The sequence below is a fragment of the Lepidochelys olivacea genome (genome assembly GCF_965140295.1).
Source record: "Lepidochelys olivacea isolate rLepOli2 genome assembly, chromosome: 8".
NCBI lineage: Eukaryota > Metazoa > Chordata > Testudines > Cheloniidae > Lepidochelys > Lepidochelys olivacea.
Window position 1 is genome coordinate 48539124 of NC_140418.1, and position 60948 is coordinate 48600071.

At 42.5% G+C, this 60948-nt stretch overlaps 1 protein-coding gene and 1 long non-coding RNA gene across 3 annotated transcripts in view; both read right to left on the reverse strand.

The window, feature by feature from the left end:
• Window positions 1–10885, reverse strand: part of LOC311525620 — a 13090-nt gene extending 2205 nt beyond the window's left edge. Inside the window, exons 1-4 of the long non-coding RNA XR_014712827.1 lie at window positions 10766–10885; window positions 10557–10670; window positions 10365–10469; window positions 6294–6372 (exon numbers count right to left, since the gene is read on the reverse strand). This is a non-coding gene — a long non-coding RNA (uncharacterized lncRNA). The remainder of the gene's footprint in view (window positions 1–6293; window positions 6373–10364; window positions 10470–10556; window positions 10671–10765) is intronic.
• A 16102-nt stretch (window positions 10886–26987) lies between these two features.
• Window positions 26988–58692, reverse strand: NUF2 (NUF2 component of NDC80 kinetochore complex). 2 transcript variants are annotated; one of them, XM_084636423.1, is made up of 15 exons: window positions 58564–58692; window positions 56855–56930; window positions 53453–53584; window positions 52679–52753; window positions 50733–50809; window positions 47189–47250; window positions 45410–45507; window positions 43446–43519; window positions 39370–39466; window positions 37952–38014; window positions 35832–35969; window positions 34243–34383; window positions 32980–33155; window positions 29830–29965; window positions 26988–28450 (listed from the first exon to the last, which is right to left on the reverse strand). In XM_084636423.1, exons 3-15 carry the CDS (start codon window positions 53573–53575, stop codon window positions 28328–28330), a joined length of 1383 nt encoding a protein of 460 aa, XP_084492549.1. In that variant the 5' UTR covers window positions 53576–53584; window positions 56855–56930; window positions 58564–58692; the 3' UTR covers window positions 26988–28327. The 2 variants fall into 2 exon arrangements, with proteins under 2 accessions (XP_084492549.1, XP_084492550.1); XM_084636424.1 differs by lacking the exon at window positions 56855–56930 and having other exon boundaries at window positions 58564–58663.
• Window positions 58693–60948: the final 2256 nt, after the last annotated feature.

Sequence of the window (60948 nt, forward strand, 5' to 3'; positions counted from 1 at the left end):
TGTAATATGAACAAGTTTAGGAGCATTAGCATCCATTTAATTTTCAGCACTTAGACTTCATAATTCTTCTCATTTTGTCACTCTTAATATTTATAAGACATCTGGCGAGTGATTGATTTTCCCTAGGACCCCTTGGTCATTCACATGTGCTTATCTCCAGCATGTAGGGGGCAATCAACGGATTTATAGCAGCCAATAAAAGTTGTTACCAAAAGTACAGTTTCTTTTTTCTGTGCGCTAATTTCTAATAACTCTTATGCATGATAGCAATTACTGACAAAAGTCAGCCTCTGTTAATAGAGTTTATCTCAGTTCATCATATATCCTTTGTCTGTGGAAGCATTTTGACAAGCCTGGGGTTAATTAAAACCAAGAAGACAATAAAATACACCTAATCAAACATTACAGGTACAGAAATCAATTAGCAGATTTATGGCACTTCGGAGCATTCTATAATGTGCAAAATTCAAAGAAACTGTCAGTTCCATCTCCCCAAGACACTGTAATTGAATTTCTAATTGAAACAATTTTTCAATAGGTAACACAATCCAGCAAAGTTTGATTTGCATAAAAGTGGGGTCTGTAGAGGCCAGAAGAGTCTCTAAAAAAAACACACCATGAAGAAATCCCAAGCTGCTTCCCTTGTTATAGTAATTATTATTATTTGCATATTCAAAATGTCCTAAAGTCATTTAGAATCAATAAAATGGCCAGCACTGTGCTGAGATGAAACTGGGATATGGCAGATTCCAGCAGAGAGATTTGAATTAGACCCTTCTAAAATAATTGTGGTTTGCCCCAACAGATTTACAGCAGGTCCCAAGGTAAGCCCTGTCTTGGGGCCCAGAATAGGGTGCCAGAATTCAGGACTGATGGGCGTTGGCACTGCTGTGTAGGGGATTTTTGTCCCATATCTGCTTGGACCATGTCAAGATGCTGGTAAATGCTACTAGCCCCCCAGCTTCATGAGCACAGGAGTAAGTCCATTCAAGCTGGAAGGAGAGGTTAACAGTGTGAAGAATGTGACACACCCACTGTCCAGGACTCAGAGCCTCCATTTGCCTTCTAAAAAAAAATCAAAACCACTTCCTGCACTTTCCTGAGTACCCACAGCCTCGCCTATCCATGTCTCCCACTTCCCCCCAGCATGATCATGACTTCCCAATGCAGAAAATCCACAGCATGCTGAAAACTTGGAGACAGGATACAACAAACAGAATTTGATATCAACAGAAATAACTCAAGCAACAGTCTACCAACCATACTTTATTTTTATATCCATGGACTCTGTAGCAGAATTTCCCATTTGCTGCACCAAAGTGCCTAAGAAATCAAGAGTCTGAGTGTTAGAGCTAAGCAAATATTAAAAAAAATCCAAACTCTTGTTTAAAAAATGGTCTTTATTTAAAAAAAATTAATGACTGACCGTTTGTTCCACAAAATTAAATTTTTTTCTGAAAATTTTCAATAATAGTTTTGATTAAAGTTTTGAATTAAAAATAGGAAAATGTTTTGGAAAAAGGGGTCATTCCAAGCTCAGAAAAAAGGCAACCACTTCAAAATGTTGAAGTTATTCTCCACACAATGGCTCTGACTGCCAGATACTGGGACAGAGGATGGATCACTCAGTAATTGCCCTGTTCTGTTCATTCACCCTGAAGCACCTGGCACTGGCCACTGCCAGAAGACAGGATACTGGGCCAGATGGACCATTGGTCCAAGCCAGTATGGTCAGTCTTAGGTTTCTTTTACGTTAATTTTTTCAAGCAGCGCTACCTGCTGTGGTTCATAGATTTAGATGTTCGCTTTGAACCCCACAGCTAGTATTTTAGGGTTCTGTTCAAGAGTTCTAGGCTTAACTCTCGGTACATAGGATGTTCAATCCTTCTAGCTTTTTGCCCTAAATATGCATAAAAAATTGCAACTTGGAAAACCAGCTTTGTCCCTCAGCCCTCTTCTTGAATAATTGAATGTTAATGATGTCACAACCAAATTGCTCTCAGTTACTTACAAAGGTTCCAGTAATAAGTCAATTCCCCCAAACACACAGAGACCAAGAGAAATCAGGAGAAGGGGAAAGTAAAAAATGGATGCTCCTTTTAGATTCAGTATTGGGTGGTAGATAGCTTCAGACAAGGGTCCTGGATCTTTGCTTTGGGTAGGCAGGATCTGCAGTCAATCTGGGATCCAGCTGGAAAGGCTAGATTGGAGGTGAAGTGCCATTATTGAATGAAGTTCCCCCAAGGGCAGGTTCTGGTGGAGATAATGGTCCCTTCTGGCCTTGGAATCTATTTGTGATCCTCCACTCTGACCTAGCACAGGCCCTAGAACTTCTCCAAAACAATTCCTAGAGCAGATCTTTTAGAAGAAACATCCAATCTGGATTTAAAAATTACCAAGTGATAGAGAATCCACCAAGACCCTTGTTCCAGATACCATCAGATGACCAGCCACACCCAAACCTGGGGCTGACTGGGGTTTCTTGGTAAAATGCAAGCAATTCCATGGCTGTGATTGATAGAAAACTACTAGTCTGGTCAGTTTTCCTGTAGTCTTTTCTCCCAAATGATTTTTACACACACATAATGCATCCCTGGGCAGTCTCAAGATATGTCAACAGGAGCACAGGTCTTGGAACCAAGGTCAAACAAGTTTCCCAGCATGTAGAACTGAGGGAAAAAAAACCTTAAAAAAAGTCATCTAACCAAAAATCCAAAATTCACAGTGCACATTTCAAAGGTCTCCAATCTGTTGCACTCTCTCCTAAAGGCAGATCATGTTGCTTAATCCCATCCAGCCTTGCAAAAATCATACATAAATAACTGTATGGACTATTGCACTATGTAGATATACACAACTATATATATAGTTATCATTTAAGGTTGAATATTGATTATAGATCTATGTTGATTTACACATTTATTCTGTTGCATATAAGGTATCAATAGCTAACCATTATCTCTAATTTACAGGGGGATGAACCAAAATATAAACTAAAAACTCACAAGAAATGGAAATTCAAGAGCAGTGTAAAACTAGATTTTTGTTTGCAAAACCTGATCTGAATAGAAATGTGATCATTGTGTTTTAAAGTGGACTGAAAACAGTTTTTAATTAAACCTTCCTTTGTGGTGCTGGGAACCCAAACCCAACTGCTTTGGGCTACTGCATGAGAAGTAGGAAGTGAAACTGACTAGGAAAGTCAAACAAGCCTAGTTTCCCTTTAGAAATGCAAAAAGGAAATCAATAGTGAAAACAGTGAAAAGTAAAATGGGATTTTGAAAATTCTTCAAATTTTAGGAAGTAACCTATCAATTTTTAAAATCAAAATAAAATTCCAGCTATACTGTGTCGCAAATAGAAACACTCAACCCCTGCAATCTGATCTAATTTTCTACTTGAAAATTATAAGCATGTACATTTTAATTGTATACTTTTTAGAAGTATAAAAATCAAAATTTTAATACATACAGATTTAAACCCTTACAGTTTGCAAGGAGAAAACTCAGGTTGTGTTGGTGGGACAGTTCGATGGAGAGGATGAAAGTTTTAAGAGCTTGTCTACACAGTAAGTTACTGCCCAGCAAGACAGGGTGTGAATTTACTGCACAATACACCAAGCTGCACTCTGGGTCTTTCATTGTGCTATAGCAGTGTCCACAAGAGAGGTTACTATGTGGCAAGCTGGTGCACTGTAGATAAACACCCTGGCTTGCCACACAGTAAGTTGCTATGTAGACAAGCCCTAACTTTTAAATACAGCAGACACTATTACCTCTGACCTGCCCCACCACCCCATTCTGTAGCTAATCACGCTATCCAGCCCTCAGCCCAATACTAGGAAATTCCCACACAAAAAACTTTGTGAAAATTAGTTAAGGTTCTTTAAGTGCATTTCTTCAAAATGAAACACTAATAGCCAAGAAATCAGAAATTAATTTATGCCCAACTCAATGCAAATCTCAGAGCATTAGCCCATTATCACAATATTACCACACTGTCACACTAATACCCCTCTTAACATTTTCAGTTCTACAACACTATCTCCTTTAGTAAAACAACACCCTGCACATATATACATTGTTAACAGCATCACTTCCACCATTATCTCCCTTATTTGCACCCCTTTCTTACCCAGGATTACTCTTGTTGCTTGTTTTATGAATGTCACTGACAGCTCAGCAATACTGGAGGTCTGGAAGGAATGAGTAAACAAAGTGTCCAAAGTATCTATTTCAGCTAGATTGCATGGAGAGAGATTACAGAATGTAGTAAACAAATAGAAACTAGGCAGCTTGACTGCCAGGCAGGCCAGTCAACAAAGGAGAGCCAGATACTTAGGTAACTTCCATTTGTTTTTTCACCACGATCTTCTCCCTAGGGCACATTTCCCATTCCTTAGAGAACCATTTTGTGGGAGATGAGCGTTTATTACCCCAGAACAGGCAACTGTTCATCCAAATACTACCATACTTGAGATGAAATGCTAGTGGAGTCGGGGCACTGTCCACAAGGAGAGGGATTAATTCTGTTAGCGGAGCTGGTGGTCATTCACACTCAGTTATTTCTGTTATCACTGGGGGCATGGCCATGACTCCACAGTTTAGGGTGGAATGGCGTTTTGCATTAGAGGTGAATGCTCTCACACTTTCATGCATACGCTGATGGCCTTGGAAATTGCTGTGCAACATCAGGGCGAGGCCTTAACTCTGCTTCTTGGGAGATCACAGTTCCATACCCCTCCCTTAGCCTCTGTCAGCCAGCAGCAAGTAGCCCTCGGAGCAATGGTGTTGCACGGAGCACAATCCGGGTCCATCGGACTGCATGAGCAGGAGTGCTGGGCACAGGAAATGGCAGGTTTGGTCAGGGAGAGGTAAAGTATTGTTATCTCCATTCTTGCCACCATCCCTGCGGGAGCAAGATTAAAGCTGTGTGGGAAGAGTCACCTTAAATCTGCCTTTCCTGGTTTTCTACTGCTTGCGTTTAAAGTAGGCGTGTGTGGGCAGCAGCACCGTGACTCTGCATTTCCTGGGTTTTGTAAGACTGCAGGTGCTTTTTTCCCCAGTGCTGGTAACATCATTTAAGGGTACACACTTGGTTGCAGGGAGGTGGAACCATAACTCAGCTTCTAACATTTCAGTTTGGGGTTTAAATGATGCTACATTCCAGCAGGGCCCAGGGAAAGTTTTTTGATAAGTGATCTTTCCTGTTCTGTTCCCAAAGTGACTGAGCCTGTGACTGGTTCCCCTGCATGGGGTTGAGATACCAATGCAGCACTGCCATGAAATTTATTAGCCCGGATTACAGGCCTCTCTTTAGAGAAGTGAGGCTCAAACATTTTCATACTGTGAGCCACTTACAACCCCTCTTCTCTCTGCTGTGATCCCACATTTTCTCTGAGCAACTGTAGTGCTTGGTAGGTCATCGTAGGGTTGTAGAAAAGACACAAGAGGAAAGTAAGCTCACTTTGATGTGATGGGTACAGGTGCTTGGTTATGGTCCCTTCCTTCTGCATATTTTGCTGTTTACATCCCTTCCCTGCAATCTGAACTCGCATTGGTGGCTTTGAGGGTATTATCCCACATTTACTATGGTGTGATCCAGGTCAGAATCTGGCCACCTATATGTGGGGGTTAAGTTTCTTAGGACTATGCACCCTTAATTGCCTCCAATCCCCCTCTCCCACCAACCCAATCTCTGTGGTTACTTTGCAGCTTGATTCTGGCTTCTTGTGTTTGCATCCCCTCCAATTTTGAAGTCACGTACACATTTAATCACAATTAAATTCATATCTCCTATATGCAAAAAATAAAAAAAAAAGATATGAAGCAGCTACATAGGGGAAAACAGCTGATTGATTTTAAAAAATTGTTTACCAAAAAGCTCCCCAGAGCCCAAAAGTTCTGAATAGAGCCAGTTGAAAATTCCCCAAAATGTGCCATGCTGACAAAATTTCATTGAAATTTCTAATTTCGAAGGAAAAAAACTAGTCAAAATGGTGGACAGAAATTTGTGAAAATTTCTTTTCTTTTCAAAACCAGCTCTGGCTCTAGACAGGGACTAGCAGGCGATCCCCAGCTTGAAAACTCATCAAGTTCAGCCTTGCAAGGGAAGCAACAGTACAGACTTCTCAGATGTCCTCTGTCCACAAGCCACAGTTTGAGAGACGACACTTTACGGGACACAATTATACAAATCAAATTCTGATCTAAGCTCCGAGATGAACTTTTTGCTTGGATTTTGAACAGAACCGACATCAATGCATTTTGCATGTCTAAAAGTATTTTCTTTACCTTGCTGCTACCTCGTGCCCTGAATGGAATTGCTGGAATCCTGTGATATGGGCTGTTCTGGCTGGGATCCTGACCTATCCTGAAGAAAGAAGTAGAAATCACAGAAAATCTGTGCTGGTAAGTTTGATAGGCCAATTTTTCAACCACAAGAAGGTCAGAAAGTTCAGATAAGCTTAGGGTAAGCACTTGAACCTAGTGTCTGAATCTACCAAGATGCTCCCATTACTAATTACAGATGATCTAATAAGTACATACTTCTCACACTGCCAAGGCCTAGATGTGGGACGTAACAGAGGACAAAGACCTAAAATGAGGGACATGAAAAGAAAATATCCATGCAGAAAACTGAAAATAACTTCAGGACTCCTTCCTTCAGGTTAAATGGCCTTCTGTTTCTCCAGTCTCTGGCTGTTTTGTACTTGTTTTTAAATCTTTTCTGCTGTAAATACATTTCCAACAATCAAGGGGAGGGGACACCAAATTTATGTGGAACACAGGGAATTTGGGGACTAAAATGAGTGATGCCTCTCACAATAAGTGACACAGGAGGAATGTGTGGGAAGTTAACTAGCCCCTGGATAGAAGCCATCTGGGAATTGTCCCATGTCTAGTTGTTGGAGGTACTCATTAGGGGGAGCAGATTGTGCCAGACACAAGGGAGGATTTCTGGCCACTGATAGGTGAAGCCAGTCTGGAATCTCAATGGCAGCTGGAATAGAAACCTTCATCTTCTCTCAGCCAGCACCAAACCAAACTCCAGTTCTGATCCCACTCTCATATCAGGAGCCGGCAGGCATTGGGGTTGAGGCTGAACTGTTAAGAGGAGAGGGGATCAGGGAGCCCAGGCCTGTGGGGTCAATGCCATCTCCCAGCCCCGCCTCTCCCTGACTTCCAGCCCTGTTGACTGTGGGGGGCTTTATCCCCAACTCTGCTACTACCTCCGGGCTCTCAGCTTGATGGATCACCCAAGGTTATCCCCCCCATACCTCTTGCCGTACAATCAATGGCAGGTACCCAGCCTGAGTGGTGCTGTGTCCCCGTGTGCCAGGTTGCAATGCCATTCACTCACATTCAGCCTGGCCACCCCCTGTCATTGTAAGGGCCCTCCCAAACGGGGGGCCCAGAGCACACTGCCCCTTGGTTCCTCCCCTGGGTGCGCTGAGACCAGGGGATGGACAGAGACTAGGAAGCCATTGGTCCATTTAAGGCTGGGGAACACAGGGTGATCCAGGGGTGGGAGCAGATCTGAGGAGGGACCTAGTTTTGTTGAGGGAGGAAGCTGGGAAGTGCAGGGCTAGGGTTCTGAAGAAAGACCCCTCCAGTAGTTTAAAGGCCTGCATTTTCAAACGTGGGTGCCCAGTGGCCCCTAAATCCATTCTAAATCAGTGGCCTGATGTTGAGAGGTCTTGAGCAACAACATCTCCCATTAGCCTGAATTTACCATCTACCAGGATGAAGCACACTCAAAGGAAGGGGCCTCTGGCGACCCCTCCTCCTATCCAACTCATAGGCTGGCCCAAACCCCTCCCTGGCAGCAGGAGCAGGAGAGGCAATACACGGCCTGATCCTTCTATCTCAGCAACTTCAAGGCCCCACAAACCCTTAGCCCACACCAACTCCCAATCTCATGAACTTCAAATCAGCAGCTAGGTGCAACACAACCAAAGCACAGGCACAATGACAAGGCCTAAATCTTTTGGACAATTCCATGGAACTGGGATGGAGCCAAGAGGGCCAGACACTGGCTAGCAAGCCATCCTAGCTGATGCAGGGCAGGAAGGCTCAGGAGGACCTGGGGGAACTTGCATCCCAGCACATTCACAGGTTCTCTAAAACAGAGCAAAGTTCCCCAATCCCTACCCTATACAAAGGATACCCCTGCCCCTCCAGACTATGTCCCCTTGTGGTCATGATGTGCTTAACATGCAGTTTAGCTTCTCCCACCACCTAACAATCAAGATAGAGTTCTGTCCAGCTGTTGCAGAAAAAAAAACCTCTCCCAGAACCTCTTCCTCCAGTAGTGCTTTCATGCAACACATGATAGGAGCTTGCCCTCAGTTCCCTTTTACCAGGGAGACAAAGGGAGCATGGAAGAAAATACTAAAAAACCCCAGCTGCAAAAATCACGTCTCTCCAATGCTAAAGTGTTTCTCTTTAAAAGTTTGCATCTTTTGACATCTTTGCAATTTCTTCATGTTCCCGCTGCTGTTTCTTGGCAATAGATAAGAAAACTTCCAAATCTTGCTCTGTGCTGGCAATAATGAGTTTCAAAAGGAAAGATTTTTTTCCTATCTTTCTGCACAAAAAAACCCTATGAATCAGAGCCCAGCAGTTCACAAATATTACTCATGTCATCAGCACTAAGAAAAGGGAAGCTGTGAATAGAAAATGTTAAAAATGAACACAAGGAGCATTGTTTGCATATCAGAAAAATTAATCTATATAGAAAAGTGTAAAAGCCTGCAATTCAGAAAGCAAAGAATTAGGACAGCCCAGCTGAGAATAATTTTCTAGCCAGTTAATTTAATTGCATAAATCATTCCTTTGTTAGCAATAAAGAGATATAATTAAAATGAGATTGCTTCTCATTCCTATTCTCTAGAAACTAAAGGAATTGATTTTTGGAAAAGCATTCTTCCAAATACCAGATCGGGAAATTACATTTACCTTTTTAGAAACGCTAAATTATTTTACACTAATATCATGGAGGGTTTAATTAATTATAGATCTGCCATATGATCTTAAAGAAATAATTTACTTAATGCCCATAGAACAGAAGTTTGCAAGTGTGCATGTGCGTGCGTATCACTTTGATAGATGGTCTGCAGATTTTTGCAAACAGGTCAGAAGTTGAACAAGTGGTTGTCAGGAGAAATATGAGAAAATTTAATAAATGTTTAAGGGTGGGGGAGGGTTTAAGATTGCCTTGTTTGAAATACTGCTGCTTATTTGGTATTATATACTTTGACTGGGGTTTTCTTCCTGAGTTCATTTAATTCATGGCTTTATTCTAAATGATAATTATTTCTATGTACAAATATTTGAGACCCAGTAATAAGTCTAAACTGACCAGTAATAGAGGAACAATCAGATTAAAGAACATAAAGTTTTTAAAAACAGGCTGGACAAACACCAGTCAGGGATGGTCTAGGTTTATGTGATCCTGCCTCAGGACAGAGCTGGACTTGATGATCTCAAGAGCTCCCGTCCAACCTTACATTTTATGATTCTTTATGAGCCACTTATCAGAAAAGAGAGGATTGCTTATGCATTTGCTGAATGTAAGAGACATTAGTTACGTTTAAAATCCCCATAGTTTCCCCTAGCATCACTGTAGCACACCCTGCATGTAAACACAAATCTCTCTCAATTGTACCTAGGTCAGACCATGTAGCCTAGTCTTTCCCCAGGGTTAATCTGGACTGAGACTGAATCAAGTCAGCTTTAATTGTATTATGCACATGTGGGCAGAGGTCACTGCCATGGGAAAACATCTGGGGCAATTAGTCCTCTTCCAGCCACCTGGAGCGGCTCACACCTTCCCCTTTCCAGGATCTTCAGGAGGTTGCCCAAAGCTGATCCAGCCTGTTATAATTAGGATGTTTTACTCCCTTTGAACGGTCTTATATAGGGCCTTCCCTCAGCCTCCTATGTTGCAAAAATCATCATTATCGGCTACCCAGATCTGTCCAGGCCAAAATAGGACAGGAAAGGAAAGGAGAAACTTGTTCAAAGATTGGCCCTTTGAAAGTCAGGGCAGAGCTTACCATGGTGGATGTTACTATTCATCAGCACCATGGCAAATCCCAAACTGCTGTAGCCTCCTTGCAGGCCGAGTGCCATCTGGATTGATTTCCCGCTAGGTCCTTAAGAGGGTCTGGCGGGTTATTCAGTCTGCGTCCATCGTTCATGATCTTAGTGCACCACTGAAGCTCTTGGTGAACATGTGACCACTGCAATTGGTTGTGGGCAAATCCTGGAGCTGGAGGATTTGGAATTTGAGAGTTACAGACATTTGATCTATTCCTTTGAAATTCCCAGGAAAAGTATTGCGTTGCTATGGAAACTCACCATAACCTGGGTTTTTCATCTTTTTCTTTGCAGGGCCATCATCTTCTACAGTCTCTGGCCTCTTCTTAGTCTGCTTCTGTTCCTCCCAAAATGGGGCCATGGTTCCTGTGGGGAGATTAGAATAAACTGCTCTCCTCTGCTTCTGCCAGTTGCTATATTCTTCCATCTACATTCCTGCTCCTCTCTACATACCAGTCTGCATATCAGCCTGCAAGCTCTAAGGGTTCCTTCTTTGGCAAGTCATCTGGCTTGGCTTTTGTTTCCCTCTGCCAGTCTCAGCTGTTGTTACAGCCCCTGTGCTTTTTCCTTATGGGAAGAAAAAGAGCCCATATGTGAATCAAACAGTACACTTGGTCTTTGCTCAGAAAGAAACCCACTGCACTCTTCACCTGTTGGATTACCTTCCAGATCAATCCGTTGCCTACCCTTCTTGCACTGTTACTCTGAGAGTCTTTCTGCTTGTCAGGAGCAATCCAAGTCCAGATACTTCAGCCTTTCATTCCCAGGAACTCCACCGGTTCTCCCTGAAAATGTGCATAGGAAATGAGACCAAACGCAGAAGGCAGGATCCGTGAAATAGCTGGTGAGGAGAGGAAATGGATTCAGCATCTGCAACAGGGCAAGCGTGTGATTAGAGCAGTTGCGTTAAATCAAAGCAAGGGAGGTGTGAGGAAAGCTGGCCCATTGGTTAAGGCGGTAACCTGAGATTTAGGAGACCTGGGCTTTATTCCCTCAGTGACTTTGGACAAGTCACTTAGGCCTGGATTTTTAAAGGTCATTAGGTATTGCTGTGTCACACCTAACTGATTTAGGATCCTAACCCGCATTTCCAAAAGGGATTTAGGAACTATGGAACCAAAATCCCATTGACAGTCACTCAGATTTAGACTCCTAAGTGCCTATAGCACTTTTGAACATGCGATTTAGGTTCCTAAATCAGATAGGTATTGCGCTGCTGAGCGCAGCAACCCCCAGCTACCTTTAAAAATCTGGGCCTGTGTCTCTGGGCCTCAGTTCCCCATCTGTGCAATGGGAGAATAGCCAGGCCCTACCATACAGGAGTGTTTTGAGGATAAATCCATTCAAGATTCTGCAGCACTCAGATGCTATGGTGACCAGGGAGTGGGGAGCGGATAAGTACCTTACACATGTAACCCTTCTGCCCGTCAGAGTTGGCCGCAACAAGGACCGGGCTCAGTATCTAGGGGTTCCGTTTCAACAACACAATGCAAAACTGGCTCAAGCCCCCAGCCAGTGACCTGGGACAATTACATACCACCCCCCTGGGCTCCCCTAAGAGGCAATACTTCCCCTCTTTCAAGCACAGAGTCAGAGTGTAACAAAAGCCTTTTAATAAAGGAGGGAAACAAAGCGGCATTATGTTGGGGAAACACCACAAACAGGATTCATAACACAAACCATGAACAAAAAACCCACCCCCAAGTAAGTTTGGCAGTGTCCTTTTCCCCTCAGAGTCTTAAGTCCAGCAACCAAACAGTCACCCCACCCACAGTTTCTGACCTTGGTCAGTGCAGCCCCAGAGTTCAGAAGTTAATCTGCAGAGTTTACCTCCCAGCCTGGGTGGAAGTGGAGGGAGGTATGGGGGGCATCTTACATGCTCCGCTGCTCGTGTCGACGGCCAAGTGCCATGCCTCTCCATGTGGTTCTGCTGCAGTCTTCACCGTCAGCTGTGCCTTGCCGCAACCCGTCCTGCTTTCCGCTCCTCTCCGCCAACCGCCATGCTCTCCACTCTGCTCGCCGCTCCTTTCCACTAGCCATCCTGCTGTCCACTCCTCTCCGCCAACCACCCTGCTAGCTGCTCACCAGCTTGTCTTCAGGCCCCCGCTCCTTAACACAGCTCTGTGATCTCAGTTCTTAGTAACTACAGCTCTTTAGTGAGTTCAGCTCTCAGTGAATTTAGCTGGTAGTAGGGGGGTCCCAGTGCTGGTGGATCACTAGCCCAAAGTAGGTTCAATGCTTAGACCTAGGTATCAGTGATTTCAGCTCTGCAGCATGTAACAAGACTCCTAATGGACTCAGAATTAGCTCAGTTATTACATGGTGTAGAGAGGAGGGGTCAAAGTAGTGTTTAGAACCCTCAGAAGGGGCCCACACTACCAGATACACACACCTATCCCCAGCCTCTCTCTCAATTCACTGGGTTTTGGAACCCATGTCCCTTGCCTAGCAAGTGCTGCTTAGTTGAGAATGACAGGTTTCAGAGTAACAGCCGTGTTAGTCTGTATTTGCAAAAAGAAAAGGAGTACTTGTGGCACCTTAGAGACTAACCAATTTATCTGAGCATGAGCTTTCGTGAGCTACAGCTCACTTCATCGGATGCATGCCGTGGAAACTGTAGCAGACTTTATATATACACACAGAGAATATGAAAAAATACCTCCTCCCACCCCACTGTCCAGCTGGTAATAGCTTATCTAAAGTGATCATCAGGTGGGCCATTTCCAGCACAAATCCAGGTTTTCTCACCCTCCACCCCCCCACACAAATTCACTCTCCTGCTGGTGATAGCCCATCCAAAGTGACAACTCTTTACACAATGTGCATGATAATAAAGTTGGGCCATTTCCTGCACAAATCCAGGTTCTCTCACCTCCTCACTCCCCTCCCAAAAACCACACACACAAACTCACTATCCTGCTGGTAATAGCTCATCCAAAGTGACCATTCTCCCTACAACGTGCATAATTAAGGTGGGCCATTTCCAGCACAAATCCAGGTTTTCTCACATCCCCCCCACCCCCATACACACACAGACTCACTCTCCTGCTGGTAATAGCTCATCCAAACTGACCACTCTCCAAGTTTAAATCCAAGTTAAACCAGAACATCTGGGGGGGAGGGGGGAAGGAAAAAACAAGAGGAAATAGGCTACCTTGCATAATGACTTAGCCACTCCCAGTCTCTATTTAAGCCTAAATTAATAGTATCCAATTTGCAAATGAATTCCAATTCAGCAGTTTCTCGCTGGAGTCTGGATTTGAAGTTTTTTTGTTTTAAGATAGCGACCTTCATGTCTGTGATTGCGTGACCAGAGAGATTGAAGTGTTCTCCGACTGGTTTATGAATGTTATAATTCTTGACATCTGATTTGTGTCCATTTATTCTTTTACGTAGAGACTGTCCAGTTTGACCAATGTACATGGCAGAGGGGCATTGCTGGCACATGATGGCATATATCACATTGGTGGATGTGCAGGTATACGAGCCTCTGATAGTGTGGCTGATGTTATTAGGCCCTGTGATGGTGTCCCCTGAATAGATATGTGGGCACAATTAGCAACGGGCTTTGTTGCAAGGATAAGTTCCTGGGTTAGTGGTTCTGTTGTATGGTATGTGGTTGTTGGTGAGTATTTGCTTCAGGTTGCGGGGCTGTCTGTAGGCAAGGACTGGCCTGTCTCCCAAGATTTGTGAGAGTGTTGGGTCATCCTTTAGGATAGGTTGTAGATCCTTAATAATGCGTTGGAGGGGTTTTAGTTTGGGGCTGAAGGTGACGGCTAGTGGCGTTCTGTTATTTTCTTTGTTAAGCCTGTCCTGTAGTAGGTAACTTCTGGGAACTCTTCTGGCTCTATCAATCTGTTTCTTTACTTCTGCAGATGGGTATTGTAGTTGTAAGAATGCTTGATAGAGATCTTGTAGGTGTTTGTCTCTGTCTGAGGGGTTGGAGCAAATGCGGTTGTATTGCAGAGCTTGGCTGTAGACGATGGATCGTGTGGTGTGGTCAGGGTGAAAGCTGGAGGCATGCAGGTAGGAATAGCGGTCAGTAGGTTTCCGGTATAGGGTGGTGTTTATGTGACCATTGTTTATTAGCACTGTAGTGTCCAGGAAGTGGATTTCTTGTGTGGACTGGACCAGGCTGAGGTTGGTGGTGGGATGGAATGAGTCCCTCCATCAGAAAATGCCAAGTAGAGTTCTACTGTCCTTGATTCACATAACCAGGATAATAACGCTTTATTACTCCTGCCCCAATAACAAAGAGAGTGGGGATCCCACAGGAGCCAAAGTGACTATTTGGGCAGGCAGTCCATGTTAGGCAGGGTGAGTGTGCCCATGCAAACTAGATCAGCCCCTGAAGTCCTTCTCCACAGCTCACCACCAGATGTCAGGGTAGAGCTCATTCTGACTCTGCTTACACACAGAACATGACATCCCATGAAACCTTGTCTTCTCTAGCCCGTGCCTTTCTGGGAGCAACATGAACAGCTTGAGAATGGCTAGGCAGGTGGGGAGCCGTGATCACCGTTGTCAGCCTAAGGATTGTGCACATGGTGTTACATTTATTACCCTGCCTCCCACTCAGCACACCTATTTGCCTCATCCACCTAGTGCATCTTATTTTGACTACAAGCTCTTTGGGGCAGAGATGGTCACACACTGTATGTTTGCACAGCACCTAGTGCAGCCTGATTGTGGCCGTTAGGCATCACTGCCGTATTAATGATAAATAAAGAACAATACTGAATGAGCCAAGCCCAGCACGGATAGTTCTTGCACCAGATTGAAGACACTTTTCACATTATCTGTGAACACCAACGCAGCTTCTGGGAGCGGTCACTGGATCCTACCACTTTGGTGGGTCTGCCCTAACTGCTCCAACCAGTAAGGATACCAGAGCACAAAGAAAGAGCCAGAAGAGAGATGGAACCTTTCATGGAAAGCCACTGGCAAAGGAGAACAAAGATATTGTAGCAGCACTGATACATACAGGATAATTCAGTGTCCGTACACTCATGCATCCACCTGTATGTGAATATTCTTCCACATACTGGTAGTAGACTCCACAACAATTGGTGTCGTGTAAATGCCCATAGAGGTACCATACAATCACAGAAATTAGAAATGGAGAAGGCCTCGAGAGCCACAAAGGGAAGATGCTATCTAAGTGCCAGGCAGTGACCTAGTCTGTCCCACCACCCTGCTACAGTATTCATCCTTCCAATGCTTTGTGCAGTCTAACTGGGCAATGGGGCTTCCACCACTTCCCATGGGAAAGACAGACATTCTGCAGCCTAGTAGATCTTCCATATCCAGCTTAATTTTTCCTTAATTACATCCCACTATTATGTGTCAGTTTACTATCCTAGGTATAGCCCTTGGCCCACCCTACCTGATTTCTATTGGGTGCACCCCACACACACCCCATTGAAACCAACTATGGAGTTTTTGTACCTTCCTCTGCAGCATACTAGCCAGAAAGAGGCCACTGCACTAGATGGACCTTGGATTTGATCCTGCCTGGCTATTCCTAAGTAAGGTATATTAGTGTAATGCAGGAGACCAGAGATCAATATCCAAGCTCAAACCCCCCTGCCCTGGAAGTATCATGGAGTCATTACGTCAATTACTCCTCTTAGGGAGCAACATACACATGCTAGTGAGTGTCAAAATCCTACTTGGCCATAACTACAGTAGCCAACTGCAGGTGAGGAGGAAACGGGGAAAATTAAGGATTATCGTGGGGGGTCTAATAGAAAATTGAGGGACTTTCCTCCCCAGGGAACCCACTCCTCTGGCTGTGACATTTCAACACAGATACACACCTGTCTGCCATAGTCTATGGTTATGAGATCACAATGATCAGACCAGCTTCTCCCTCTTAGGATAACTCACATCAGGCACAACCTAAGCTTGGGAGGACACTGCAGAGATGCAATGCAGCACGGCCCGTCAGCACATGCCCAGCCCTCCAACCTCACCTCTAGCACGATCACTGATGGAAACAGACACCAGTAGACTGGTCTATCCCATATTTGCAAGAGATTTATGCTTTCCATATAAATCATTACCTCATTCATATAAAGGACCATGGAGCTACGCTGATCTATGCTAGCGGAAGACCTGATCCCAAAGCTATATCCCTCTTCCTTGCAAGAGGTGAGGAACAATCCATCAGTTACAGTACCTGCTCACTTCCCTTGGCTAGCCACTTTGTATTGCCATCATCATCCCTGTCTGTACATAGAGGACTGCAGGTTCCAGGGCTGTCAAGCTAAAGGCGGTCAGGACTTAGGCCAAATGAGAAGGCATTTTGACATGTTATCCCATTGCAATGCAATTTTTCATGAATCATGAAAGCTAATTTGTGACATGAAAATTTTGTCTCCTTCAAAACATGAAAGCTATTCTGGCAAAACAACAATGATCCCAGAAAATTTAGATGCCTCTTCCCAACCTCTTGGGGTAGCCTGCTCTCACCAGTGCTCAAGGCCTCTCTTGTATGGAAATGCTTTTAATGTAGCTAGTAGAGCACAAATGTTTTAGCAAAAAAAATTTTATATATATATATATATAAAAATATACATTTTTGTTTCCTTTCAAAATTCAAAAAATTTTGATCCACTCTCCTAGCCAGTATCTTTATTTGAGAGAGCCATACAAGCCTGAAACTGCAAAGTCTTATTCCAGGGGCTGCAGATTCAGCAGAGATCCCCTTTGCATTAGCAGATCTGGGGGGCAGAAACAAAGGTTAGGTCAGACTGGGCTCGTACATTTTCCCTGTGACAACAGTGCCACCAAGTGGCCAAATGTACACTTGTATCTTTCCTATGCCTTCTCCTCTTTCACTATCAGACATTGGTCCAATGAAAGATATTCCCTCACCCACCTGGTCTCTCATATACCCTGGGTACAACACCGCTGCAAACATTCTCCTTTTTCTCTCATAATGTACAGTGAAGATAGGACACTTTTAGTCATTTAGAACAGTTTAAAAACCCATCTCCCCAAACCCAGGTTAGCCCTTACCACCTTGATTGGACATACCATGTCCAAAATGGGTCTCCTTGAGCCGTGTTTGACAACTGCTTTTTGAGTAAAGCACCATTCTAGACAGGTCTAAAAGGGGTTCATTCCTTCCTGCAAGGTGAGAATCTGTAAATCCCTCCCTATGGGAAAGTGGTGGAGTGAAGGCAAAGATGGGGCATGCACAGGCTCTTAATCCTTAGATCGTGTTGCTCCTGTTTACACGCCCCAAGTGACTGCTCTAAGAGTATATTGCAGGACACCCATTTTACCTACGGTTGCAGCTTGCCAGGATCCACACAGCTGCTTCAATTCTGCATAAAATGGAGATTGTCGTCTCCCTCTAATGTGGAGACAACATATCCCACTGTTCACTGCGGTCTTCCCTTTCAGTAGATATTTTAAATTGTATTAATTCAGTGCTAGTGAAAGGTACCACACCCTGGCAGGTCTAGAAATGGGGAACCCTCTCTTACCTAAATAGCATTACTCATATGAGTAAAGTTACACAGGTGCCTAAGCGTTTGCAGGATTGGGGCCTTGGACTTTTTACATAAACCGAACTGCAAACACATTGAGAGTGTGTTCTCACGTGCTAAGAATCTACAGTAACTTTATCAAGTAGCAAAGTGTATTTACTGTAAACCCTCCCGAGAATGATGCTTTTTTATTACAATGCCTCATTTAATTCTAAACTATAGTCTTTGGCCCAGATACTGCCAACACTTAGGCACAAGTTTAACTTTACATGCATTGCATAAAGTTACTCAAGACGTGTCTGTAGGATCAGATTTATTAATCCTACCCTGCTGTTTCCTGTTTATTTTAACTATTGCCATTTTCTGTGTCACCCTATATTTTCTATATTGCTTTTCATATTTAACCCTCGCCTTTTTCTTTGTTTATGTTACCTTAACTCTTACCCTCTTATTGGAACCATACCCATTTTTAATCAGTTAAATAACTTGTTATTTTTAACCTTATTTTATTTCTGGTATTCTTATAGGTATTTCTTGCTGTATTATTTTTAGCCTGTGCCTATTTTGATTGGTGATAAAGCAGGTGAACAACCCATAGCAGCACAGCAACAGTCATTGATGAAGATATCTGGAGTCCTGGGGATGATGTTGAATTTGGCAGAAATCAAGCGATCATATCAAAGGACAGAACAGCTGGAATCTGAAGCTGAACCTTCAAGGGAAGCAAGGGCTTCCAAGCCCAGGCCCCCATAGCAGCAGTCAGTACGGGGGGCTACTGATGTGACCCAGTACCATCATCCAGTTGTTAAATTTTCCAAACAGGTACCTTCATGCTTTCTCTCAGGCTTGGAAGGAACTTCCTGTAAACACTCACAAAGCTCCTCGTTACCCTCATTAAACACTCACCTTTCCCATGATGCCTACAAAAAACACGACAACAGTTAGACCACAGCCTATCATGCTGACCAATAACATCTCGTTTCCTTGTACGCCCCCATCTGTCTGTATCCATCTGTTATCTCATACTTTTAAGCAGCTGGGGACAGGGACCACCCTTTTGTTCAGTCTTTGTATAGCACCTAGCACAATAGGTTCCTTGGTCCATAACTACAGCTCCTAGCTGCTACAGTAATACAAATAAATAATACTATTCTGGTTGAAAAGTTTGCCAGCCTGTCAGGCAGCAGAAACAATATCATGGTTACAAGTCACAATCACAAACCATTGGTCAGCAAGTAGTTAAAGTTAGTGAACTCAAGCAGTTCACTGAATAGTGATTAAAATTGGAAAATCAAAGTCTGCTCATGTGACTTGTGAGCAGGAAAACCTGCCAAATGGGGAAAATTTTTAATTAGTAAGTTGATCAGCTCCCCTAAGTAATTCAGAGATTATCTATCCAAAGTATCACTTTTCACACCTACATAATCTTAACACTGTATGAACGGCTTGTTATAAATTGTGTGCTCTTGGCACTGATGAGTAGTGCAACCACAACACAATTGATTAAGCCATTGTGCCGAGGGTATTTGTAGCCTTATTCTTCCTGTCAGTCTGAGCAGAGTCCTTTTACTTAGCAGAAGTGCTCAATACAAAACCATCACAGCTAGCATCCACGAAAGCCTAGTGCTGGAATCCCAATGGTACTTGCCTCCTCACTAGAGGTACACAGAATACAGCACTATTAAATATTTTAAAAGGACTCTAACCACACATCTCATGGCCTTTCTGCAGTAGGGTTGGCTACTGTATTAGCTACCTCATTTTGAAACGGGAATAAACACATCAGTTAGGCAGTACATAAAACATGAGATTGTTCAGAGCTGCAGGCAGCCTTTTGCAATGCCTAACAATTTTATTGACCCTACAAACTTAGGAACAATGCCACATATCCTTATGTGGCAGTGGCTGCCACTTGTTGCCTGATCTGTTTATTAGGTATCCTTTAGAGTCTCCAATGTAAGATGCCATGGTCTGGCCGGGTTCAGCTGCCTCTATATCGGCCACAGAATTATTAGAATGAGGACTCTGGTGTACATTGGAGAGGTACTCACACTTAGGGAAGACTTTTTGAACTGTAATAGTTTTATTAGGTCAGCAAGATCAAACACTACAGCACAGTAGACAGATCATTCAAAATGTCCATCACTCACATATTCACATAATCCTTCTTGGGGAACTGAAGCTGCGAAGATAACAGCAAAATAACTGGCTACACACAATATTATCTTCATACACAACACACAAGCATACACTGCTTTTGTGTAGAGTTTTGTAACAATCCTGATGTAGAGGGCCTCAAAATTCGTTTGTAAAGGGTGATCTGTTCCACTTAAGAAACCAAACCCTCCCAGAAGCCACATGGACAAGCAAGAGATACTCTGAGGAACTCTGATCAAGCAAACCATAACTCATCTTGAAGGGACTGGTCATTCATCTTCCAGAGAAGAAGCCAAAAGTTGTCTCACGCTATGAGAACCCTGAGATTGAACAGGAGATTTTCTCTCATCTCCTTCACTTGTGTAGGTCTATTACTAGCTAGCTAATCTGGTTTGATTGCTTTCTCTTTCTCCACCAAAAAGTGATGGGTGGAAGTGTTCAATTTTACACCCCAATGTCCCAACATAGGAGTTAAGCTCTTTTTCCCATTATAATGGGCTTGACAATTAAAAAGGCACTGATCACAGAATTAAAAATTAATGGTAATTTAGGTATAAGTGATGATTTGATCATGTGTATGATGTGCAAACAGAATAAAGTCCAGACTAGTGATATCTATAAATATCGATACTGGGTGCTTTAACAGGGCAATTTCACACCTCTGAAAATGATTGAGCCAAATCAGCTGGGAGGAAGAATTTTATCAGAAAAAGGTGACTGATCACTGAGAATTATTTAAGAACACTTTACCAGATGCCAAAAAAACCACAATCAAGGAAGGAGGTTGTATTGGTTAAAAATCAACCTGGTTTAGAGGGCAAGTGAAGGCAGTTATATATTTTATTTTTTATAACAATGGAAGGGGAGTGGAGAGTAATGAATATAAATCAAAAGCTAGGAATTGTAGAAAATTGATAAGGGAAGCTAAGGGGCACAGGAGAAATCTATGGCTAGCAGAGTTAAGGAAAATATAAAATTTAAGTATATTAGGAAGAAAAAGAATCTTAACAATGGTATTGGTCCATTACTAGATGAATAGGATAGAATTATCAATAATAATGCAGAAAAGGCAGAAGTAATTAATAATTATTTCTGTTCTATATTTGGAAAAAACATGATTAGTCATATATGACAACTCTTTCCATTTCAGTAGAGCTTCAGCAGAATGTTAAATAGCAACTACTAAAGTTAAATATTTTTAAAATCAGCAGGTTGAAATAACTTGCATCCAAGAATTTTAAAAGAGCTGACTACATAATTTGCTGGACCGTTAATGTTGATTTTCACTAAGTCTTGGAACAGGAGGAAAGTTCCAGAAGACTGGAATAAAGCTAATCTTAAACCAATATTTAAAAAACAATAAACCAGAGGAACTCAGTAATTATAGGCTTCACAGTAGGACATCAATCCCAGGCAAGATAATGGAGTGGCTAACACAGGAATTGATTAATAAAGAATTAAATGAGGGTAATATAATTAATGTCAATCAGCATGGGTTTATGGAAGATAGATCCTGTCTAACTGGATATCTTTTTGTGATGAGATTACAAGTTTGGTTGATAAAGGTAACAGAGTTGATGTAAAAAGAAAAGGAGTACTTGTGGCACCTTAGAGACTAACCAATTTATTAGAGCATAAGCTTTCGTGAGCTACAGCTCACTTCCTCAGATGCACATCGTGGAAACTGCATCTGAGGAAGTGAGCTGTAGCTCACGAAAGCTTATGCTCTAATAAATTGGTTAGTCTCTAAGGTGCCACAAGTACTCCTTTTCTTTTTGCGAATACAGACTAACACGGCTGTTACTCTGAAACCTGTCAGAGTTGATGTAATATACTTACACTTCTGTCAGGCATTTGATTTGGTACTGCATGACATTTTGCTTAAAAAACTAGAAAGAAAATTAACATGGCACAGATTAAATGTATTAAAGAGCTGGCTAATTGATAGATATCAAAATGTAATTGTACAGGTGGACTCAAACAGGTGTGCTTCTAGTGGGGTCCTGCAGGGATCAGTTCTTGGCCCTACACTATTTAACATTATCAATGACTGGAAGAAAACAAAATCACTGAAAGTTTGCAGATCACACAAAAAAATGTGGGAGAAGTAAATAGAGGACAGGTCACTGATACCAAGTGATCTATATCACCCTAAGCTGGGCTCAGGCAAACAATATCCATTTTAATATGGCCAAATGTAAATGTATACGGCTAGGAACAAAAAGAATGTAACACATACTTACATGATGGGGGATTATCCTGAGATGCAGCGATTCAAAAAAATTTAGGGATTGTGGTAGATTATCAGATGAACATGAGCTCCCAGTGCCATGCTGTGGCCAAAAGGGCTAATGCAATCCTTGGATGCATCAACAGGGGAATCTCAAGTAGAAGCAGAGAGGTTATTTTATCTCTGTATATAGCACTGGTGTGACTGCAACTGGAATACTGTCCCCGTTTCTGGTATCCACAATTCAAGAAGGATGTTGATAAATTGGGGAGGATTCAGAGAAGAGCCACAAGAATGATTAAAGGATTAGAAAACATGCCGTATAGTGATAGATTGAGCTCCTAGAGTCTATTTAGCTTAGCCAACAAGGTTAAGGAGGAACTGGAGTACAGTCTAACTACATACATGGGGAGCAAATATTTGATAATGGGCTCTTCAATCCAGCAAAGAAAGGTATAGCACAATTCAATTGTTGGAAGCTGAAACTAGACAAATTCAGGCTGGAAATACGGTGCAAGTTTTTACCAGCGAGAGTAATTAACAACTGGAACAATTTACCGAGGGTTGTGGTGGATTCTCCATCACTGAATTTTTAAATGAAGTTTGGATGTTTTAGTAAAAGATCTGCTCTAGGAATTATTTTGGGGATGTTCTATGGCCAGTGTTACACGGGAGGTCAAAATAGATCACTTCAATTGGCTCTTCTGGCCTTGAATCTATGATGGCTGTGTTGTAGACTGTCTTTAGGACAGCAGCTAACTGCCCAGAAAACCATCCTCATCTCCACAATTTCTCTGTTGAAGATGGCCCTTCAGGTAATTTTTCCATGGACTAATGATTACAGAATCTGCAATGGGACTGACTCATGCAGAAGGACTAATTTTGATCAACTGATCGAACGGGTATGACAAGGGATATGCAAGCCCACCTGCTCTGTGGACACACCAATATGACATAAATGAGATCTCAGACAACAGTATAAATGAATAGCGTTCCCTCCTCAGGTACTGGAGATATGCTAACTCATACACACAGAGTCATATCCTCCAGAGAGCTCACTTTCCCCCTAAAAGAAGCTGTCAAATATAAAGACCTGGAAGCAGCGAGAGAAACAGAAAAAAAACCAAGAGGCTGCCCACAGGAGAGCTATGGAGGCAGCGAAAGAGGCAGAAAAGAACCAAGAGGCTGCCTACAGGAGAGCTATGGAGGCAAGGGACAAAGAAGTGGAGGAGAAGGAAAAAGAGAGGAATCATGCACTGGAGATGGAGAAGGCAAAGGCTCAGCAGAATATACCAACAAACTTTAGCAATCCTTCTCCAGGTACCACTTCCCATCCCAGAAAGTTCCCCACTTACAAGGCAGGCGATGATACCGAGGCCTTCTTAGAAAACTTCGAAAGGACCTGCCTTGGGTACAGCATCTTTACAGACCAATAAATGGTAGAGCTGAGACCGCAGCTCAGTGGACCCTTAGCTGAGGTGGCAGCTGAAATGCCTAAGGAACACATGAACCAGTAGGAACTGTTTAAAACCAAGGCGAGAATCAGAATGGGGCTAACACCCGAGCATTCCTGTCAGTGGTTCAGAGCCCTAAAGGTGGAAACCAGACATGTCACTTACCCGACATGCCTACTACATTGTGAAACATTGGGATGCCTGGATATCAGGAGCAAGTGTTAAATCTCCAGAAGATTTGCCCTTCCTAATGCAAATGGAACAGTTCTTAGAGGGTGTTTGAGGAAATAGAAAGATATATCCTAGATGAGAAGCCCAAAACTAATCGAGGCAGGGGAAATTGGAGCCAAATGGGTGGAGGTGGCAGAAAAGAAACAGGTCCAATCCTTCTTAGGCTTGGCTGGTTATTACAAGCGATTTCTACAGCAATACAGCCAGATTGCCACCCCACTGACAGACCTAACCAAAATGAAACAGCCAAATGCCATTCAGTGGACCGAAAAGTGTCAGAAGACCTTTAATCAGCTTAAAGCGACACTCATGTCTGACCCTGTACTAAGGGCCCCAGACGTGGGCAAACTATTCCTAATAACCACAGATGCGTCCAAACATGGTGCGGGAGCAGTCTTAACGCAGGAAGGACCGGATCAAGAATTCCGCCCTGTAGTGTTTCTCAGCAAGAAGCTGTCTGAGAGGGAAAGCAACTGGTCAGTCAGTGAAAAAGAATGTTATGCCATAGTCTACGCTCTGGAAAAGCTACGCCCATATGTTTGAGGACAGCTTTTCCACCTGCAAAGCAGCCATGCTGCGCTACAGTGGCTTCATACCACCATGGGAAATAAGCTTATTCGGTGGAGGTTAGCTCTCCAAGATTTTGATTTCGACATACAACACATCTCAGGAGCTTCTAACAAAGTGACTGATGCACTCTCCTGTGAAAGTTTCCCAGAATCAACTGGTTAAAATCGTCCTTGAGATGTGGAAAATATTATTAGTCTTTATGTACTTGGTAATATATTTAGAGATGCATGTGTCTTAACTTAGTTTTCTCCTAGAGCTCCAGGAAGAAATCACAGCCAGCGTTTCACCCTATCTGTGATTTGGGGGGAGTGTCATAAATATAAAGGGAAGGTAAACACCTTCAAAATCCCTCCTGGCCAGAGGAAAAACCCTTTCACCTGTAAACGGTTAAGAAGCTAGGATAACCTTGCTGGCACCTGACCAAAATGACCAATGAGGAGACGAGATACTTTCAAAGCTGGAGGGGGGAGAAAAAAAAAGACTGTCTGTGTGATGCTTTTGCCGGGAACAGAAAAGGAATGGAGTCTTAGAACTTAGTAAGTAATCTAGCTAGATATGTGTTAGATTCTGATTCCTTTAAATGGCTGATAAAATAAGCTGTGCTGAATGGAATGTAGATTTCTGTTTTTGTGTCTTTTTGCAACTTAAGGTTTTGCCTAGAGGGATTCTCTGTTTTGAATCTGATTACCCTGTAAGGTATTTACCATCCTGATTTTACAGAGGTGATTCTTTTACTTTTTTTTCTTCAATTAAAATTCTTCTTTTAAGAACATGATTGCTTTTTCATTGTTCTTAAGATCCAAGGTCTGTGTTCACCTATGCAAATTGGTGAGGATTTTTATCAAGCCTTCCCCAGGAAAGGGGGTGTAGGGTTTGGGAGGATTTTGTGGGGAAAGAAGTTTCCAAGCGGGCTCTTTCCTGGTTATATATTTGTTAGATGCTTGGTGGGGGCAGCAATAAAGTCCAAGGGCAAAAGGTAAAATAGTTTGTATCTTGGGGAAGTTTTAACCTAAGCTGGTAAAAATAAGCTTACGGGGTTTTCATGAAGGTCCCCACGTCTGTACCCTAGAGTTCAGAGTGGGGAAGGCACCTTGACAGAAGCATAGTTATTCCCCACCACCACCAAAAAACACCTGAATTTGTGTGACCTCTATTGATCTCTGAAGCAGTATAGTCCTATATAAAGCTCTCCTCCCTTCCCTGGTATTCCGAACATATGAAAGAAAACAGCTTCCCTCCTTTGCCTAGTGGTACAGGTTCAGGGTCACCTGTCAGGGTTTATAACCTTACACCTTTGTGTTATTTTACTTCTTTGAGGACAACATAATTCTGCGTATGTTTTGTTTACACACATTTTAGACAACTACATAGATATTATGTTAACTGTAGCACGTGCATATTAAACCTATATATCAGGACACATGCCTTGGAACAATATAACCCCAAAATGTTGCTCCATGTACTTGCAGGTTGCTGAGGCATTAAGTTAATTGGTAATAACTGGTAATGAGAGGCAACATGATCTTGTGCATTGAGCATAGAACTAAAAGCAGATTCCAGAATTCTAACCCTGTCTATGACACTTACACTTGCTACATGGACAAGTCACTTAATTGGGGTCTCAGTCTCTATATTTGAGAAATGGGATTGTATTAATATACATACCTACCTCACAGTGGTACTTGTGTGTTGCAACATGTGGATAAATAAGAGGAGGACCATGTTTCAATTACACCATTGGTAATATTAAAATATTTTATGGTCTCAGAACTCAATGAAGATGTCTAGCATGTAACATATAATTACTGGACTGAAAATTATAGTAAGTTATATTCACTCACTTGAAAAATGATGTTTAGATCATTAGTTCTCAAATAACCATCTGTGATAGTTAGAGAGTATATTTAGGTGATATGAAGAGTATTATTCCTGTAACTTTGTTCTAGATAGAGAAAGATGTTATTTAACAATTAAATACTACAAGAATTTTTTGGCTATTATGTGGCGGAGGGGGCCTACGATTTTGTCACGGACTTCCAAGCCTTCAGCCCCAGCAGCTGGGAGATGCAGGATCACACCGCCTCCCGCAGCAACAGGGAGCTGTGAGGTACCCCCACCGTCTGAGGCAGCAGGCCCCCAGCCGAAGTGGGGGTGGCAGGGGGACCCCTGCAGCTCCCCAGTTGCTGCAGGGACAGGGGCAAGGGGACCCCTGCAGCTCCCTAGCTGCTGTGGTGGCGGCAGTGGGACCCCCATAGCTCTGAGCCCCGACAGGTGGTGGGGGCCCAGGAGCTCCCAGCCATCCCACAGCTGCCCAGCCCCTTCCCATTTTAGCATGGATATTTTTAGTAAAAGTCACAGACAGGTCATGGGTAATAAAGAAAAATTCACAGAAGCCCATGATCTGTCCCTGACTTTTACTAAAAATATCCATGACAAAATCTTAGCCTTAATAGTAAGTGACCTGGTTTTCAGAGGTTATTGAGCATATCCACCACTCCTAGTGACATCATTGGGAGCTATGCATTGTCAGCACCTCTGCAAGTCACTTTAAAAACAAACTTAAAAGATTTTTTGGTCACAGTTTGAAAGGATATTGCATACACAGGTCTAAAACTACTATAAAATTACTGACATATGTCCTGTACCTTTTTAGTTGTATCCATTCTTATGAATATACTGAAACCAATGAGTGATCAAATTTAATTTTATTTATATGGTACAGAGACAGGCTAAAATAATCTAAACCAGAAGTTGTATCAACAAAAATGTTCCAACAGTTCAACTAATGGAAGATTTGAGATTAAGGGTAACATTTTCAAAAATTATCAAATCCTCTTTTCAAAAGCATCCAAGTTATTTAAGTGCTTTTGAAAACTTTACCCATGGTGACTTTAGAAAGTCTCAATGATTAAGAAAAAGACATTGGGGAAAAAACAGATCCAAATGCAGAAAAGAGGCAACAAATAGACAAACTAATATTTCAAGTCTCAGTCCTGAAGAATTACAAGAACAGAGCCCAGAAGTAGAAAATCTAACCAAAGAAACAGGATAAACAGAATGAGATCTGAAGAGGAGCTCTGAGAAACTCAAAAGCTTGTCTTTCAACAACAGAAGCTGGTCCAATAAAAAAAAGATATTACCTCACACACCTTGTCTCAGGATAAACATAGGTCAGACATAAAACTCAAAAACTAAAAATTACGTGAAGGAGAGAATGAACAAACAAGTAGGCTGAAAGAACACAATAGAGAAATTAGGCTATCCAAATCTTTACAGCAGCTATTTAAATGTAGCATTTTATGTTCCCAAGGCAGTCTGGCCAAACATTTTAGAAGAGCAGTTTCAATAGAAACATACAATGAATCTCAATCAATGTCATTTTATTTTTAATTCAGTTATCTGACCAAACATGGGCTTATCCTGTACAACCACAAATGGGTTTTCAATACACACCACGCAGAGACCATGGATTTAAGCTTCCAGAAAGAGACATTGCAACACCAACTGAAATTATGTAGTTCCCCAAATAGGACTCTTTCCTCTAAGGGCTTATTTATCACTGGACGTCAGAAGTAGAGCGAGCCAGAGTTCGTATAAGAATCCACTCTCCCATCGTGATGATCTCAGTAAGACTTGTCCCAAAATCAGATGGAACTTAAGATAATTCAGACTGTTTGATATACCTGGAAAATACTACAACCAAGATCTAAGAAGATACCTCCATTCAAACCAAAGCTACCCCAAACCAACATCCTCAGTGTAGTTTCTGCAAAAACTGTAGTTATGCTAGAAGCTGAAATTAACCCTCTAACTATTTTATATAAGAAAGATAAATTGGTAAACTTATCGCTAGAAGAATCAGAACTTGGAAAGAATGCAGACAGGATGTTCAAGTCCATTTTTACCAAGGTTAATCAGCTGACAATACCAGGGCCTGTCTAGAATACTAAATGTGTTCTGAGGTGATTTTTAAGAAGTTTCCCACATAAAATGCAGTATTTTAAAACCCAAACATGGAGGATAAATACAATAAGCAGAGTCCAAATGAAAGCCAGTATAACAGCTAGTTCAGGAAGTCTGAACTCAAAGCATTCTCCTCTTTAGTTCAGCAGTTTTTTCATCTCGTGAGACCGCATAGCTCTCTGCTATCTTTGCCAAAGCTTCATGGTATTTCTCCAAGCCAGCCCTCAGGTTAAGATAGATCTCCTAAGGTGAGAAAGTTAGTCAGTCAATTAGGTTCTCCCATCAGCAGTGTTAATGCTGATGCCTTACAAAGAATTTAAGAGACAGCAGGGAAGATTTTGGGTGAATCAGAGCTGCGCTCAGTGCTGCTCAGGAGTATCCACGGAACAGGAGGGGAAAGGTAGAGCTGATGATCACAGAGATGGGAGCGTAATGGGAACTGCAATCTCCTAGAATTCAGGGGAATCCCGCTATCCTGCACTCATCTTTCAGCTTTGCCTGGCTCCCCCAAGCCCTGCACGCCTCAGAAGGATCACAGGAGGGGAATTCCCAGCTGCAACAATGCAGTCCTCTCCCCTTCCCAAGCCCGCTGATCCTTGTAAGGTTCAGAGGAGAGCACTGATTCAGACGACCACCAATTATCCATACAATTGGGGCTCTCATGCAGTATTATGAAGACCAAATGTGTTGCGCCATAGCATGCCCTTGGTCCACTTCTCCTCCGTCCCACAGACTACTTAAGGGTCACCTGAGAAGAGCCTAGCTCATATGGTCTTTAGCTGGCATAGAGCAGGGCATCAAGTCTGTTGTGGACATCAGGTCTGCTGCGGGAAAAGTGCATGTGTTCGGGGGGAAAGGGTAGGCACAGGAGCTGACAAGTTATATCCGAGCTACCTAACACATTCGTTCAGGTTGAACAAAATCCAAAACTACTGTGAAAAAATTTAGAAGAATCAAAAAAATCCATTTAGGGTTGAACAAAACAAGTCATTCAAACCAAAATATTTGATTACAGGCATTTTTAAAGGGCTGGAGGAAGAAGTGGTCAGGGCCTCAGAACTTTTGTCATCACTGTGAATTGCCACCATGAATGTCCATTTACAGTCATTGGGCCAGGGAAACAGTAAGAACCACTATGGCCTGGTGGTTAAGGTACTGCCCAAGGATTTGGTATAACCATGTTCAAGTTCTTGCTCCTATGACTATTTATAAGAAGTGGAACAGATTCAACAGGAGAGACAGATGTTCACACCAGAATATCCCATAGCCTAATGGCTATGGTATGCTCCTGCAATGTGGGAGACCCAAATACAAATCCTTTTTCCACATCAGGCAGTGAAGGGAATTCAGCCTAAGTCTTCCACAGCCAAGTGAGTGCCCTAACTACTGAGTTAAAGTTCTGAAAGAACCATCACTTAGGCACTATTCACAAACCAGGGTGCGGAAGTGCCAAAGAGGTTTATGGAGGGGGAAGAGGAGGTTTGCGGGGGGTGAAACTATTTGGCAATTTTATGTCAAATTCACATATTTTCTGGTCAGCTGAAACTGCATTTTCTGGCAAATCAAAACTGTTTTGGCCAGCTCTTCTCTCCAGTACTTAATAGAAAAGAATTCATGCTTACCTGTGCTTTCATTTTTTCCTTTTCAGTGTTCTCGTTCAGCTGCTGGACTTTGAATCTGACTTGCTGGATTTCCTTGTGAATCACCGTCACCTTCTCATAGACAGCCCCTCTCTTCTCCTGAACTCTGTTACAATACCTAAAGGAAGAAGGTATGAAATAGTTCGTGCTGAACCAATCACATCATCCCAAATTAAATACAAACACCAAGATGAATTCCACACTGGATATGAATGTCAAGGAAAGTGATTTTCTAAGTTACAGTTAGAACAGTCATTTGCAAGAGTGAAGGAAAAGCTGCATTTGTGGGATAAGTAACATTTATCCATCTAGGTGTACAATTTATCTCCATCACACTGACATCAGAAAAGTTGACTCCTTCTTAAATCCTAGAGCTATATAGCATCAAGAAAAAACTCAAAGGAGTTAACATAACTTGTCAAACAAATTGCCCAGTTGACTTCAATGGAGCTACACTAATTTAAACTGGCTGAGGATCTGGCCTTAAGTGTTTTTCTACTGTTGGGTGATGCATTCATCATACTCTAGAGCAGTAGTTCTCAAACTTATTTGATCATGCCCCCATTCTTTTGGTCTGTAGTCATTTACAAAACACACACGCCACGTAAGTACATATACCTCTGCCCAGCTCTGAAGGCAGAGTGGAAAGTAGCAGGTGCTGGCCAGGTGCCCAGCTCTGAAGGCAGCCTCACCGCCAGCAGCAGTGCAGAAGTAAAGGTGGCATGGTATGGCATTGCCACCCTTAATTCTCCACTGCTGCCTTCAGAGTTGGGCATCCAGACAGCAGCCACCACTCTCCCAAAGCTTTTCATGCCGCTGCAGAATACATTTTGCACCCCCCAGTTTGAGAACCTCTGCTCTAAAGGCAGCATGGTGTAGTGGGTCTGGAATCTTGAGTTCAAAGGCCAGCTCAGACACAGACTTCCTACGTGATCTCAACTTTTCCTGTGTCTCAGTCGCTCCATCTTTAAAATGGGGTTACAACTGATCCATATCACTGATGTGAGAATTAGCTAGTATTGTGCTTCAAAAACAGTTTAAAGATTAGCTGTCTGACAATGCAGGGTCTGAAAAAAGATTTGGATAGTTCATGTTTTCAGAAAATACTTCAGGACAGAATATAGCTAGGTTTTGTACTGAAGTTGCACCATCACTCATTGAAATTGCTATTATGTCTAGACCTGTGTATTTTGCACCATTCTCTACCTATGGAACTGGCCATACAATTCAACCAACCACAAAGCTGTGCTGCACAAAATAAGTTTTAATTTGAAAAGTGCAGTTACTCCTCACTGAACATTGTAGTTATGTTCCTGAAAAATGCAACTTTAAGCGAAACGATGTTAAACGAATCCAATTTCCCCATAAGAATTAAAGTGGGTGGGGGTTAGGTTCCAGGGAAAAATATTTTTTGCCAGACAAAAGACTATATATACACACACACACACACAATAAGTTTTAAACAATTTAATACTGTACACAGCAATGATAATTGTGAAGCTTGGTTGAGGTGGTGAAATCAGAGGGTGGGATATTTTCCAGGGAATTCCTTACTGCTATGAAAAACTAGCAATTGGCTGAGCCCTCAGGGGGTTAACTCGTTAATGTAGCCTCACACTCTACAAGGCAGCAGGAATGGAGGGAAGGGACAGCATGGCAGACAGAAACACACACTGTGTGTGTGTGCGTGTGATGTGCGTGTGTGTGTGATGTGCATTTCCCCTTTAAGTAGGCTGACCCACTCTTAACTACACTGCCTTATTAAGTTAATCAGCAAGCTGAGACCACAGCTGCTGCCAGGAAGCTCCCTCCATCCTGAGCCCTGTTGTGTGTCCCCCTGCTCTATGGAGATGGGGTAAGTGGGGGACAGGAGCAAGGGCGAGGGGGACACCCTGACATTAGCCCCCCCTCTTCTCTCCCACCACCCAGCAAGCAGGAGGCTCAGAGAGCAGCACACTGCCGGCTTAATAAACAGTTTTAAGTCATCTCTGCCCCTACCCACAAAGGGAAAGAAAAGATGCATTCTTCTGCTCACCACCAAAAATCCTTCTGCTCTCCCGGATGCCAAAACCCAAAGCCACCTCCCTCCCGTTCTTCACTGCTAAATCCCATAATTGTCAAAACACAGGAAACATCTACAAGGCAATTATGTGTTAATGCAAAAATCTACAGCTACACTAAAAATTGAGAAGAGCATTTAGTATCAAAAGCAAACAATTCTATATTGTGCTGCCTTCATTTTTGATTTAATTAAAACCTCCATTTACTTTAAGTTACTTCAAAATTTAGTAGAAGAGTGACAGAAATCAAGGGGATCTGCCACAAATTCTAGGCCCAGCTTTCTGCAGAGAACAGAAGCCCTTAAGTAGGACCAGAGCACTCAGTTAACTTTCCCCATCTAAATGAAGATGCTTCCTATACAACACTCCATTCATTTTGCCAGTAATGTTCTGTATCCCCTTTGACACTATTGAGGATTGGAGTTTAAAATACTATCACGGGCCAGCTCCTCCTAGGTCCTATAGTAAAATCATAGCCCTGTGTTTACAATATTACAGTCTGCCATCATGGAAAGGATTGTGGTGTTCCAAGCTCAGCCTTACGACATGCCTGCAGCATCACGTAGGAAGGAAGACGAGCTGGGAAGCTTTGATCAAATGACACTTTTCCTTTTGTTTTAGATGTGTCACATCAGGATAATACCCCCCCCCCCCCCCGAGATACAAGACCCCATTTCCCTGTGGGTCTTGAATGGCTTTGATAATGAGCAAAAGTGGCAAGGGAAATTATGAAAAATTCATGAAAGACAAATGGGGCTTTGTTGAAGTCTGATGAGTTGGAAAATTATCCCAGTGTGACATTTTCTTTAAAAAGATTTGAAAAAAAAAATCAAGCCTAAGCATTATAAATTGAATTAGTAATCCACTGAAAGAGTTACTATCAACTCACATTGCAATTATTGATCCATGTTCCCAAGTGCTTGCCTACAGCATTACTGGTCTTCCCAGAACTATCCCCCATCACTCCCATTTCCATCTATACTACTTCTTACATGTAGTATCAGGGATGTGAATTTTTGTAAGTGTATGTCAGATAAAGTAGCGCCAGGCAGAAATGCCAACTCATCCGTACTCAAATACTGTGCGCTTGTACTGCTCAACGTCCTCCTGTTTCTTCTTTATCCTTATTTCAGCTGTAGACAGCTTCTCACGCTTAGCATTGACCAGTCTCTTTAAGGACATTTCATCTGTCGCAGCATTCTTCAACTCTATCTGGCCATTCTCAATCTGGTCCTCGAGATTTCTGACCTACAGTATTTTCAAAGAAAGACTGAAAAGCAATTCTATAAAATCAAAGAAATGCAATGTCCCTCTATTGGATATTTGCCAAAATAGAACTTTGTTCATTCTCATTTTGATAGTCTAAAAACCCAGTTAATTCTTCCCAGAAATCCAACAGTTAACACACTTTGTAAATATTTTACAGATCAGGCTTGGTGGATTACATCACTTAGACTTCCAGTAATTACTGCAATAGACTACAGTAAATTATGTAGGACAAATATTCAAAACTTTACTATGTTTTACCAAAAGAAATGAACAGTAAGGTAGCTATTTTTATTTTTACTTACTAAAATACTCTGTCATTCTCCAAAACTGCTAGCCATAATTAAGAAGGTACCATTTATCATGACAAAAAATTTTGTCCAGTGAAAAATGGGCTGGTAATACTGATAAAATTAAGGTGCTTGTTAAAATGATCGTTTTGGGTACAATGATATTTCCTCCTTTTGGCTTCTGCTCTTCCCAGAAGTAGAACAGTTTAAAATTCAACCTTCCCTCCTCCCAACCCTCTAGAAAACAACCCTCTAGAAAAAGAGAAGACAGTACATGCTATTTTGGCTTATGTTTCTACGGTAATAAGTGCTTCCACTATTAAAGATGGCAACAAATTTACAGGAGTTTGTCAATGTGACCTTAAATCAAAAATTTTCCCTCCTACCTATAGATGTGCTAAGGGAAGTTACTGTACTCAACCCCAACAGTAGCTGCATTTTGATAGTGCTGCTTATAAATAGTTTTGAAGCAGCTTTGGATCCTTTAGGATAACAGGAACTATCGAAATGGAAGATTATGATTAAGAAAATAGCTACAGTACTGGCTGTTATGTCTAGGTGCTGGAAGGCAACATGCTTTGCTTTGAAATAGATTCCATTTTAGCAAATATCATTTGTACTGTTGCATAGCAGTTTGTTTTTTTCAGATTCATATCCTAAGCAAAAAATTAGAGCAAAGGGGAGCAGCACTTGCATGAAATTAAAACCCAGTAGTTAATTGAGAGCAATTTACTTCTTACATGCAGTTAGAGGGGGACACACAAGTACATAATACAAACCTCTGATGAGATATTGGCCATTCTCTCCACATTTGCTCCTTGGCTTTGCATTTTCTTTTGGTATAATTGCACCTCCAATTGACATGATGGCAGAATCTCAACTAGGTCTCGATAACCTTCATACTTCTCAATAACCTCTTGCTTTACAAAAAAAGAAAAAGATATTTACTTAAAGAAATGGGTGAAATGTGGTTTCTGTTATGTAGTAATGCATATTTGCTCTTGTAACTAATCCTTCAATGTCTGGAATTAAAGAAATCAAGTAACTTCAAAATTGTTGCTTAAAAGAAGTAAATTTTGAGTTTGCCAACAAGATAATGTATCGGAGGAAAAAGCTGTTGGTTTGGGAAGGCAGGGATGACACCTAGGTGCTGTACTCAACCAAACCTTCAGATATAAGGAAGTAAATGTATCCATTAAATGTGCTACAGTGCCTGTTGGGGAAGAGAATGCAAGTTATACAATGGAAAATTCTGTGTCAGTAGAAGTGCAATTATGTTCATTCTCAACTAGCATTAGAGTCAGATGGCAACAACTTCACACCTTAAAAACAAACCGTATAAACAGAGAGAAATCTGAAGAGCAAGTTGTGAGCTTCACTGATGCATAGATGAATCAGTCTGCGCACAAGACACAGCCAAACATGAACCTCATGGCTGTTGTACTTAAATATATACTGTCTGAACTTTCTCTGCCAACTATTTTTACAGTTAACTGAAAAGATAGGTATATAACTGAAGAAGTTAGAGGAACAGTTTTCCTGTATTTTTCTCCTATTTAGTTTGTGCATTTCACAGATATGTCTGGGTGGAGAGGGGCAGGTTCCAGTGTTGCCCCTGAACAGCCACTTAGTTTCTTCTTGTTTATCATGAGTCTTCACACATCAGTAGGAGTCAAACATTTAAGAATACAAAGAAGCGATTAGAAAACCGCAAAGTGGAAAGGGGACTCAGCTTAGTTCCTGAAGCTACTATTGCCTTTTTTTGCAGTTTACTAAGATTTCAAGTTGATTGTGTACCTTAAATTATCAGCTTCCTTTTGATTTACTTCCTCTATTTTAACTGAAATGAACTTATGTCAGATGATTTTGAAATTAGATTGTTATTTTGGGATAAAGTGTTCCCAGAGAGCAGAAAGCAAGCCTCCAGATTCAGAACTACTGAGTGAGAACAGAGGTAACCCTGGAGCACCTCGTCAAAAGGCCAGGGCCTAGGAAGAGGTGTCAAAACAGTGCCAGCTATATGTGGTAGTGTCAGGATGATGGATGCAGTCAGCTGGACAGGTTCAAGGACCCAACATTTCTAAGTTTAGTATTACAGGTGGAACAATCAATAACACTACTTGTGATCCCATCCTTAAAGGAGGTGTTCTCTAAATATCAGATGTCTTTGTTTTCTTTCATTATAAACTAAATTCTTAAATTCCCGGCTAGTCACCTATTGCTGGTCTTTTTGAAAATGATGCACAAGCAGCTCTCAATATTATGCCAGAAGACAGACTCATATCATTACTCATGTCTTGCCCATCAGAGGGAATTTAATAGACTGTACTAAGTACAAAGCAGCCATAGTACAGTGATCAAGACTCACCTTGGTTTTCTTGAGTTTCTGGACAGTCTCCTTCATATGTTCTTTGTAATTCTTCAGTTCCTCTGGAGACTCTACAATTTTTGATTTCAGTTGCTCTTGTTCTTCTTTCAAAGTAGCCATTGTCACTTTTAGCTGATTCTAATTAGCAAGACAATTAAAATGTGGTTGATCTCTATTTTACTCAATTTTACTAATGGTGTAAGACTTAAAGGTGATATAGCTATTCTGCCTTCTGATTAGCTGCTATCTGCCTTCTGATGCTTTAAGTAGAAGGGAGAAAAGAAGTTCAGTGAGGCAGGGTTCTGCAGTGAGCATCTTGTGGAGGAGAGCATTTTACTGCTATCATAACATTTTTGTTTTAGTATTTTTCTTTTAAAAAAACAAAATTCTATTAAATTCTCTTAAGAATGTTACAGTTGCCAAACAAAGCACTCAGATCAGCAAATGCCAAAGTGAAGGCTGCCTTAAATCTGCTCCCTTTTGTATGTGTGTTATGGTACAATTTTGAGTTACAGGACTGCATGTTATTTTTGCTGCACTCATACTTGCTGCAAACATTCATGCCAATGAAACTCACTACCCAAATGTTAATGAATAAGAGGTCACAAATACCAGTAGAGCTAAGCTAAGCTGTATTCACAAGAATATTCATAGTTTTTTTCCTCCATTTGCCCAGTTCTAGTCCTGGCCAATATTCTCTCGGTAAAATAGGTAATATCTAAGAAGGTACGGGCTACTGCTGAGAATTTAGGGGATGCCCTGTTTCCCCCACTCATTGTAGAGTGTTTTCACATTCTTTGAAGACTTAAAGGTGATATAGCTATTCCATCAAGAATTAACAACTTTAAAAGGATGTCACAGTTCTATAGTTAGGCATTCAAATCAGGAATTTCCAAACGTAGCATATCCGGCCTTAATGCTATCCTTTTATTTGCGTGAAACAATATAGTCTTCAGTTATGGGATCATTTTATTTCTTTAATACAGTGCAAAATACAGCTGTTCTACAACTTTAGATACCAGCAATATTTCTACCTTGCATACTTACACAACTTTAAGTGTTCTAATGGTCCATTATCTTTTCTGATTTAGGACCAGATGTACTTAACACCTACATATTTTTCTTTCCAAAGAAGAAAGATGGAGGCAAGGTACAACAGGAATAATACATCCCAGGCACCTTACAGGATCAGTAAGAAGGAGCTCAGCTTCATTTGATGTGCAACATACAAAATGGGCATCATACCAACTGCACTATGCATATATAAAGTGAAATTTTCAAAGGCTCACAATTTAATCAATTTAAAACCCAATTTTCAAATGCTTAAAGGGACTTTTCCATGAGGGCTTCTTCTGTGCCAAATTTCAACTTTATAACTCCAGCTCTGTCAGCATTATTATAGCAGTTCACAAAGTTGTAAGATTTTGTTTTTTATAGCTTCCCACCTCCCCCACACTCTTCACATGCAAATGGCTGAAATCTTTCAACTCAAGCTTGCCCAAAGTATCACTTATGGGCAGAGATCAAGCCTGGAAAATTTCAGCCTGAAAGGTGAAAATAGGGGTTTGGAATGGAAGTGTTTAGGCCTTGGCTACAAACAAAAGTTGTACTGCTTTTACTATACTAGTACAGTTGTAATGTTACAAAACCTCTTGTGTGGGCACAGTTATACGAATATAAAGATGCTTATACCAGTATAGCTATTCCTGTAAGGGAAAGGGAATAAGCTATATTGGTATTAGCACCATTATTCCAGTATAGCTGCATCCACATTAGGGTCTGTACTGGGATAATTATTTTGGTATATAAAAGTCTCATCCTTAACCAAAATAGCTATACTGGTACAAAAATTGTGTTTAGACCTGGAGTTAGAAACCTTAGTTACAAGAGTTGGAGTCCCAGATATATCAAAACCAAACTTTATTCTTATCATGCAAGTTTCCATGAAATACAAATATAGACGTGGTTTTTAAAATGCAATCAAGTTTCATTATCTGAACCATTCACACCGCACATAGCTAGTAGAAGTCAGGCAGAAAAATCTGATGCTATATTAAAAGAAGCTCCATCACTTACTGCAGGCTACTGTTCAAATCTCATTTAAATTGAGTTATACTTACCAGACTTCGAGTTCTCTCTGCAACTTCTGCTTTCTTTTGGGAAGTCACTTCTTGCAAAGCTGTCTAATGAAGAGAACAATTGTTTGACAATTAAAAGAGGAGAATTATTAGTATGGCTTCTGGTTTTAAGTTTGAACTTTTACTACAGAGAAAAGACTACTGAAAAAAGCAGTTACCAGCTACCTGCACAGCTATCCCTTCTCAGCAAGTGCACCCCACAGGTGTCAGGCTTTGGGTGGAATTCCACAGTTCACCCACCCTTAGACAAGGACCTGTGTTACAGCCCCCGGAGTACCAACCGTGACTACTTCAGCAAGTCCAGCTGCGGTTTGGATCTTGCTATTGATGCACCTGGGAGTGGTTACTATTGATTTATGCACAGAGGCCACACAGCCTTCTCAAACAGTATTGCTGAATATTAACAGAACAGCTTTCAGAAACATGATGCGTTACAAACAACAAAAAGGGAGACCTAACTACATGGATCTTGCCTTTTAACTACTCCTGGCCTAGATGCTTAGGCCCTGCTTAGAAAGAACATGCCTGCCTGCAGCTCCTCTCTCTTCCCCCCACCACCCATGTGCACATGCTGACTACTTTCCCCCTCCCTTTCTATTAGGGACATCTTTTAACCAGTCAGTGTCTTTTGATCTTTAGCATGTCCAAGTGATAGCCCCATAGTACTCTTAGCTGCTTTGAAGATGTGTACTTGCTGCTGTCTTATCTCTTAGGGTGTCTACACTGCAATCGAAGGAGTAACTGCAGCTTGGGTAAACACACCTGTGCTAGCGTGGCTAAAAAAGAAGCAGTGCAGATGCGGCAGCACAGGTTTGAACAGGTAGCTAGGACTCCTGGTGTGCTTGTACAGCCCTTGCCCCCACATCTACACTGCTATTTTTAGCCATGCTAGCACAGGTAAAACTAGTATGGGTATATCTACCTGAGCTGCCATCACACTGCAAACTCCATCGCAGACATACCCTTAAGTCCCTATTTCCTGCCCAAGCCAATCCCCAGCTCTGGTTTGACTTAACCCTTTCAGTTCAAGTAGGCAGCAATACAAAATTAAATGAGGAATCAGTCTCACAATATTCATTATAATGCAGCAGATCTCAGTTCCTCACACAAGCAATGTGTTTCTGTAATGAAAAACAGACTATTTCACACACTGCTTCTGATCCCTATGGACCCAGCTGATAGCTTCATTCCCTCATAGGTACCAGCACAAGTTAATGCTAGGGAGTACCATATGACTCAGATCAGGATAGACATAAATACCTTAAATATTTTGACTTGCTTTTAGTTTTAATCAAATTTTCATGGGATAAATCCAAAGAAATAATAAATGCCCACAATCAGAAGTCATAGTAGTTTTACTTTGTGACAGAACTTCAGAGACACACGTAAATAGGGCATACCGTTTTTTGACGATAGTCCTGGTTTAGTACTTGCTGTAGTTCTTTAATATCATCAGACAGCTGCTTGAACTCTGCTTTTTGCTCTACTGGAATCGTGCTAAACACAAAGATATGATGTTTGATCTTGTTAGTGCATGTCAGGTGTCAGTGAGCTCAGGCTGTGTAGTACAGAAAGACTTTTCCTGCCTCGAAGGGTCTTAGGTTCAGCTACAGACAGTGACCTGGATGAACAGTTGAAGACCTAATCTCACATCGTTTTCTTTTTAATCTTGCTTTGGTGGGTTATTGTTGAAAGATTTCATAGCTCCGGTATAATTTAAGGAGTGATTTAAGTAAAGAGGGAGCACAAGGAGTAAGATCTGTACGTTTAAGAGGCAACACGGAAGAAAGTGCAAAAACAAGAGTGAGAGAATGATACTATGACATATTGCTCTATCTAGATATTTTAATTATAAAATGTAATATTTTTGTAGCAATATAGCTTAAAGCGGTAGACTTAAAGCACAGGGCTAACATCAGACAGGAGACTCTCCCAGTGTGTACTGAGAGCAATTCTTGGGTACTGGAAAACTTTAGTTTTCAAATTGGTCTTGGAAATTAGCAAAGAAGAACAAGAGGCGGCTATGGATATTGGGGGGGGGGGGGAATACAGTGCCACAGTGGGGAGCTGGACTGATAAGAATGGGCCAGAAAACATGAGTAAAGGAGGCAGCTAACCCCATGCAGTGAGTCAGAAGTAGTTGTATAATTGTAACTAAGACTCTAGAAATATTAGTCTGAGGCATATTTAAAATAGGATCTTCTTCTTTAACATACTTTTAGTTCGAACAACCCGAATTTGGAACTAGTGACTGATAGTGGAGCAAGTCACTGGTGGGACATCCCAGAGAGAGAAACTGACCTGTAGTCCATAACGGTGACAAAGTATAGTGATGATAAACTTGAGTACTCTGCCAAAGGAATGGGCATAAGGGAGCCCTATCTGATGGGGTGGAAGCTAACGGAGGGCTGGAGGAGAGGGAAAGTCCATGGAACAGGAGGAGTGCAGACTTGCTTAAATATGCAAAGGGAGTGAGTAAGACAAGGGAGCAAAAAGAATGAGAAATCAAGAACAGAAAAGTAACACTAGACAAAAAAGTAAAGCGGGACAAAGTCTTAAAGATACAGAACACTGAAAACTTGATGCAGGACAACTATTTAGCTTTTCTATGGTGCTTTGCAAATACTAGTCTAATTAACCCTCAACATCTCCTGTGAGGTACACAAGTAGCATAGTTCCCTTTAAGGCGAGCAGCTGCATACACTGCTAGCTGGTCCTGCAGTGCTCCCTCCTCCAGTAGTGTTCACCAAGAGCTACCAGACAGCACAGCTGCAGAGCAGGCTTTGATGTGGCTCCTCTTCCTCCGCATGCTGCGGTTTGAGAAAAAAGCTGACCCTGGTTCAGATAATACAAGCAGCACATACTAATGTATACAATAAATATAACTATTAGAAAGAAGGTAAATGGAGACAAGACTGGCAACTTTACATACAACTGTAAGAGCTGCCATACTGGGTCAGACCATGGTCCGTCTTGCCCAGTATCCTATCTCTGACAGTGACAGAGCTTCTAGGGGAGTGTGCAGAACAGGGCAATTATGGCGGAATCCACCCATCTTTCTCTGCTGGCTTCTGGTAGTCAGAGGGTTAGGGTGACCCCGAGCATGGGATTTCTTTTTTGAACCCAGTTATACTTTTGGCAATCAGAACATCGCATGGCAATGAGTTCCACAACTTTAGTTTTGCGCTGTGTGAAAAAGTACTCTCTCTTGCTGTGTTAAGCCTGCTGCCTATTACTTTCATCAGGTGACCCCTGGTTTGTGTGTTGTATGAAAGGGTAAACACTTCTCTCTTCACTTTTTCCTCACAATTCAAGATTTTATAGACCTCTATTATAACTCCCCCCTTAGCCATTTTTTTTCTAAGCTGATCAGATCCCATCTTTTTAGTCTCTTCTCATATGGAAGCTGTTCCATACCTGTGACAATCTTTGTTGCCATTCTCTGAACCTTTTCCAGTTCCACTATATCCTTTTTTAGATGTGGCAACCAGAACTGGACACAATATTCAAGGTGTGGACACACCATGAATTTATATAGTGGCATTATGCTACTTGTCTTATTTTCTATCATTTCCTAACACAGTGAGCCTTTTTGACTGCTGCTGTACATGGAGCAGTCATTTTCACTCTGACTCGAAGATCTTTCTTGGGTGGTAACAGCTAATTTAGAACCTATCACTCTAGCTGTATAGGGATTGTTGGGATTATTTTTTCCAGTATACACTACTTTGCACTTAATGTTGAATTTCATCTGCCTTACTGTTGCCCAGTCACCAGTTTTATGAGATCCCTCTAACTCCTCACAATCTGCTTTGAATTTAACCTCTTGAATAATTATGAATCATCTGCTAACTTTGCCTCTTCAACATATTTATTAATCATCTGGAAAAGGGGGTGAACAGTGAAAACAGGTAGGAGTATGGACCCTTGGGGGACTCCGATGGTCACTTCTGTACATCGTAAAAATGGACCATTTATTCCTATCCTTTGTCTCCTATCTTTCAAACAGCTACTTGTTATACTACATTTTGGTTTTCATTAATAGATTCACAGATTTAACACCAGAAAGGACCATTGTGATCACCTAATCTGGCCTCCTGAAAACACATGGGCCACAGAGTTACACCCTGTAATTCCTGTAGCAAGTCTAACTTGTGGTTGAGCTGGAGCATCTGTTTAGTTCTTTAAAAACTTCAAGTGATTTAGAAGCCACTACACATCCAACTTAGTTACTTGTCCCAATGGTTAATTGCCCTCACCATATTAGAAATGTGTACCTTATTTCTAGTATGATTTTGTCTAGTTTCAAGTTCCAGCTATTGATCTTGTCAAGCAGGCAAAGGCATAATTAAAGAGCCCTCTATCAGCCATCTTCTCCCCATCCAGATACCTTTAGACTGTGATGGAGTCACCTCTCTACCTTCTCTTAATTAAGCTAAATAAAGTGACAGACGTAAGCTCAGTCTAAGACATATTTTCCAGACCTTGAATCATTCTTATAGCTCTTTTCTGAATCTTTTCCACATCCATTTTGAAGTGTGGACATGAGAAATGGACACTAGTGTAGTAATGGTCTCAATGCAAAGGTTATACAGAGAATACCACTTCCTATTCAATATTCCTCTGCTTATACATCCAACAGTCACACTGGCCATCAGCCAATGGAAGGTCACATTTAGCTGGTTATCCACCATGAATCCTAAGTTCTGAAAAGGACTTTAAACTATATCCACTGTATATATGCTCTTGAACACAGCATTCTTTCATTCTAATAAAATGGTACTATGTTTCTGAAGTTACTATCTCCCACAATCAATGCTAACAAGACGCTCAGAATATCAAATCTCTAATTCTAAATACGACTCACTAGGGCACTGAAAGTAACCCCCACAAGCTTTTAGGGAAACAACTCAAAGAGCAACCACCAGCAAACAGAGAAATATGCCATGGGAAAAGTTTTATGTTTGCCTGAATTATAGTTATGGGCTAGCTAATCAAACGCCCATAGGATTAGCACTAGGTACAAGAGAGTCCCTCCCTCTCTCCACAGCTATGAAACATTTGACCAACAGGAGAAGGTTGATCAGCTCAGGAGACAGAACTTTCATAGGAGCTGGACCTCAACTATGGAAATAAATAAAACTGATCACCTGCTTCATCAATTTCAGAATTAAATGCAAACTCATGTTAACTTTCCCCTCAATTGCTTTACACAGAAAAATAAGTCAATTTAAAAATTTAACCAAGCTATTTCTCTTACAGCCTGGAAGGAAGAAAGATGGTTACCTCTATCTTTAAAATAGATTCTCAGACACTGATGAGGCCACATAATGCCTCAGTTGATTTAGAAAAGTCAGTCAACAACCACATCGTTTCTGTTCTAAGACAACAGCTTAATATTTCCCGTTAGACGTCACGTGCATATGTGTTATAACTGCAAAATCCACAGAGGTCAATTACTAGACCCTGTACTCACTCAAGTTTCTCTAGCTTCACTGCTGCCTCCTGATTTGCTGTCTGCAGTTGCTGTATTTTTTCCAGAGCTGATTTCTGTAAATTAAGTTTAAGGTATTTTAGTGATTGGTTTACATTATATGGGAGAACAAGCAGATTTATAATCAACCCACAACATGTTCCTCACACAGCCAGGTTGGTCCTACAATCCATGTGCATTTCATAATTTATTTGTACTGCTACCCTACCCAGTTGAGATAATTACTGGTAGTTCTTGGTCTGTACTTAGTAGTTAGTGGTCTGTTGTTCTAGCTTCATAGTTTCTGCATAGTGACTTACCTGTCACGCTCTCCTCAAAGTGAAAGTTTTCCAAGTGTCCAAGTTTTTGCTCCCTATGCTTGAATATTTCACGAGATACGAGAAGGGGGCCCCAGTTGCGAGGCCTAAAAACTGACTTGACAATTACCCTGTACTGAAGCCCATATTTTAAAGATTCCAGTATGCATGTTTATTTCCAGAAATATCCAAATACTAAATTTAATGTGCAACAGGAAAAACAAGCACATTGATAGACAGGTAGTCTAGTTCATACCAAGTTACAAGGATGGATATATTCAAATATTGATTATAACAAACTGTAGTTATGTGGCAACTGGTGTCCTTTAAGATACTGTCACAGAATGGGCTCCTACGCCTACAGAAACCCCCATTCTCTCCTATAAGTGTGACTTTTAACGTTACTGTTCCACATAGTTAGCAAGGGTCTGTCAGTGTTTGTTACGTCTATCCTGTGCCTTTCAATTGCCAAAGACCCTGTTAAGTAAGTGATGAAATCCAGGATGTATATCAGAATCAGCAGAAAAGCTATACACAGTTCATGTACTTTATCTTAACTCCCAAGGCAGCAAGCATATTAGAAATAATCAAGTCTTGAGAAGAAAGACACTCCCCTTTTGTTTCTACACCATGGTTTTTTGGAAGCCATTATTAGGCAAAGGCTTTATTGAAAAGGTTGGTCTTAAGTGTTTGATCTGAATGTGTTTAGGTTTGGGCTCAATCTGATCTTCTCTGGCATTAAGTTACATACCCAAGCTCCATCAGCTGAAAGCATCTTACCTTAAGTGCCCAAGTCTTATCCTGGGTATCACCAGCTGCATCACCCCTGTAAGTGCAACTGTCAAAATACTGCCAACAAGGCAGTCCGTATAACAGATGGGATCTAACCAGTTGTGGCTTTGTAGGTTAGCACTCCCACTTCCAAGTCAGATTGGAAATGAAAAAGAAACCAGAGGAAGTCATGGAGCACTAGTCAGGTTTTGTTGGCTAGGATGCAGAGAACTGTGTGCTTCACCAGCTGAATTTTCCACATACTGGTCAGATTCAACACCAGGTGAGGTAAGAGAATAGGCAAATTCCTAACTTCCCCTTCCTCCCATCACCACTACTGTCTTTCCTAGACTGACTTTGACCCAGCTTGTCCTTTATACAGCTGTTTATTTCTTCCAGACACTGAGGCATGCTTAAATGGGCTGAAGTTAGTTGAAAAGAAGAATTGACATGTTTCCACAGAGTACCACACCAAAGTGTTTCTGAAACTATATACCAGTGCCTCATGTTTGATCAAAGCCTACAGCTCAATGGCACAATAAGACTTGCCTGTATTCAGCTGGTACCTGTAGGTGCTGCCTTTCCAACAGCTGGAAAAAATTAAGACTCCTTCCTACCCTGTAAACACTTAAATGTTTTCCCTAACAGATAGGCAGGAGTCACCTGGAATTTTATATTTTTTTTCTCTTCAAGATCTGTCTTACAGAAAGACAAAAAGTTGTTACAGCCCCTTTAAAAAAAGTTGTAACACATGGCATGCTAGTGTAATTTCCCAAACAGTACTTAAACCTCCTCTAAACTTCCAGATATAAATTAATATTAATTATATTTTTGATGGTCTTATCTGAGCTGTTTCTTATAAACTATACATAATCTTACATATGCCCACTGGAATTCCATGTAGATCTCACGGCGCGATTCTTGGAAGTGAATAAAGTTAAGAATGCCACTCAAGAAACGAGCTGTCCGCTTTGCTTCTAAAAGAGAGGAATAGCAAAGAATGAGTGTTTTGGACTCTATATGCCCCATAACTGGAAAACTTGAGCATAGCAAAACTCAAACAGCTAAATGGAGGCAAAGACTGAATGAAGAAAAGTACCATGTACTATACTCCAAGGAAAGTTAGGAAGTTAATTTACCCATATTGGCTTAGAAGAGAATTTCTTACAGAATTTCAATGTCAGTTGGGGGGAGAGGGGTATTTTAAGAGATATCTATTACTGAACCAATTATGTTTTAGAGAGGAACAAATCTTCCTCAGTCATGAAATGTACTTAAATTGATATGATTAAGTCATGTCAATCTCTGAAAAAAATTAAACAAAACCCAAGTCTTATAGCTATTACCTTACCAGTATCTGAAAAAGATATAATTTGATTGTACAATCAACTGCACCAAGCCATGGATTTATGATGCATCCAAATGCATTGTCAAGGACCTTATACAATCTAAAAATAAATTTCAAACTGGGCATAATGTCTCAGGAAAACAGCCATTCCCCTGAAAACACTGAACACTGACTAATGTCAGTACAAAAAATATCTGATAGAAAGAAAGAAGGGATAGCTCAGAAGTTTGAGCTTTGGCCTGGTAAACCCAGGGGTGTGAGTTCAATCCTTGAGGGGGCCATTTAGGGATATTGGGCAAAAATTGGGGATTGGTCCTGCTTTGAGCAGGGAGTTGGACTAGATGACCTCCTGAGGTCCCTTCCAACCCTGATATTCTGTGATTCTAAGGGAGGCAAAAAAAGGTCAGCAACCCAAACAGAAAAACCTTGTACTAAACCCTGAAGACAGCTACACAGGGACTTCAGCAAACATATTCAAAGAGAATCCACAGCTAGGTCCCTGAACTGAGAAGGTCCTTCTCTGAGCTCAATTCAAATTGAATTTTGGAATAGAGAACAAGGACATTCCTGGCCAACCTCAAACGCTCTGGCAGGAAAACAGGAAGATGCAGAAATCAACTTAAAGAAATTTCTTTAGCAAATTCACAAAGTCTTTCCTGAATGGCCTGTGCCACACCAGAACTGCAACACTGCGTTGGCAAGAGAGTGGAAGAAAGGAGGAAATACAAGTGTTTTCTATAGAAATATTTCCCGCAGGAAATCCACATTATCAAGTTCCAATCCTGTCACCTACTCAGAATTATTTCTACTTTTTAAGAGTAATTATAATCACCATATATTGCAAAACTACTGTAAAACATACGATTACTATCTAACCTAAAAAGAAAAGGAGTACTGTGCTCAAATAAATTGGTTAGTCTCTAAGGTGCCACAAGTACTCCTTTTCTTTTTGCGAATACAGACTAACTGCTGTTACTCTGAAACCTATCTAACCTAGTAGCAAGACAGAACTGTAATGTTTTGTAAGAGAGCTGAGATTTAACAACTAATTAGTTGTAACTGGATTGGCCAATTTGGCTAATAAGCTAATGGCTAATAAACATTTTAAGAACTCTTTACTGAACTGGTCTTCTCTGCAGGCCATACCATGAGGTTCAAAAATAGGCAGCTACTGGTTCCACTACACCACAATTGTGTACCCCAGCGTAGAAAGTAAAACCCAAGAGTCTTCAAAGATCTTTCATAGAAATGGTCCAGGCATCATGTGTGAGCATGTGGAGACATGGATGGGTTAACAGATGCTTGCTTACTTGGATTTATGACATCAGCAAGCTGAAAGTCATTAATACGGCAGACCGGAAGAAAACGCTCCCTGTGGGAAGAAAAAAAATTTAAAAAGATACTGAATGTTATTAGTTCTGTGAACAAGCCTACTTCAAATGGCCACTACAGTACTTTTGCCCTATACAAATCTAGAGTACATGAGTGTTCTCCCACAACACTAGTGTCTGAATGTATCCTGGTACTGTACACAATGGTGATCAGATATGGCAGAATAAACTCACAAATAACATTTTGATAGTACTGCATTAACAAACTAGTATTATAGATCCTGAGTTGTTACAGTGCCTTGCTTAAGGATATTTTTTTTTAAGTTACTTTTCACAGGACACTTAAATTTAGAGCATTTTAGTGGGCAGTATCAACCAATGCTTCGTGAGGTGTGTCAAGGTTCCTTCCCCACTCTGAACGCTAGGGTACAGATGTGGGGACCTGCATGAAAAACCTCCTAAGCTTCTCTTTACCAGCTTAGGTCAAAACTTCCCCAAGGTACAAAATATTCCACCCTTTGTACTTGGATTGGCCGCTACCACACCAAACAAATACTGGTTACTGGGGAAGAGCTGTTTGGACACGTCTTTCCCCCCAAAATACTTCGCAAAACCTTGCACCCCACTTTCTGGACAAGGTTTGGTAAAAAGCCTCACCAATTTGCCTAGGTGACTACAGACCCAGACCCTTGGATATTAAGAACAATGAACAATCTTCCCAATACTTGCACCCCCCCTTTCCAGGGAAATGTTGGATAAAAAACCTCACCAATTGACATAGGTGACCACAGACCCAAACCCTTGGATCTGAGAACAATGAAAAAGCATTCAGTTTTCTTACAAGACGACTTTTAATAGAAATAGAAGTAAATAGAAATAAAGAAATCCCCCTTGTAAAATCAGGATGGTAGGTACCTTACAGGGTAATTAGATTCAAAACATAGAGAACCCCTCTAGGCAAAACCTTAAGTTACAAAAAAGATACACAGACAGAAATAGTTATTCTATTCAGCACAATTCTTTTCTCAGCCATTTAAAGAAATCATAATCCAACACATACCTAGCTAGATTATTTACTAAAAGTTCTAAGACTCCATTCCTGGTCTATCCCCAGCAGAAACCAGCATATAGACAGACACACAGACCCTTTGTTTCTCTCCCTCCTCCCAGCTTTTGAAAGTATCTTGTCTCCTCATTGGTCATTTTGGTCAGGTGCCAGTGAGGTTACCTTTAGCTTCTTAACCCTTTACAGGTGAGATATTTTTTTCTCTGGCCAGGAGGGATTTTAAAGGGGTTTACCCTTCCCTTTATATTTATGTCAAGGTGCTAGTAATGTTTAAGCAGATATTTGAAGAACTTCCATTCACGTTTTATTTTGTGGGATCTTTTCTTTAAAGATGGATAACTTATTCAAAACCAATAGGTCTCTCAGTAGACTCAATTTAAGTTTTCTGAAACTTCTGTAAGAGTGTATTCAGTTCAGTTGATTCTGTTGCAGCATGCTGCATAGACAGAATGTTTGGTTTTACACACCTGGGTTGTTTATTAGTGCAGTAGAACAAGAAAGGAATTTTTCAGTGCTTTTTCCATGGACTGGCACATAAGAACTACAATATTTGTCAGATCTGGAAAACTTTCTATGCTAGCCTACCAAATCAGAATGATGTCCTTCACATTCTGTTCAGTTAAGGGCTTGTCTACTTAGTTCATGGCCAGCTGAGGTGTAAATCTATCCTACACTGCCTGCCATGCGCCAAGCATCCGTGTAAACCCCACTGTGGCAAACTGAAAGTTCTGTAGAGAGCTTTGATCTACCCTGACTTGAACAGGAATGGATTAAAGTGCATTAGGGAACTTTTAGTGAGCTACAGCAGGGTTCACATGGACATTTGTGAGCAGCAGATTAGAGCAGGGTAGATACATACCCCAGCTTCCCAAAAACTCAGTGCTTGTGTAGACAAGCCCTAAAGTGATCTCCAATATCCAGCATACTAATTTTAAATTGTGTTTTTGCAAAGATTGTCCTCAAATGCTGATCCACTGTAGATCTTTGCCTCATTCACCATCCCACGGCGCACAGTGAAACAGGGAGGGGTCTGGCAGAAAAAAAAAATTGTATATGCTCATTTTATTCAAGGTTGAAAGTAAGTACACAAGGAGACAGATACCATGGAGCAATTTACTTTACAACCTTAACGTTCTCTTATTGTAGCGTTTTATATTAGTATATCTTTAGTAAATGCTGAGTTTTAACTGCCCATTTAGAGCACATCCTCTTCTTGTGGGGAATATCACATTAAATGCATTCTTCAGTTTTGCACTGTTTTCTTGTAATGTCCTTCCTTTTCAACATAGTACACCCTCCAGCTTCTCTCAGAAGCTTAAATTTATTTTTTCAGTGTATTAGGGCATATCTACACTACACTACTCTACTATCTTAGGTCAACTTACAGCCACCGCAGTAATTATTGCTGTGGCTGATGTCCACACCATCCTCCTTCTGTCAGTGATGTGTGGCCTCACCATGAGCACTTCCACCAACTGAAGAGGAGCAGCATGGGGTGCCAAGAGCCAGGGCTCTCAGCTCCCCACAGCTTCCTGCTGTGACCCCAGGTGCCCCCCCAGGCTCTCATCTCCATGCTCCCAGCCAGGAATGGGGGGAAGGAGATGGGAGGGGACAACCACCTGGGACTTCTCTCCTCCCAGCCAGGAAATGGGGGCAGCCACCCAGGACTACTTATCTCCCTGAGCAGGGAGCCTCTGGGCAGCAGCCTGGCTGGGAGCAGAGAGCCAGGGGCAGTGGGCCTCTAACTGCCCAACTGTCTTGTCAATTTCACGGCTCCAGCATGAAATTGACAAGACAGCCAACAGCCTAAGTAAAGCAGTGTCTACATTTACATCCAGGAGAAAACAGTGTAGTGTACACTGCCATAATTGAACATAAGCTGTTGTACACTGACCTAATTGTGCAATGTAGACAGGGCCTTAGAAATGGAAACAGAAAAAAAATAGGAGTGGCTAATATGAAACTTATAAGTCAGTCTGCCCAATGTCAATTATTCCACCACACGCTGAATAGAGCGGTGTCTGTTAGATGCCTCTAACAATGATAGACATAACTGGGGTGATACTTCAGGCTTATGTAACAGCTACTCTAAGATCCTCCTCCGTATCATATGCCATAGGCCTCAGTGAACTGCTTCAAGCTATTCCCAATTCAATTGCATGCTCACTAGCTTGCCATTATTTATTGTTGATCTAAACCTCAGTCTCACAATCCTAAAGCGTTAAAGCTATCTCACACATTTGGATAAAAAGCAGCTGGCAGCAGATTCTTAATCTACTAAACTGTTAGCCACTAAACTGTTAGCTGCCTCTTGTTAGTCTGCTAAATTTTATTTCACACAAGTTCAACAAGTTGAAGGACAACCACAATTGCACAGAGGCCAATCACCTAAAAATTAATTAAACTACAATCAAATAATGAATGAGCAGTATGAAAAAATCCATTTGTTGTACTCACATATTAATATACAAGTTACAAATAGGTAGGAAGCCTTCAACAATCTGTGGATACATTATGTCAACAGTGACCGGCATCTAAACACAAGAGTCAATAAATAAGACTATTACAAGGAGTATTCATATGGGGAAAACACTAGTTTTTTTTTTTATGGGCAAGTCACTCAGAGGTGATAAACATGGGTGGGGAACTATCACTAAACGTCAAGGCAAAGGCAAGTTAGTGGTTCCCAAACTGCAGCCTGTGGATCCCTGTCCTGGTGGCTCACAGAATAATGTTTTGAGAACCAAGTAGTTGAAAACTGGACAGGGTAGGAAGGTTGGTGTTTCCAGGGCGGGGTTTCTCAAACAGCTGCTAAGTGATAACATTGGAAGGTGCTTGCCTAGTCAATACCACCTGGAAACAAGAACGGTTTGCTCACACAATACAAAAATACAGCATCCTAACTAAAAAAATAATCACCTGGCCCACTGAATCCTTTAGATGGAATCAAAGAAATACAGTTAACTAAGGCTATGGTCAAGTAACATTACAGGCTAGAACAGGTGTGAATGTTCAAGTGCAATAACGGATTTATGATGCACTGCCATGTTTCAGACTAGAATTGAGCCTTAGATATTAGCACAAGCTGATAATTAGTAAGGAAATTCTTGGTTTACCCCCTCAAAACAATGTGGGTCTGGATTCCTGTGCTGCCATGTAATGTTATAGTATTTTTTTTTTTACACGCCTGCATTACATTTTAATGCACTCATTCAAGTATATTAGAGTGTAGCACCAACTCCACTATAATTAAAGGGTGGAGTGTTGCTTTGTTTGAAAGTAGACTATTCTAAGTACTCTAAAATCCACATGCTGGCTCAGATTGTTTTGAAATTTGCTATGCCTCATGGGGGTGCTGAGTAGAGTCCGTGAGCCAAGTTGGTGTCATTTGAGAAAGTGGCTCCCAAGAAACAGCCCTAACCCCAAAAAACAAAATTTCACAAAATCATTTTGTTCCTTACTTTTTTTGCACATATCTGGGGCTCAGACTACAGCTCTGATCCTCCCCACACTGATCTCAGTTGCTCTGGATTTATCTCAACTAAAGCATGGCACCCACTGCCCCTGGTGGGAAGGGAGGACATTATACTGAAGAAGTTACTCAATGTTAGTTAAGAACTCCAGATCAGCACATGTCAAACTGACATGTCTAAAAGAGTAGGCAGCAAGTCTCGGGCTCTGCTGAAGCAAGGTTTCCAGGCAATCTTATCACAGTACCTGGGTGACTCAAGGTGACATTCTGTGGTCACTGAAACATGCATTGCGCACATTCTGCAGAGGCTCGTTTTGGGAGTTTTGCCCTGAAACCAAAGTTTCTGGAAGCCAAGAATCCTTACGTTATTCATGGCTATGACAGACTTCCCTTGACCTTGGCAAGTTACAACTTTTGTACCTCAGTTTGCCCATATGAGAGATGTGGCTAGTACTTATTTAGCCACAGGGCTGTTAGGGATTAGTTATTATTGTAACACTTTGGAGATAGAAATCTATATAGTGTTAAATTAATGAGGAATCAGTTTTTAGTTTGCCCAGGCTGTCCATTTCATGGACTGCTTTGTTCTCAACTCTATTTTTAGTAGTATTTTTAAAGTACTTTTTATATTTATTTTGTCTTGAGAAAGGTTAAACCCAAAATACAGCAGACTGGGAAAATAATAGTATCCAGTATTTCTAGCTGTATTACACCTGAAGTTATCCGTTAACTAAATGCTGTAGATTCAATGCAATACACCACAGGACTTTCAAATTCACATTCAGCTACACAAAGTGCTAGAAGGATCAGCTAATTTAAAAATTCAAAAAACCCAGTGCTTTAATAACTGTTAATTTTCATTATTCTGGAAGCTGAGTTTCACTTTCTTTTTTTTTTCCCCCCACTTAATTGTGCACAACTGTATACGCACCATATAGAAGTGCTCCAGACGGATTCCATACACATTCTGCAAGGTTCTCATGAAGATCATGTGCAATACCTCACGCTACAAGAGGGAGAGAGAGAACATTTAGTTCCAGTAATTACAAGTACACTAATACCAAGTGACTTCTATTGATGAGCTTCCTCTCTGTAAATTACTATTTAGACTTCCTTGTGATTTATAGCACACAGAATAAATCACAAACAAGTAGTACTCTGCCCTTAACAAATGAAGAGACATTTCATTTTTTCACAAAGACTATGAAGATTTATGACAATGTGTAAATAAAGAAATTCAGATATTCAGTGCATTCCATTATTTGAATTCTGCAACTTCTGTACTGTAATACCAGAGCTTCAAATTTCACATTACTGAATACATGGCTAAGCACCTTCACCTGGCGAAATGCATGGTCTTTAAGGCAGAACTGTTGCTAACAATTAAGCAACAGACAAATGGCATTCACTGTCATTAGGCTAAATCTGTTACACAGAGTATGACCTGGTAAAGCAGGTTTCCCAATTTCATAAAACCAAGTTATGGGTTCCAATGTCCTAATCATGAAACTGCATGCAGATGCAAGGGTCTGTCTGCTCACTTGTAAGATGGCAGACTACAACTGTAATATTTCCTCATGTGAATATTTTTACCACAGCCAGGACTACTTTTGCAAATAAGTGTTCTGTGGTAAAATCCTGAATACACTATTCTATTTACAGTGTCCTCCAGCAGCAAGCTACTCTGTTTCCAGAGCATTCTTACCTTGGGATTTGGAAACAAGTCATTTTTGGAGAGGTTTTTAGCTTCGGATCCTGTTAGGATCTGATTGCGGATGTGAGTTATGATGTCACTAGGATTATATCTGGGAAACGTTAAGAGATCCATTTTGCGGGTCTGCAAAGAAAAACAGCAGCACAAAGAATGCACCTTTAAAGTCCCACAACTGTCAGAGCACTGGCTGGGAAGATTATGCAGAGGAGCACAGATCAACAGCTGATCCCCCCCAGGGCCTCTGCATGACACCAAGCAACCTCCCAGCAGAGTCGTCTATGGAACTATCATAGAGGTATGGGCTCTGGGCTCCAGCTCTGGTTCCACAGACCCAGACCCAGCATCACCACAGAAAAATTCCTTTTCCCAATGTGGAATTGTCACCCACTCCCATTTCCCTGTGACTGTTCCTCACATAGCCCGACACTCCTCCCACAGGCACTAATGGCCCCCTACCTCACTCCAGGGCCCTCCACAGACCTGACCCAGCCATGAAGAGCACTAGATAAAGTGTATATCCCGTTAAATTACCATCAAGCAGCAGTAAACCTTTAAAATAAAATGTCAAATCTTGAGGTTACATGACCTATGTTGAGAAAATAATTGGGAAGCATTTGGAATTTGACGGGACATGATTAAGATGTGATCTATTTTTATTTATAGGATTATTTTATGGTGCATACAGATCAGCGATCAAACAGCAAATACACTTTCCTTTGACCTAATCAAACTCCTTACTCCCTTGCTGATCCCCTTGCCATATTTCTTGGAAAAAGTTTTTGGGTTTAATGTTTTTTGCAGCTTGTTTGCACAAAATAGGACAAAGGTCAAAAATAACTGCCTTTTTTTTTTTAAAGCCTAAACTCATGATGTTTGATAACCCCAATACTTTGGGGCCCAAAGGCACAACCACCAAATGTTGTCCCATTGCTAAAACTTCAGAGTGAATAAACTGTGCCTGTGAAGCATAACACCTGTCTTGATGGCCTTTAAAGGTCGGGAAGGAATTTTCCCCCAGGGCAGATTGGCAGAGGCCCTGGGGGTTTTTCGCCTCCCTCTGCAGCATGGGGCACGGGTCACTTGCTGGAGGATTCTCTGCACCTTGAAGTCTTTAAACCACTATTTGAGGACTTCAATAGCTCAGACATAAATTAGGGGTTTGTTACAGGAGTTGGTGGGTGAGATTCCGTGGCCTGCGTTGTACAGGACGCCAGACTAGACGATCATAATGGTCCCTTCTGACCTTAAAGTCTATGATTCTTAGGGCCCCCCATCAACCTTACACCAAGCACTGACAGCCCCCCACCACATCAGGTCTTCCCATGGACCCATGCTACCCTTAACCCCAGTCACCGGGACCCCAGGTGCACTGCTGCCACCCACCACCAGGCACTGACAAGCGCCCCCCCCCAAGGGACCCATCATATCTCTGCCCAAGGGACAGGGACCTCAGGCACCCCAAAGGGCCCCATCACTCCTCCTGCAGGCACTGACAGCCCCTCCTGCTCCAGGATGACTGAATTTCATCTACCATTTTGTCGTCCAATGTTGATAAATGCGAAGTAATGCACATTGAAAAAACAATCCCAACTGTACATACAAAATGATGGGGTCTAAATTAGCTGTTACTACTCAAGAAAAATCTTGGAGTCTGTGTTCTCTGAAAACACCTATTCAATGTGCAGCAGCAGTCAAAAAAGCTAACAATGTTAGGAGTCATTAGGAAAGGGATAGATAATATAAAAATATAATATATAAATCCATGGTAACGCCCACATCTTGAGTACTGTGTGCAATTCTGGTCAGCCAGTCTCAAAAAAAGATATCTGAATTGGAGAACATATAGAAAAGGACAACAAAAATGATTATACAAAAGAAATGCAGTAGATCCAATCTACCTAGATTTCACTAAGGCACGTGATACAGTTTCACATAGGAAATTATCAGTTAAATTGGAGATGATGGGGATTAATACAAGAATTGAAAGACAGCTAAGGAACTAGTTAAAGGTGAGACTACAATGTGTCATACTGAAAGGTGAACTGTCAGGCTGGAGAGGGGTTACTAGCGGAGTTCCTCAGGGTTCTGCCTCAGGACCAATCTTATTTAACATTTTCATCAATGATCTTAGCACAAAAAGTGGGTGTGCGCTAATAAAATTTGCAGGGGACACAAAGTTGGGAGGTGTTCCGAATATGGAGGAGGACCGGAATATCATAGAAGAAGATCTGGATGATCTTGAAAAATGGAGAAATACAAATGGGATGAAATGTAATAGTGCGAACTGCAAGGTCATGCACATAGGAACTAAGAACAAGAATTTTTGCTATAAGTTGGGGACATATCAGTTGGAATTGATAAAGGAGGACACAGGATAAAGGAGGATACAGAATGACCTGGCTGTATTGATCAATCACAGGATGACTATGAGCCACAATACAACGCAGCCATGAAAAAGGCTAATGCAATCCTAGGATGCATCAGTAGAGCCCTGAAAATCCACGGATATCCACTTCATATCTGCAGTCCATTTTTGCGGTTAGTGGATTGATGTGGAGACAACCGTACATGGCTCTATCCACCAGCGGCGCCTGACCCTCGGCATCCAGCTCAGGCAGCCAGGGGGATGCAGCATGCTCGGGGCCGGCGGCCAGCAGCTGGGGGGCAGGTCGGAGTCACTGATGTCCAGCACCTGCTCACCGCACCATTTCCTATCCAGAAGCTCTGGCCCCTCAAACAACGCCAGCATTCCCACCATGGCCCAGCCAGGCAACACCGGCCACGCTCCCAGCCCCCTGGGCAGCAGGGCCTGCCCCAGCCACAGAGATTGGAGCGGGTGGCGCCCGAGTGCCCCATCCCTCTGCCCTGCTGTGATGCAACATACCCTGCTGCTGCCATCACACACGAGCCCCCAGGGAGCGTTATGCGATGCCCCTTCCCTCCAACCCCCATGCCACGCCTTCTCCCCGAGACCCTGCCCCCGTGCCGCCCCCTATGCCCAGTACCTGCCCTCATACCACCTCTTCACTGCAAGACCCCACCCCCTCCTCACTCATCTGCACTCTCCACCCTGTCACTATCTTTGGCCCTTGTGAGACAGCTTGTTGCTGCTTGTGCAGATACACATAAAAGACAGCCAGTGGATAGCAGGTCGGATGCACATTGATTCTGGCAGATGCAGATCTACATTTTTTGTATCCACGCAGGGCTCTAAGCATCAGGCAAGGTATTTCCATGAGAGACAAGGAAGTGTTATTACCATTATACAAGGCACTAGTGAGACCTCATCTGGAATACTGTGTGCAGTTCTAGTCTCCCATATTTAAGATGAAATCAAACTGGAACAGGTGGAGAGATGGGCTAGTAGGATGATCAGAAGAATGGAAAACCTACCTTAAGCCAAGCTCTTTGAGTCTCCTCTCACGTTTAGCTGAGTCAAATGAAGGGTCAGGGGAGATATGATTGCTCTCTATAAATATATGGTTAGAGGGAGAGGAGTTATTTAAGCTAAAGGCCAATGCTGGCACAAAAACAAAAGCATATAAACTGATCATCAACAAGTTTAGGCTTGAAATTAGATGAAGGTTTCTAACCATCAGAGGAGTGAAGTTCTGGAAGAGCTTTCCAAGGAGAGTAGTGGGGGCAAAAAACCTACCTGGCTTCAAATTGAGCTGGATACGTTTATGAAGGAGGTGGTATGCAAGATTGCTTACAATGGATGTGGCTATCCGCAACTGCTAGTAGCAAATATCTCCAACAGCCAGAGATGGGACACTAGATGGGGTTGGCTCTGAGTTATTACAGTGAATTCTTTCCCAGCTGTCTGGCTGGTAGATCTCTCAGATACGGTGAGGGTCTAATCATCATATTTGGGGTCATGAAGTTTTCCCCCAGGTCACATCAGCAGAGACCCTGGGGATGGGGTAGGAGGGTTTCACCTTCCTGTACAGCATACGGCACATGTCACTTGCCGGTTTGAAGTAGAATAAATAGTGAGTTCTCTGGTTTCAGAGTAGCAGCCATGTTAGTCTCTATCTGCAAAAAGAAAAGGCGTACTTGTGGCACCTTAGAGACTAACCAATTTATTTGAGCATAAGCTTTCGTGAGCTACAGCTCACTTCATCACATGCATCTAATGAAGTGAGCTGTAGCTCACGAAAGCTTATGCTCAAATAAATTTGTTAGTCTCTAAGGTGCCATAAGTACGCCTTTTCTTTTTGGTGAATTCTCTGTAACTTGAAATCTTTCAGTTGTGATTTGAGGACTTCTGTAACCCAGCCAGAGGTCAGGCGTCTATTACAGAAATGGGTGGGCGAGGTTCTGTGGCCTGCAATGATGGTCCCTTCTGGCCTTAAGGTCGATGAATCAGGGTATGGAACAGCTTGCATATGAGGAAAGATGCAAAAGACTGGGACCGTTCAGCCTAGAAGACAGACTCTGAAGGAGGACAGAGCTCTATAAAGTCATGACAGGTGTGGAGAAAGTAAATAGGAAGTATTATTTACTCCTTCTCATAACACAAGAACCAGGGCTCACATAGTGAAATCAATAGGCGGCAGGTTTAAAACAAACAAAAGGAAGTACTTCTTCACAGAACGCACAGTCAACCTGCCAACTCTTTGCCAGAGGATGTTGCCAAGGCCAAGACTACAGCAGGGTTCAAAACAGAACCAGATAGGTCCATGGAGCATAGACCCATCAACAGCGGGGAGCCAAGATAGTCAGGGACGCAACCCGATGCTCTGGGTGTCCCAAAACCTCCAACTGCCAGACGCTGGGAGTGGACGACAGGGGCCGGATCACTGGACAATTGCCCGGCTCTGTTCACTCCCTCTGGGGCAGCTGGCACCGGCTGCTGTCGGAAGACAGGATGCTGGGCGAGATGGACCTTTGGCGGGACTCAGTCTGGCCGTTCTTATGCCCGGGGCCCCAGGCACGGACACCCGCGCCCGGGGCCCCATCACCCCCCCGCGAGGCACTGACGCTCCAGTGCCCAGCACCGTCGACCCCCCTCCCCCTGCGCGCTCTCCCCGGGCAGCCGGGGGCTCGTAGCGGCAAGCCCCGGTGTGGGGGAGGGGTGAACACCGGCGCGCGCCGCTCACCTGACCCAAGAGGAGTGAGGTTCACGCAGCTGAGCCGCCGCGCGGCCCCTCACGTCACTTTTTCAAATCTGGCGGGCACTCCGCCCCCGGCAACGTCACTTCCGGCGCGACTGTGTCCCTGCCCACAAGCCAGGCACGCATGAGTGAGAGGTGGGGTTAGGGGGCGGTGCCTGAACGCTCCGGACCCGCCCCCATCGAAGGTGCTGCCTGGGGTCCGGCGCCTCTCGCGCGCACGCCGCCCTGCGCATGCGCGGGGCGCCGCGGAGCTTGGCGAGGCTGTCGGGGGACGCGGGGCGCGTGGGCGCACGGCGCCCCCTGCTGCAGGCTGCTGTGCAGGCTGGCCCCGTGCGGATGGGTGGGACGGTGGGGCTGTGGTTAATTGCACGTGCATTTGTCCCAGGGGAGTGACAGAGAGCTCACAGCATTGTGCTCCTCCAGCGATTATTTCTAAAGGGCTTTGAGTGTAGGTGGAGAAAATGCTGGTAGCAAAGTGTCACTGGCACATGTGAAACACAAGGAACCTGACCTGATGGAAACGATCCCATTGACCTCGATGGGCTGTAGTCAAAGCCAAGAGCAAAATCCAGACGGTCAGATTCCACTGTTAATTTACATTCATGCAGGCAGGCCATTGACCTCAATGGGTTTGCCAGGCAAACATTACCCTTCTTGGTAAGGTGGAGATCCTAAAGCGGGGGTGGGCAAATTTTTTGGCCCGAGAGCCACATCAGGGTGCAAAACTGTATGGGTGGGCGGATAGGGAAGGCTGTGCCTCCCCAAACAGCCTGGCCCCTGCCTCCTACTCGCCCCCTCCCACTTCCTGCCCCCGACTGTCCCCCTCAGAACCTCCAACCCCCTGCTCCTTGTCCCCTGACTGCCCCCTTCTGCACCCCCGCCCCTAACCGCCCCCCCCCCGGGATCCCACTCCCTATCCAACCCCCCCATCCCTTGACTGCCCTGACCTATCCGCACCCCTGGGACTCCTACACCGTATCCAACCCCCCCATGTTCCCCAACCGCTGACCACCCCAGAACCTCCGCCCCATCCAACTGCTCTCTGTCCCCTGACTGCTCCCCAGGCCCACCGTCCCTAACTGCCCCCTGCTCCCTGACTGCCCCCCCCGGACCCCCTACCTATCCAATCCCCCCACCACCGCACGCACTGCTGCCCCCTTTCCATGCCACTCAGAGCGGCAGGAGCTCATAGCCCTGCTGCCCGTGCAGTGGCATAGCTTTGGGGGTAGGGTGAACAGCAGGGGAGGGGCTGGGGATGAGCCACCCGGGCCAGAAGCTCAGGGGCCAGGTAAGATGGTCCCATGGGCCATAGTTTACCCACCTCTGTCCCAAAGCCATATTTAGGCTGACATTCCCAGATGTGTAACCACCTACTCCACTTCCAGAATGTGCATATTCATGTGTAAGCAGGGTGCCCTCTACAAACAACATTACCCTGGGCCTGGCATTTTCCAGACATTGGTAAATAAACATGTAGAAGATCAAAGATATATATAGATCAGTGGTTTTCACTTTTTCCATACAGGACCTGCCCATTTAGCAATATGGGAAGGGCAAGATGGTCCCTGATACCTGGTCACATGCCCCAGGCTGAGAACCCCGATACAGATCATATGTGGTCTCTGAAAGTTAATTCAAGAAAGTATCAAGAGGACTCCAAGAGAAACTGGCTTCCACTGGAATTCTCAGCTTGGGGGGGATGGAAGGTGGCCTCTTGGCTGTTATATCAAGGGCTTTTTTATTTTTTTTACCTGAATATCAGCATAATACTAATCCTACACAGAGGGAATAAGGCAGAAATCATAATGACAGAATGAGCTGCTAAAGTGAATAACTACTGAGTATTTCTCAGCATGAAATACATTTATATTCCATACACAGAATAACCAGGGGGTGGCATTGCTGTACTACCAAAATCCCTGTGTCAGTTCAGCATACAATAACACAGTGGTTCTCAAACAGGGGTTTGGGGGGGCTGTTGGCATGTTTCAAGGGGTCCACTAAGCATGGCCAGTGTTAGACTTGCTAGGACCCAGGGCAGAAAGCTAAATCCTCGCTGCACAAGACTGCAGCCTGGGGCCCCGAGCTCCACCACCTGGGACTAAAGCCAAAGCCTGAGCATCTTAGCTTCACGGTGCCCCCTGAGGCATGAGGCCCAGGCCGTGGAGTTTTTATAGCATTTTGCGGGGCCTCAGAGAAAGGTTGAGAACCTCTGCACTAACATATTAACTCATGACAGGAACCCCTGCCCATGCACAGTTCTTTGACCACCTCTGGGGGGAAAGATTTTGACCATTTTGTAGCTAGTTGGGGCACTTTTTAAGAACACATTTTAAACCATTTTGAAGCTTTTTTTAAAAAACAACCTAG

Bases quoted from the DNA above. Each gene is read 5' to 3' on its own strand.
- NUF2 (XM_084636423.1), bottom strand. From the start codon at position 53,575: ATGGATCTCTTAACGTTTCCCAGATATAATCCTAGTGACATCATAACT. The intron at 34,384-35,831 runs GTGAGTCTTGAT...TTTTTTGTAAAG, and splicing joins AGAAACTCAAGAAAACCAAG to CAAGAGGTTATTGAGAAGTA. The intron at 33,156-34,242 runs GTTTGTATTATG...AAAATACTGTAG, and splicing joins TGGCCAATATCTCATCAGAG to GTCAGAAATCTCGAGGACCA.